The sequence below is a fragment of the Cibotium barometz genome, chromosome 45 (genome assembly GCF_041138505.1).
Source record: "Cibotium barometz isolate CiBa-2024 chromosome 45, ASM4113850v1, whole genome shotgun sequence".
Classification (NCBI taxonomy): Eukaryota; Viridiplantae; Streptophyta; class Polypodiopsida; order Cyatheales; family Cibotiaceae; genus Cibotium; species Cibotium barometz.
The window spans coordinates 24,758,759-24,830,847 of NC_141090.1; the positions used below are offsets into that span (position 1 = coordinate 24,758,759).

The following is a 72,089-nucleotide window of genomic DNA, read 5'->3' on the forward strand; positions in this document are numbered from 1 at the left end:
ACAGATCTTTTGATAGTTGCTTGATTTTTTATTTGTATCAACCTGACTTTGTGCAACACCAAGCCATACTGGATATATTGGATCTGAAGGTCGAACAAGTACAAAGTCGTCTTTCTTGACATCTATCATTGGTTGAAATGCATCTTTTAGTCGCTTGCTGAGAGGACCACAGTAGTGGTCATTCAACTCCTCCAAGCCAAGAAAGTCATCCACATCATCTATGTCTTGAAATAATGTATCACCTTGTGTCCTTGGCCAAAAGTCCATGAATACTCTTGCTTCTTGGACATTTGGAGCTTGAAGTGCATCAAGCATGGTTTTCCAATAATCAATCACTGGTGTTATGAACTTTGTGTACTCCGCTTCAGGACCTTGTACACTTGACCATCTTTCCCAATACTTGAGATAGTCTTTGATTCCACTTACCACCTCTTGATGATCTTTAATATACTCAGACATGGGTAGCAAGGTTGGAAGACCCTTTGGAAGGGTAGGCTTTCCTGTTGTTGAGTCTCTTTTCCATACTTCAATACCGCCTTCTCTTGGCAACCATTCTACTGACTTAGGATGGATCTTGTATTGCATTAGAGGTGTATCCCCTTGCATGTAGAAACGAAAGTGAAGTGGTTTTGAGTGCATCCTTGGAGTCACATAAGTATCCTTCAATGTAACTCTTGAAGTCTGGTACATGTGTCAACAAAAAAGGAGAAGGCCTTGTTGACTGGCACAATTGAAAATGCCGCATAAGGTGAGGAAAAGTGAATGTCATGCTTGTTCTAAGCTTCTCTGAGAACTTGCTGAACATTGCATCAATGTCTTCATGTGTGTGACCCACCATGAGAAACCCAACTTGGATCATCTTGAAGGTCCCTCGTGCCACAAGCAATGATAAATATGCAAAGAGATAACGGTTTTTGTTTTCTGATCCACAATTATCTAGCTGTAGCAACAAGTTCTCTGGTAGTCGTCTAAAACCTTGTTGTCCATCCTGTAGTATTATGTCCTCCATTTGTGTAGTAGTATGAGAACCTTGTTGATGGTAGTCTAATGCTTTCCTTGAGTTTAAAGCATTTAGCAACAAAGAGCTTGATCTTGGCATTCCATGTAGTTGTAGATCACCAGCTTCATGCCTGTCAAGTCGCTCCAAGTTCTTGAAACACAGAGACAATGAGGCAACTGTGAAGTTAGGATCATGGGACCAAAGATCAATCGCAAAGTGCCCATATCTTCCTTCCCCATGCCCATGTGTGATCATGCCTGTCAAGGAAACTGGTAGTTGAGTGGATCTATCTGTCTCTTTTGATCGAACTCTCAACCTCGGGATAGCTATCTTTTGTTGGTCCATCTTGTCATGTATGATGCACAAGTTCTTTTTAGGATTTAGCACTGATGCTAGATGCCATCCATAGTATATGTTTCAACAACTTTGTTGTTGCAGCATGTGACTTCAACGCTTCCTCAATAGTATGTTGCGTTCTTCAAGGCATTTGGTTGCTGCAAGTTGTTCTTTGATCTTTGAGCAGACACTACATTTGGAGAACTCGCTTGTCTTTGCTAAGGTGACATGCTTGAACTCTGTATTCCAAATTCGATTGAATGTGGACAAAGACATTTGCTTACATCCAATAGCATCTAATGTGGCATTCACTTCTCCCCATATGTCTATTTGCTTATAAACATCTGGGATGACCAATTGTGTCTCTCTGGAACCATCCTGCATGGTTCTACTTTTATGTGGCATTTGCTCTGCATTCTTCTCAATAAAGTCTCTCAAGATTGCCCTGCCCATTTGTGTGTGATCCCAAGCTGCTCTAATTGCTCCTTTATTGCCATGCATTGCCCTCCTTACACCATTCTCAAAATGCAACCTATACCTATAGAAAGATGTTTTGGGGATGCCATGCATCCCATACCATGCCCTACCGCATACAACTTTCCCATTGAATATAAAACTATATTTTCGTGTACCCATATTGTCAATGCGGCATAATGACTCCAAAACATCATAAACATAGTTGGTACGTTCTTCCAAACGTAACCCCCAGAAGTGCCTCCGCAATTGGTGTACTGCATCTCTATCAGCATAATGACAACACTTTGCAGGACAACAATCAATTGTAGCAACAAGTAAAACTAATTCCATTGAGGTTTTCAAGTTCGAAGCTTTGAGAGCAAGAATTCTAGGCCTTCTATTGATCATACAATATGATCTCTTCTGTAAAAAAATGGATTTTGAACCTGAAATAAAGTCCTCAGTTTCCTCACACACATCTTTTATGCTCTCATTTGGAGATGTGAAAGCTTGTGTTTCCTGTTCATGTAGCAGTGGTGTACCATCATCAAAGGTGACCTGTTTGATAGGCCACCTAACCAAATTGACGCACTGAAACATGTCACATGTGTCTGTCCCTGTAGTTGGATCAAGGATCTGATCTACCACCACACCCACATCTTCTTCTCCTAATAGATCAAAGTTAATCACATCATATGGAAATGTTAAGAGAATAATCCCTGTTCCAACGTACTTCTCATTGCCTTCTGTCCAGAGCATCACTTTACGCTCTTTCCAATTTTCACGGATACTTGGAGTGTCATCTTCAACAGCATTAAAATCATTAGAAGGTGGCACCGCATGATCATCATCAACAATCATGACGGCACCTGTAACAACCACCACATCTTTCTTTTCCCACTTTACAAAACTACCCACTGCCTGAATGACCTTTGTTGCATTGTTGTTTGGAAATGGCAAGCAAGCTACATCATTTGTCAATAGAAACTGACAAAAATCCATCTCCAAGGACTTGCCCATGGCATGTGTCAGTTTTGTATTTGCTTTTTTGTAAATGGTGCAATTCTTTGAAACATAGTAGTCATGACATTACACATGATATGCAATGCTTTAGTAGATATCTAACGCCAAAGATGGTGCACTCTTAATAGCCTTACGTCTATGTTTTACCCTACCATTCATTACAAAGCTTAAGATTCGATATGGGCTTGGTGCAACTCCCTCAAGAGCTCAGGGAGATTGGGCTCATTGATCTGGCTATATCGCTCTTGCAAGCCATCCCCTTTGTGCTACCAATGCAAGAATTTAGCAGATAATGGTTAACTTGAATGTAGGAGGAAAAGTTTCTTGAAATTTAAAACCTTTAACTTTTGCAAAACATTTGGCGATGTTCAACGACTTACATCCAATTACCTTTCCCCTTAGAGGATGATCTACAAGGTCCCAAGTGTGGTTTTTTAGGATGTAGTCATATTTTGTTTTCATGCCAATTCACTTTAAATCCTCTTGTGTGCTTTAATAGAGGTGGTAGGTGTTAGGCGAAATTTGAAAAGTGTTTTGGGCTTGTGTACATATGGGATGCATGGCATGTGAAAAAGCTTTGCTGTGAATGCCCTGGCAGATGTACAGAGTGGATGGTTTTGTAGTAGGCTAGTACAGGCTTGTCCAGAGCGTTGTCCGCTGGAGATGATAGCTTGTCATTCGGTCGCTCTGTTTGTGTCCGTGTCCCAAAAAAATAAATGGGCACTTGTAGGTTGAATGTGAAGGGGTGCAAGAACATGTGGGCAATTAATTATTGGGATGCCAATTTAATGTGTGCATGAGCTAGATCTTTAAGGCATAAAAGGAAGGTGAGAATGGACGTGTGCATGGCAGGGAAAGGTGGCGCAAGAGCATTCAATAGAGGGAAAATACCAAATTGGGCCAGATGGGTTCTTCCAGAAGAAAATGTCCGCAGCAAAACGTCAGAGAGGGGGAGGAGTCAAAAAAGAGAGAGGCCCAGCAGTGGTTGTGGGGGGTGCCGCCTTGTACGCTGCCTGGCTGCAGTAGAGAAGACGAGGAGAGAGGAGGTGCAGTGAAGCCAGGGTCGCCAAGAGAAGGCATTGATAGTAGAGTGGAGAGGTGGCACCCACTGCAAGAAGAGAGGAGTGTGGTGCCGACGTGTGAGAGAGCCGACTGGGGTAACGGGTGATTGTTGCTCTGAGGCTGGCGACGGCTGGTGACTCCAATTGCAGCGAAGGAGAGAGAGGAAGACTCTGCCAAGTGGAGACGAGGGGACAGAGAGCGTCGCCGGTTGAAAAGGAGAAGAGAGGGCCGACTGGTTGGAGAGCCGCCTGGGGGGTCTGCAGAGAAAGAGGGAGATGGGTTGTTGGTGATGGCCGCCTCTGAAGAGAGAGAGAGATGATGATAGAGGGGTGGCTGGGTTTTTGCTTTGAGAACTGGCAGTGTGCTGGTGGCAAGGAAGAGGGAGTATGGCTGCTGAAGAGCAGGTTGTTGTGTTTTCACATCGACTGGTGTGAAGCGCAGAGTGGTGCTGGGGCTGGGAGAGGCTGGTAGCACGCAGGTAGAAAGGAAGCAAAGGGCGGTGCCGACTTCTTGGGGAGTCGCCTGGGGGAGCAAGGAAGAAGGAGTTCACTGTAGAGGGGGCTGCCTCTGCTAACGACGGCTGTCAACTGAAGGTCGACGAGGGCAGTAGAGGAGTGGAGGTCGGCAACTCCAGACGAGGGGATAGAGTACGTTGACTGCACCAAGCAGAGAGAACAAGGGGTGGCATCAACTACAGGCATGGAGACAGGGAAGGACCTGCTGCTGGTCACAGAGGGAGAGAGGGCTCATGTGTGGGTTGTTTCGTTGGGCTACTGCCTCCTGGTGTCTCAGGGCAAGGGTGTGTGTTTTACTGATTAGCTGCGGTTGGTGTCTCAGGGTAGCTCGAGGGCAGAGGTGATGAAGTTCTAGTAAGGAAAGGTGAGAGAGGGACTAGTCAAGATGAATGGGGGACAGCCTTGTCTCAGGGCAGCGGTGTGTGTTTTACTGATTAGCTGTGGTTGGTGTCTCAGGGCAGCTCGAGGGCAGAGGTGATGAAGTTCTAATAAGAAAACGTGAGAGAGGGACTAGTCAAGATGAATGGGGGATAGCCTTGTGAGTATACCCCTTGTGTGTTGATGTGAAGGTCGTGTATGTGAGATAGTTGTGTGAGCAAAAGCTTCTGTGTCGGAAGAAGCTTGTATGAGGTGTTGATTGGGGAATTCAAGGATGAATGATACTGGTGATGTATCTGGCTATGGTTGTGTGTTGGTATATTGTGTGTGTTGATTTGCAGGAGAAGGCATGATTGACGTGTTTGGTGGTGTAGTCCACGGGTTAACACTCTCACAGCACACTTTGTGCCAGCCTTCGATTACCTTGTCATGCACACGCGAGTGCACACGGTAGAAGTGTATGTGTTGCTGGGTGATTACTTGTCTATGGTGCCCCTGTTTTGTGCTGTCTTTCTGGTGTGGGTGGTGTGGTGAATTGTGTGAGAAGTGTTCCAGCCAGTGTGCTGGTGGTGCCCCAGGTTGCTAGTGATTCCAAGGATTGGGGGAGTGGGAAGCTATAGATGTCTGTTTCCTGTTCTTTTTTTCGCTCCACAGTAGGCTTTGAAGCCTCTCTCATGAGACAAGGCTCTATAACCTCATCTCCTCATCCCAAAGCAATGAGTTGAACTCTCAAGAGTGAGAGGAGTAGGCCTAACACCAACATTCAAAGAAGTAAAAAAACTATCATACTTTAGTGTCAATACCCTTAGACAAAAATGGCGAGGGAGATTTGCAGAAATCATACTCATGCTGATTACAACCACATGGTAAAATAGAATTTTATCGAGAAATGCCTCTACTATTTCACCTTCATCAAGTTTCTTTTGTTAAAGCTCACCTTTTCATGAGATAAAAGGATAGGGTTGACCTTGAACTTCCAAAGCGGATACCTAAGGACATTTAGCTTTTGATCAATATAGCAAAGGGCAGTGGGAAAGGTTAAGTAGAAAAGTGAGGGTAGGATGCTAGGAATTTGAAAGCATTTTAGATCTTTTAACATCGATATATGACAACATGATTTTTTGTGCAGCCTCAGCTAGAAAGGCTTTTGCAAAATATTTGATGATTGATATAGCTTTTACAAAATCTCTGACTAATGATATAGCATTCGAGGTTAATGTAGGCTTTGCATTCTTGACCAAATAGTTAAGTGTTTTAATAATATTGTAAATTTTTTTATTTATAAGGTCTGCTTCATCCAATGTTGGGGACAATCAGAGGAGTTTGACAAAGACTTGATTTTAATTCTTAATGGTCTTCTTGGGCTAACGCCATGGACACATTAATTTTTTTTCTCATGAATATATAAGATTTATTAAATAGACATTATTCACGTATAAACTAATACTTGAATAATGAAGAATGCAATTTAGATCATCAAAGATCCTACTTCACTACTCTGTGGACCCTTTGTAGTGTGTGAATCCACCTAAATTGTGAAGCTACTTGCCAAAGCACACTGTGGGAATTTGCCATCAATTGGTATCATTTAGTAATATTCACCATCTCTTTTGCATTCAATTCTTTGTCTTAAAATAAGATTCTCTCATCTATGTAAGCATTGAAGTTTTAATTTTCTTTCGTAAACATCATATATAAAGATTACTAAGTCACAAGTGCAAAATTAGTTGTATTTGCAAAAATTTAAATTGTTTTGAATCTAATATTTTTGCCTAGTATAATGTACTCAATAATGCTAAGTTTATAGGTGACCAAATGGCTTGAAAATAAAGACTGTACAAAGCAATCAAAGATACTATTCAAAGAACCTATAAGGAGGGATCTATTTACTTTTTATCACAATCAAGCTAGAGGTTAGGTAGTATGGTCCAAGAAGTTAATTAATTCCATTCAAATTATGAATGGTGATGGAATACAATTGTTCACAATTCTAAGACGCTATGTTGGATCAACCTAGAAAACATCATTAAAGAGGTTGGTTGGTTTTTGCAACAAGGAAGGAAATTTTAGTGGTTCACTTCATGAGTTTTTTTAACAAAATATTAGGATGCTCAACTAAGGATTGAAGCTCGATCACAAGGGGTGTAGATGTCAAGAAGTACAAGCCATAGGATTGCAGGAAGTAGCAACGAATAGACCTGCAACAAAAGGAGGGATAGCAACACAACACAAAAGAAGGAGGAGATTAAGCTCATAAATTAGGGATAGCTGTTAACCCAATTCTAGGGTTAACAAGATCTACTACCAATATCTTATATCAAGGAGTCATGTTAGATACACCAAAGGGTCATACATTCAAGATATGAAGCAATAGTGTCCAAAGCTACAACTCAGACGGGCGCCCATAATGGTATGACAGAGTATTTATAGCGATTGCCGTTTCAAGTGCGTGTGGTAGCAAGTAAGGTTGACGTCCCAAATGATGTACTTTATCGATATATTATGAGAGTAGTCATTGTAATAGTGTTAGGCCTCTTATGAGCCTAAAGTGCTCGACTGGCCACAGTTTAAGTGAGTGTGAACACTTATAGCCATGTATATAAGTGAATATCTCTCATAATACAATATACTCTGCCATTATGTAATTGAGTCTTGCTCTTGCTAATCTTCTTGCTAATATATTTCCCTAATGCATGCTAGTTGAGTGAGTATGTGTGAGTGTGAAGTGAGGTGAGAGAAGGGACGAGTAACCGTAGCATAACGTGACGGCGTGACAACACTCGTGGGAGTTTCTTCACATACTCAAGATGGTCTTCCTTCTCTGTCTCTTCCTTAATCTCATCGGCAAAGATTAAGAATGACTCACACCCTTGCCTAACGCCTCTCAAAAGTTTCATGGTTGAAATTTGAAAGGCCCCATTATTCCTCTCTTCCTCTTGAATAACGGGTTTCTTCCTTCTCACTAGCAAAACTCACAATCCCATCTGCACAATTAATGAGAGTTTTTTTGTAGACTAACCAATCCATCCCAATTATTGCATCACACTTACCTATCTCAATGGCATGAAAGCCTCCCTTACACTTCCTTCCCAATAAGGTGAAAGATAAGTTTTCTAAGAACCCTTAGGTGTAGTAAGTTTTCCCATTGGTGTACGGGGTTGTTTACTTGATTTCGTAATCTTAAGTGTTGTGATTTCACAAGTTTTGGAGAAATAAAGCAATGAGTGCTACCCGAGTCAACTAAAAATTGAACATCTTGATTTCTAATCTTTCCTTTTGTTCTTATCACAGAAGCATGTGCATGAATGTAGAAGAAACCATACATTTTACTATAGGTTTAGGCTACTCACCTTGTTGCCTCACTTCCTTGATTGTAGGATCCATCTTAGTGAACTTCGCTTGCATATTTGGTCTAGTCCCAAAGTTGAAATTAGCTTGGCCGCCCGGCTACTATTATTCTGTGGTCAATCCTATAATAAGCTGAGCCAGCTTGGCCAACCTTTACTGAACTGCATTATTATCAGTCATCTTTCAAGCACGATCAAGGATGCGACCTCTGATACCACATGTGAGGCTTTGGCTCAGTAATCACAATATAATTCAAGAAAATATAATTTTGCACAAATTTCAAATAAAGCATTGCCATGATCAATAGGTGACCCATCATCTCCTTTAGATTAATGTTCCTTAATCTCTTGGTCGTCCTCCTCTAAATTTCTTTCTTCATTTTAATCATCGTATTCTTCCAATGAGTTGATTTGAGGTAGTACTTGAATTTAAAGAATGCATTGGTGGAATGAATTTGAAGAAACCCATTTAGATGTTTCTTCATGGTTTCTTGAGACCCTATATATATCACCTTGAACAATTTGACATCAAAGATAAATAGACTAAATGCTCTAAAGCTAAACTCAAGAATATCTTGATAAATTCCACAATACTCAAGATTGTCCTCTATGACATTTGTATCATGCTACAACAAATGAAGAGCATGACTACCTAAAAAGCCATGCAAATTACAAAGGATCTATAAATGGACAAAAACATTCACGTGGATATAAGTGTGGGCTATGTTTGTGGCTACAACAACACATATATCTGTGCATACAATCGCATATACAATAATAAATATAGGCATGTCTAGAGTCGCACATATAACGGCTTCTACATAAGTGCATATAGCGTCCTCTACAACCTCATATACAATTGTGTGCACAAAAATGCGTATAGCCGTGCACGTCTATAGCTGCGATTTTCTCTAAAAAAAAGTCTGACAGAATGGGTGGGATATGTGGGGGAGATATGTCCCCCACATATCTCACCCATTTTGTGCCCATTTTTTAAAAATCATAATTTTTTTAACAAACACTTAAAATACATAAAAATTTACAAAACAACAATGTCATGGTTTTTATTGCTTTCGAATTATATTCAAAGGAGCTTGACTTAAGCATTTGTGTGCACAAAGTGGAAGGAAATAGAATCTCTCTCGCTCTAAATCTCTCCACCAGTTCATGCATATAGATAGAATTGGAGCATATTAAGCCTTGCAAGATAGAGCTGTTTACCTTTCAATATGTGGATAGTCCTTTTGTATTTACATTTTTTTTAAATGGTGCAATTCTTGGAAACATAGTAGTCATGACATTACAGATGATATGCAATGCTTTAGTAGATATCTAACGCCAAAGATGGTGCACTCTTAATAGCCTTACATCTATGTTTCACCCTACCCTTCATTACAAAGCTTAAGATTCGATATGGGCTTGGCGCAACTCCCTCAAGAGCTCGGGGCTCATTGATCTAGCTATATCTCTCGAGCAAGCCATCCCCTTTGTGATACCAATGCAAGAATGTAGCGGATTATGGTTAACTTGAATGTAGGAGCAAAAGTTTCTTGCAATTTAAAACCTTTAACTTGTGTAAAACATTGGGCGATGTTCAGCAACTTAGATCCAATTACCTTACACCTTAGAGGATGATCTACAAGGTCCCAAGTGTGGTTTTTGAGGATGTAGTCATATTTTGTTATCATGGCAATTCACTTCAAATCCTCTTGTGTGCTTTAATAAAGGTGGTAGGCTCTTAAGCCTCTCTCATGAGACAAGGCTCTATATCCTCATCTCCTCATCCCAAAGCAATGAGTTAAACTCCCAAGTTTGAGAGGAGTAGGCCTGACACCAACATTCAAAGAAGTAAAAAAACTATCATACTTTAGTGTCAATACCCTTAGACAAAAAATGGCAAGCGAGATTTGCAAAGAGCATACTGATGCTGATTACAACCAAATGGTAACATAGAATTTTGGTGAGAGATGCCTCTTCTATTTCACCTTCATCAAGTTTCTTTTGTTAAAGCTCACCTTTTCATGAGATAAAAGGATAGGCTTGACCTTGAACTTCCAAAGCGGATACCTAAGGACATTTAGCTTTTGATCAATAGCAAATGGTGGTGGGAAAGGTCACGTAGAAAAGTGAGGGGAGGATGCTGGGAATTTGGAAGTATTTTAGATCTTTTAACATCGATATAAGACAACAAGATTTTTTGTGGAGGCTCAGCTGGAAAGGCTTTTGCAAAATATTTGATGATTGATATAGCTTTTACAAAATCTGTATAGCATTACAGGTTAATGTAGGCTTTGTATTCTTGACCAAATAGTTAAGTGGTTTAATAATATTCTAAATTTTTTGATTTATGAGGTCTGCTTCATCCATTGTTGGGGACAATCAGAGGAGTTTGGCAAAGACTTGATTTTATTTCCTCTTGGGCTAACTCCATGGACTCATTAATTTTTTTTCTCATGAATATATAAGATTTATTAAACATACATTATTCACGTATAAACAAATACTTGAATAATGAATAATGCAATTTAGATCATCATCGATCTTACTTTACTACTCTGTGAACCTTTTGTAGTATGTGACATCTCTCTATCTAGAGTCTACCTAAACTCTGAAGCTACTTGCCAAAGCACAGTGTGGGAAGATGCCATCAATTTGTATGATTTAGTAATATTCATCATCTCTTTTGCATTCAATTCTTTGTCTTAAAATAAGATTCTCTCATCTATGTAAGCAATGAAGTTTTAATTTTCTTTTGTAAACATCATATATAACGAGTATTGAGTCACAAGTGCAAAATTGGTTTTAGTTGAAAAAAATGAAATTGTTTTGAATCTAATATTTTTGCCTAGTATAATGTATTTAAGAATGCTAAGTTTATAGGTGACCAAATGGCTTCAAAATAAAGACTGTACAAAGCAATCAAAGATACCATTCAAAGAACCTATAAGGAGGGATCTATTTACTTTTTATCACAATCAAGCTAGAGGTTAGGTAGTATGGTCCAAGGAGTTAATTAATTCCATTTAAATTATGAATGGTGATGGAATACAATTGTTCACAATTCTAAGATGTTACATTGGATCAACCAAGAAAACATCATTAAAGAGGTTGGTTAGTTTTTGCTCACACACAAGGAGGGAAATTTTAGTGGTTCAATTCATGGAGTTTTTTTTTACAAAATGTTAGGGTGCTCAACTAAGGATCGAAGCTCGATCACAAGGGGTGTATATCTCAAGAAGTACAAGCCATAGGATTGTAGGGAGTAGCAACGAATAGACCTGCAACAAAAGGAGGGGTAGCTACATAACACAAAAGAAGGAGGAGCTTAAGCTCATAAATTAGGGATAGCTGTTAACCCAATTCTAGGGCTAACAAGATCTACCACCATTATCTTATATCAAGGAGTCATTTTAGATACACCAAAGGGTCATACATTCAAGATATGAAGCAATAGTGTCCAAAGCTACAACTTGGACAGGCGCCCGTTGGTATGACGGAGTATTTATGGCGATTCCCGCTTCAAGTGCATGTGGTAGCAACAAGCAAGGATGAAGTCCTAAATGATGTACTTCATGGATATATTATGAGAGTAGTCATTGTAATAGCGTTAGGCCTCTTATGAGCCTAAAGTTCCTCGCCAGCCATAGTTTAAGTGAGTGTGAACACGTATCACTACATACATATGTTTAATGTTATGCATACATAATGCAAGCATGCATGCATTATATATGTATGTATGTAAGACATTATGTATGTATGTATGTATATCACATGTATATATGTATCTACATTGTATGAATCCATGCATGTGTGTATGTATATACATGCATGTATGTATGTATGTACATTGTATGTATGCATGCATGCATGCATGCATGTATGTATGTATGTAAGCATTCCCCTGACGAACGGGAGCGGGGAAGGGGATAGGGCCATCCCGAGGATGGGACAAAGATCGATAGTTCAAAAAACTTTATTTAACTTCAACTATTTTCAAGCTTTACTTTATCTATATGATACATGTACATATACATATACATATATAATACATATACATATACATATACATATACATATACATATACATACACATAAACAATGTGCATGTACATACATAGTACATACACATATAATAGTACATACGTATGTTCTACATAAATAATGCATGCATGCATGCATTATATATGTATATATATATGCACGGATGTATGTCATATGTAGTACATATGTCATATTATATATATATCTATATAATACATATACATATACATATAAATATACATATACATACACATATACAATGTGCATGTACATACATAGTACATACACACATAGTAGTACATACATATATACATGCATACATGCATTGTATATGTATACATAATGTATGTACATACATAGTACATACACACATAGTAGTACATACATATGTTATGCATACATAATGCATGCATGCATGCATTGTATATGTATACATATATGTATGTATGTAAGACATTATGTATGTATGTATCTCATCCGGCATCTGCTCTCATCCGGTATCCCGTACTCTGTTATTTCCATACGGAATCTAACTGGTTTTCCATACGGCTTGCGGAAGGTTCCTGTCCCGCATTCTTCCGCATTGTATGCGGAAGGTTCCCGTCCCGCACTCTTCCGAAGCTCCTCTGTTCCCGTCTCTCTGCCTTCCGGAACTCCATTCCGTGGAACTCCATTCCGGTCTGCATTCCGGTTCATATAGATATTCCGGCTCCTTCCAGATCCACATTCCGGACCGTATTTTCCTTCAAAATGAAGACTAGAAGCAAACGGTGGCGTACTACTATTACGCCCGAGACATGTTAGTAACTGACTCAAAATATATTATTTTACTAAGAGGCAAAATATACACAAACAAAAATATACACGTTATTTAACTTCAACTATTTTCAAGCTTTACTTTATCTATATAATACATGTACATATACATATACATATACATATACATGTTGAGATATCGAGCTCTAGTGAGGCGGTGGACACTGATGACCCGCCTGGGGGATAGGCCCCACACTTACACCACTGGCATGGTTGGTGAGATCTTGGGTGATATGCGGCCAGTGGGATGACAGGCTGTGTGACAGCCACTCTAGAGACTGGCATAGTTATAGCGCCAGCTCATTTAGTCGGGTTCACACTATAGAGAACCCGTGTATGTATTTGGTTGAGTACCTTTCATATTGTGTGTACTCTTATTCTTGTATATGGTGTGTTGAGTGTTGTGTAGAGAAGAAGAAGATTTTCAGCCTCTCACCTTGTGTGTTCTCTATTAGGGTTTTGTGAGTGTGTGTGTGTGCTTGCAAGAGCTCAAGCTCTCTTCCCCCCTGCATCTTTTCATGGTATCAGAGCCTGGTTCGTGCTAAGGGCTGAGCTGCAAGCAAGAGAACCACAGGAAGCGGTACGAGGGTAAGAGCTGCAACTACTCTTCCCTATTGTGTTGGTGACTACACCCTTGTCGGGAGCTCTACGGGAGGCACCGGCAAACGATCTCCGATTGAGGAGCTTTCTTCGCGGGAGTGAAGCTATAGGGCAACTATACAGTCCTTTGGACTGATCTTTTCGGGCCGAAAACGCGTTTCGGGCGCGTCTGGACCTCCGTTTTTCAGAAAGCAGGCGATTTCGAGCACTGCGGGTAAGTCATCGATTCTCTGCAGAACTCTGTTTTACGAACTGCAGGAAGACAGATTGACTGTGCAGACACTGTGGGTGCTGCAAAGAGGTCTACAGTTGCCATTGGGTGTATGTATGCACATTGAAGTCACTGGTTGTGACAATTAAGAGTACTACAGTACCGCTGTGCAGAAATACTGCAGGTTGTGCAGAAAAACCAGAGTGCAGTTTCTGGTGGAATTGTGTGTTTGGCAAGATGTCTAATGATGGCATAACACAGATTGTGGCTGAGAAGCTGGATAAGAATAACTTCCATGCTTGGAGGTTCAGGTTAACGAATTTCCTGATGGGAAAAGGCTACTGGGACTACATAGAAGGTGAACATGAAGAGGCACCAGAGATACCGGATATAAATCCGACTGCTGCAGATGTGAAAGAGTTTAAGGACTGGAACCAAGGAGCCAGGAAGGTTATGTATTGGCTTTCCATTAGTATACAGGACACCATGATTGGGCATATTCAGGATGCCAAGTCCCCCAAGGAGGCGTGGGACACCTTGGTAAAGCTGTATGAAACAAATACCAAGGCGCGTAAGATACAGTTGAAGAATGAACTTCATACTGTGGAGAAAAAGAGCATGTCTGTGAATGACTATGCGTTGAAGATAAAGGGCATTGTGGAATCCCTTGCATCTATTGGTGTGTCAGTAGATGATGATGACAAGGTGGAAGTCTGTCTACGTGGTCTCGGGCCACAATACAAGGCGTTCAAGACGTCTATCCAGACTCGGGAAAACATTCCCAACTTTACAGATTTGGTGTCTATGCTGATTATCGAAGAGAAGAGCTTGGGTGAAGACCAACAGTCTTCACAAAGCAAAAACAGTTCAGAGCAACAGGCCTTCTACACGAGTTCAGGAAGAGGACGAGGTAGAGGAGGCCGTGGACGCGGTCAAGGAGGTGGCCGAACAGGTAATCAGAATTATGGTCAGCAGCAGCAGCAGCAGCAACAACAGTCCCAAAATCAACAACAACAACACGCAGGTGGAAGAGGCAAATTCAGAGGCAGGGGGAGCCAAAGAGGCCGTGGAAATTGGCAAAGGCAATATAATGATGCACGTGAATGCTACTATTGTGGTAAGCCTGGACATGTGCAGTCTGAATGTTATAAGAAGCAGGCTGACATGCAAAATGGGAAAGTGCAGCAAAACAACTATGCATCCTCAAGCAGAAATAATGAGGATAATGAAAGGTTGTTTGTCATGCAACATGTCGTGAATGCCATGTCTGAAAATGTTGATGCAGCACAAAAGGATAATGTATGGTATGTGGATTCAGGCGCTTCGAACCACATGACGAGTCATGGGGAGTGGTTCAAGGAAATGAAAAACCCGGAAAGACCAGGTTTTGTGGAAACAGGGGATGACACTGCTCATCCAATTGCCCACGTTGGAGATGTGCCATTGTCTATGCAGGATGGCAAAGTGAAGTACCTTGCAGATGTACTTCATGTACCGAACATAACAAAGAATCTGGTTTCAGTTGGCCAGATGATTGAGCAGGGTTTGCAGGTTCGGTTTAACCCTGATGGGTGTTATGTTGAAGATTTCAAAGACAAGTGCAGGTTGGTTGCAAAAGGCAACAGAGTGGGCAGAATGTTTACGTTGGATGTAGACATGCCTGAAATGAGTGCTGCAATGTTTGCAAATGGTTCAGGAGTTGTTGCGGACACAGACATATGGCATAAAAGAATTGGACATGTGAATGTTCAGAGATTGAAGTCTATGCAGACAAAAGGAATTGTGACAGGGCTACCAAAATTTAAAGTGGAAGGTATGCAGAAAATATGTGAAGCATGCCAATTTGGGAAGCAAACAAAGCATGTGTTTCCACGTAACAGATATGTGAGCAGAAATGCACTAGATGTTGTGCATTCAGATGTATGGGGTCCTACGAAGACTGTGTCTATGGGAGGCTGCAGGTACTATGTCACTTTCATTGATGACCACACAAGAAAAGTGTGGGTATATTTCATGAAAGAGAAGAGTGAGGTGTTCACTCACTTTCAGAATTTCAGAGTTTTGGTTGAAAAGCAAACAGGAAAATATGTCAAGTGCCTAAGGTCAGATGGAGGGGGAGAATACTTCTCCAATGAGTTCTCTGAATTTTTGAAGAAGAATGGTATTCGGAGACAGTTCACATGCAGATACACTCCGCAGCAAAATGGAGTTGCTGAGCGGAAAAACAGGCACATTGCTGAGATTGCGCGAGCATTGATGGAAGAGAAGAATATGCCGCATTGCTATTGGGCTGAGGCTGTTTCTACAGCAGTATACATCATGAACAGGACTCCAACTGCAGCCATACATGATGTAACTCCAGAGGAGAGGTTTACTGGCAGAAAACCAGATTTGTCTCATCTGAAAGTCTTTGGATGCATTGCATATGTGCATGTGCCAGATGAGCTGAGAACTAAGCTGGATCCAAAAGCTGAAAAATGTGTGTTTATTGGATACTCCCTTGAGCAAAAGGGATACAGGTGTTATAACCCTGCTACACGTGAGTTGAGGGTAAGCAGGGATGTTGTCTTTGATGAGATGAGCAGCTGGTATGCTGCTGGAAAAGAAGCTATTGGGGCTGATGTGAGTGGAAGTGTGGTTGCACAGAATGCAGGTCAGCAATCACAGTCTTTGAGTGGACCAGGAGAGTCCTCATCTAGTGGGTCTGTTGATAGACCATGGAGTGGCAGGCTGCGTCATAATACCAGCCCTGCAAATGTGATTAGTACATCACGTAAAGGAAAAGAGAAAGTGGTTGAGCCCCTTGGTATGCCTGACATTTCTGCAGGGCATTCTCATGTTGATGGAGAGTCTAGTGGCTCAGATATGAGCCTTGATGAGGAGCTTGGGATCCCAGCTATGAGAACACCTGGTGTAAAGAAGGCTATGGAAGCCATGAATGAAAAACTGCGAAGATCAGGGAGAGTGAAGAACCCTGTGCAGAGATTTACATATGATGGTTATGTGGCACATCACTATGCATATATGGCAAAGGTTGTGCAGGTTGTTGAACCCACATGCATTGATGAGGCTGTTGGAAATGTGAATTGGGAGAAAGCCATGGACGAGGAGATGGATGCACTATATGGAAATGAAACTTGGGATTTAGTGCAATTGCCAGAAGGCAAGAAAGCCATTGGATGCAAGTGGGTGTACAAAGTTAAACATAACAGTGATGGGAGCATAAACAGGTACAAGGCTAGATTGGTAGCCAAAGGATATGCACAGACATATGGGATTGATTATGAGGAAACTTTCAGCCCAGTTGCCAAGATGGCAACGGTGAGAGTTGTGATAGCAGTGGCTGCATCAAAGAAATGGTCTTTACATCAGATGGATGTAAAGAATGCATTCTTGCATGGAGATTTGCAAGAAGAGGTGTATATGTTGCAGCCACCTGGTTATGAGGATGTGGGTCACCCCGAGCATGTTTGCAGGTTGAAGAAAGCCTTGTATGGCTTAAAGCAAGCACCAAGAGCATGGTCTGACAAGATTTCTGAATATCTTGTCACTATTGGCTTTCATGTAGCCAATGCAGATTTCTCATTGTACGTGAGACATGGTGATAGAGGGGTTGTGCTTGTTGTCATCTATGTAGATGACTTGATCATTACGGGGGACCATGATGCAGAGATCTTTGATGTAAAGATCTTGCTTAGACAGAAGTTCGAGATGAAGGATCTGGGGGAGCTCAGATATTTCTTGGGCATTGAGGTGATTAGGTCACCACATGGTATTGGATTACTGCAGAGACAGTATGGCTTGGACATGTTGTCCAAGTATGGTATGACAGGCTGTAAGCCTATTTCTGTGCCATTGGATCAGAATGGCAAGTTGAGTGCAGACTCAGGAGAGATCTTGGAGGATCCTACTATGTATAGGAGCATAGTAGGAAGTTTGATCTACATGACGATCACTAGACCAGATTTGAGCTATGCTGTTGGGTTGGTGAGTCAGTTTATGCAGGTTCCACGGAAACCGCATTTGGATGCAGTAAGACGCATACTGAGGTATGTGAGGTCTACTTTGCATTGTGGACTATTCTATGAGACTGGGACAGAGATATGTGTACATGGGTACACAGATGCTGATTGGGCTGGTAGTATCTCAGATAGAAGATCTACCAGCGGATTCATGTTTTCTTTGGGGAGTGCTGCTGTGACTTGGAGCAGCAAGAAGCAGCCTACGGTTGCTCTATCGAGTACAGAGGCCGAGTACAGAGGAGCTGCTATGGCAGCATGTGAGGTAGCTTGGTTGAGGAAGCTACTTGCAGATTTGGGTCTATCTGTGGATAGACAAGTTGTCATTTTCTGTGACAACATTAGCAGTATACAGTTGGCCAGGAACCCAGTCTTTCATGCTCGTACGAAGCACATAGAGGTCCACTACCACTTCGTCAGAGAGAAGGTCTTGGCAGGAGACCTTGACCTTGTTTATGTCAGCACAGAGGATCAGGTAGCTGACATCTTCACCAAAGCATTGGGTACAGAGAAGCTCCGCAGATTCAGGGCTTCGCTTGGTGTACATGAGATGGATTTGAGCTCGAGGGGGAGTGTTGAGATATCGAGCTCTAGTGAGGCGGTGGACACTGATGACCCGCCTGGGGGATAGGCCCCACACTTACACCACTGGCATGGTTGGTGAGATCTTGGGTGATATGCGGCCAGTGGGATGACAGGCTGTGTGACAGCCACTCTAGAGACTGGCATAGTTATAGCGCCAGCTCATTTAGTCGGGTTCACACTATAGAGAACCCGTGTATGTATTTGGTTGAGTACCTTTCATATTGTGTGTACTCTTATTCTTGTATATGGTGTGTTGAGTGTTGTGTAGAGAAGAAGAAGATTTTCAGCCTCTCACCTTGTGTGTTCTCTATTAGGGTTTTGTGAGTGTGTGTGTGTGCTTGCAAGAGCTCAAGCTCTCTTCCCCCCTGCATCTTTTCAATACATACACATATACAATGTGCATGTACATACATAGTACATACACATATAATAGTACATACGTATGTTCTGCATACATAATGCATGCATGCATGCATTATATATGTATATATATATGCACAGATGTATGTCATATGTAGTACATACATGCATACATGCATTGTATATGTATACATAATGTATGTACATACATAGTACATACACACATAGTAGTACATACATATGTTATGCATACATAATGCATGCATGCATGCATTGTATATGTATACATATATGTATGTATGTAAAACATTGTGTATGTATGTATGTCATATGTATGTATGTATCTACATTGTATGCATGCATGTATGTATGTCATAAGTATGTATGTATATACATGCATGTATGTATGCATGCATGCGTGTATGTATGTATTGTTGAAATTTGAGCATAATGATGAGCTATGGTGGATCAAACACTAGAATCAATATCATTAACAAAGTGATTAGCAAATGATTAAGATGTAATTAGTGGATGATTAGCAAATAGATTAATGTAGGCATGGATACTCAAAAACCAGCAAATTCTCATTAGGGCTATGCCTCAATTTATAGAGTTTACATCAAGCATCAAATCCCATTGATTTCTCCATGATTCACTCCCAGAATATCTCCACCTCTTGCCTGATTCTCTCCACCTCTTCTCTTTTCCCTGAATATCTCCCAGAATAACTCCACACTTCCTAAATTCTCTCATGCTACCCTTTATTCTCTCCCAGTAGATTCTTCTCACCTTTTCATAGGTTCTTTCACAATTACATCTTCTCTTTTACAGCCTCTAACCAAGAGCTTGTTCCCGCACACACCCTATTCACTTGTATATTTCAACACCTCCCCTCAAGTGAATAATCCTAGCACACCTGGACCCTATACCAAGTTTCCCTCTTACTTGATAGTCCGCGACCAGTGCCTCAAGTCCCTAAACTCCATAGTCCTTGACACTCTCTCTCTCTATGTGTCCAAGGCTACTATAAGTGCCCATGACCTTGACTAAAGTGCTCACACATACATCTACCATGTGGCCTACATCATCGGTGGCTGAGAGGTGGTTTTACTTTGTTGGGGCAGGTTACATTGGGTTGTGGGGTCTCTCTCTCTCTCTCTCTCTCAGAAAAGATGATCCGACTCCACTTCTTTTGGAGCCTCCATGACGTTTGCCGATGTCGTTCCTTCTTCACTGGGTTTGCTGTAGCAGTCTCTCGCCATTGTCCTGGCTTTTCACATTTGTTGTAAGTGAAGGTCCTCCCTCCTACTCTGCCTCTTCCTCGTCCTCGTCCTCGAGAGAATCCTCCTCACGTGAAGAATGCTTTTTCCTCTCCTGCTGTTGAGTCGAGTCCTTTCTTCTCTTTGCCTCTGCTCTCTTGCTCTAGTAGAGCTGCTTCTATCTCGTGTATCTTTAATTCAGGTACATTCTTTAGTGTTGCTACAATGTTTTCATAATCTCCTTTGTCCACACTCTTCAGAAGTATAGCTAATGCTTCATCATCTTCTACCTTTTTGCCAATAGCTGCCAGCTGTTGCTTAATGCTTTTATATTTGTTCAAGTGTGTGATTAAAGGTTCACTTTCCTTCATGTCCAATTTGTAGAATTGCTTTAACAGATTTATCTTTGAATTTTTTGCTTGTGTAGCAAATAATTTATTTTCATCCCATGCATCTTTTGCCCATTGTATCCCTGTGATGTAATGAATGATTTCATCATTTAAACTGAGTGCAATAAGTCCCAATGCTTTTTCATTCCTTCTCTTCCACTCATTTTCCCCTCTCTCTAGGCATTCATGTCTCCCTTCAACTAATCCCCACAGATTTTTCCTCATCAGCAAATACATGGTTTTTGTCTGCATGTATAAAACTGTTCCCCATTAAATTTGGCTATTTCCTGTGCTCGACTCATGGTGATGTGAAGGGGGTCTTACCTCTTGATCCAATTTCAAGATTCAAGGGCAGTGTCTACCCTTTTATAACTCAATCTGGTGTTTAATAGATGATTACAATAATTTTATCAGCATAAAATCACTAGAAATTACATTAAATTAAGGGTAACCAATTTGTACTGGATGGTTAGAGTATCAAACCAACTCCGATTTGCAATCTCAAGCTATAGGAATCTGTATCAGATACCTAATGGTTAGTTTGAACTCTCAATTGCATCAAAATATAGTGATTAGCATAGATTAATCATCGATTAGCAAATTAATGCTCTGTTTTGTGTACAGAAAATTAAAGAGTATGCGGGGAGTCCAAATCTGGTGCCTTCCACTTCAAATGAGCTCAAATGCTTTCAAAGGCATCAATAGCAATGAGTCTAGTAGAGGATTAAGCCAAGAAACACAAGATTTGACCAAATATTGAAAGCTTAATCTCTGTTTTACCAAAGTCACTTGTAAATTTGATGAAGAGCTTGGATCTCACTATAGACTTGATGAAATTTAATTCTATCTTCACCAGCTTGTAGAGCATGCTTGAGTACACCTTGGGCTGGGAGGAATTAGAAAGATTTGATCTGATGAAGTAGAGATATGCAAATTACTCAGAAAAAATAGCGCTGGCCAAATCGTCGATTTCTCCTCAACGCCTTCTCGGTTTGCTGCGCCGTTTTGATGAGCTTGTAGCCAAAGGAGTTGGCTACCATATGCTAGAAGCTTGTGCCCTAAATGTGAGTGTGCAAGCTAAATAGAGTCCTCCAGTGAAGGGGAGAAGTGAAAACTAACTAAAATTTTGATTATTTGCTAATTATCTAATAATCCTAATTAATTAACTAATGGGCTCATAAACCTGATGGATTCTAGGCATGGCTCTGATACCATGTTGAAATTTGAGCATAATGATGAGCTATGGTGGATCAAACACTAGAATCAACATCATTAAGAAAGTGATTAACAAATGATTAAGATATAATTAGTGGATAATTAGCAAATAGATTAATGTAGACATGGATACTCAAAAACCAGAAAATTCTCATTAGGGCTATGCCTCAATTTATAGAGTTTACATCAAGCATCAAATCCCATTGATTTCTCCATGATTCACTCCCAGAATATCTCCACCTCTTGCCTGATTCTCTCCACCTCTTCTTTTTTTTCTTGAATATCTCCCAGAATAACTCCACACTTCCTAAATTCTCTCATGCTACCCTTTATTCTCTCCCAGTAGATTCTTCTCACCTTTTCACAGGTTCTTTCACAATTACATCTTCTCTTTTACTGCCTCTAACCAAGAGCTTGTTCCCGCACACACCCTATTCACTTGTATATTTCAACATGTATGTATGTATGTATTATATATATATCTATATAATACATATACTTATGGCATATATATGTATGTATGTGCTATGTATGTATGTATAATACATATACTTACGGCATGTATATACATGCATGTATGTATGCATGCACATTGTATGCATGCATGCGTGTATGTATGTATATGTATATGTATTTTTTTTCCTTACGGCATTCAGATTGCACTCCCACGTACACAGCATCCGGAATTCTGTTTTTCGGATTCCCGTAAAGCTTCCGTACGGTTGTCCATACGGTGTCCTGTTCCCGATCCGGTATTCCAATCTCATCCGGCATCTGCTCTCATCCAGTATCCCGTACTCTGTTATTTCCGTACAGAATCTAACTGGTTTTCCGTACGTCTTGCGGAAGGTTCCTGTCCCGCATTCTTCCGTACTGTATGCAGAAGGTTCCCATCCCGCACTCTTTCGGATCTCCTCTGTTCCCATCTCTTTGCCTTTTAGAACTCCATTCCAGTTCATATAAATATTCCGGCTCCTTCCGGATCCGCATTCCGGACCGTATTTTCCTTCAAAATGAAGACTAGAAGCAAACGGTGGCGTACTATTACGCCACAGACATGTTAGTGACTGACTCAAAATATATTATTTTACTAAGAGGCAAAATAACATGTCTGTGGCATACTATTACGCCACAGACATGTTAGTAACTGACTCAAAATATATTATTCTACTAAGAGGCAAAATACACACAACCAAAAATTAAGTCTTTATGCCAAAATTTTGTATATACATGTCTATATCAAAAAGGGTCCTTACAGTATGTATGTCATATGTATGTATGCATGCACATTGTATGCATGCATGCATGTATGTATGTATGGATGTATGTATGTATGTAAGCAATCCCAGCGAACGAAAATGGGGATAGACAAAAAACGGCAATTAAAAAACTTTTGTACATGGTACTTGGTGCACGGTACTTGGTACATGGTAATTGGTACATGGTACTTGGTACATGGTAATTGGTACATAGTCCATAGTAATTGGTACATGGTTCTTGATAATTGGTACATAGTCCATAGTAATTGGTACATGGTACTTGATAATTGGTACATCATCCATAGTAATTGGTACATGGTACTTGATACTTGGTACATGGTACTTGGTACTAGATTCTGTTTTTGGTACTTGATTTAGTATCAGGCTCCATAATGAAACTTCGAACTCGCAATTGATACATGATATATGGTATCAATTGGTCAGTCTAACTTTGGGATACCTTAAGCAATAAACATGAGAACAAAGAAATCTTTTTAGTGTTAGAATTGGTACTTGGTACTTGGTACTTGAGTTGGGTATCATGTTGAAACCTCGTACTTGCAAATGGTTACATGGTACAGGGATGCCCAGTACTCCACCCCACTGAAGTGGTAATGAAGTCTTTTTAGCATGTGATGATGTGTTTGATGCAGATATGTTGGTTGGAGATGGTGCAAGCATCTGGTATGATGTTTGGAACACATTGTGGAACACCACCACAGTTATGATCAAGGGTTGCGATCTCGTGAGAATATGTGGAAGAGTAGGAATAGATCAAATCTTTGTAAAGGGCACGTATATAATCGGAGATGTTCATCACCAATATTAAGCCAAGGGTGTGCATGGGTTGGAACCCAAGGCTTCAAGAGTGGCAAAAATGGAAAAATAAAACCAAAGAAAATGCAGCAGAAGCATGGTGGGCACATGATTTCCAAATGCAGAGCATCGATCTGGGACTTGCCCGATTCCACCAAGGAGTTTGTTTTCTTGCATTAGGAAAAATTTGGACTCAAAAAGGGGCCTTGTAAGAGATCCCTTGGGATGGTGATGTGGACAAAGCAAGCCAATAAATCCACATATAATATTGGAGGGCACGTGCGTCATTTTTGAGTTCTTTATTCCATTAACTGACATGTAGGGTGTTTTTTAATTCAAAACAATGCATCTTGAGTATAGTTTTTATTCCCACTATGGTGCCTTATTTTATTGAAAAAAGACACCACTCTCTTTCTTCATTACACTTTTGAATGTAACGAAGCCAACTCTGCTAACCAAACTTGAACCGAACTTCGTCCCTGCAACCCATCATCTTGCATTGTCTCCCTCATTGTCTTCCCGATTGCACAACCACAACCACTCCAAATCCAAATTTTTTTGAGCGGGAGGTTTTTTATTTTCTCTTCTTCTCAAGGCGGCAAGTTTTGAAAAAGGATGGAAAAGTATTTGTTCTTCATGCGCCATACCTGCTTGTGCATGAATAACAATCCCATTTCTTACCTTTTTCAAGTGAGGGTTGTGCTTACAAGTACTCTGTACATTTTGCTTCATCCAGGATACCAACAAGTTTGTTTGATGGACAAGGAGGTATTATTTAGTGATGTTGTCTTTTGGTTTTAATGAAGCAATCTTCTTCACGGGAGATAAGTGTAATATCTTTGGTTTTTTTTGGTTAAAGTGTGAGTTCATGATGCTTTTTGGTGTTTTTAAAGCACAGAACAATGCAATGGAACCTGTGCAGCAAAAGAGGAAAAAGGTGGACATCCACTTCCAAGTAGAACCTGAGTATGCTCCCTACTGTAAGAGAAATTGGTCTAAGCCAGCATGCGAAGCCCGCATTACTGAGCTTCGAAATGAAGGAAAGAAAAATATGGACCTTTGGTTGGATGGTAGTATTTACCCACCAGATCCAACCTCCTCTCAATCTCCATCATTCTTTGGGTTGACAAGTTTCTTCAAGTTTGTGTGTGAGGGTGAAAATGGATTGCTTGGGTATTGCAAAAGACTGTTTGGCCAATGTCAAAGTATCTTTGAAAGACATTTGAGTGATAGAGATGCCAGGATAAAAATGCTTGAAGGTGCGAATTTTTACTTGGCATCGATCACAACAGCTTTGCAAGCTTCAAACGAGGACAAAGCAAAAGTTTGTGCTGGGTTACAAAAAGAGTTTGATCATTTGCAGCAGACTATTTGTAAGATGCAGGACACTATTAGGGAGAAGAATGAAATTTTGGCAGTTCGAGAAATCAACAATTTCACATTGGAGAGTGAGAATGCACACCTTCGAAAACAACTTGAAAAGTTCAACAGAAAATTGCAATATTTGAAAGACACGCCATTGGGTGCTCGATTACGCAAGAGACAGATCAAACCATTGGAAGAACTCAATGTTGGAGGTGGCCAATGGAAGCGTCGTGTAAAAGCTTGCAGGTATTGGGATCTATAATTTCTTTGAGCTTAAATTTCTTTGAGCACTCACTTTCATTTTCATCTTTAGTTCCTTTTTTGGAGATGGGGGATTGGGTGTGGGGGTGGTATAGTTAGATGAATGGTGGACTGAAATAGCTATCGTTGTTGCTTCAGGATGGTCACAGATGTTGTGGGTCCAAAAGAGCAAGGTTCTGATATATTTGGCAAAGTTCTGACAAAAGACATCGTGGAGTCAGCAATACAGCATCCTAAGTTTGCAAGACTTCGATCAGACATAGCAAAGCAATCCTTGCAGGAGGTGAGTGAAGCATTCACGCCTGCAGATGCACAAGGTATATGTGACATGGCTGGTATAAGCACAAAGTCTTACAGGATGTTGTTTAATAAAGTTAAAGAGGGTTTCAATTGCAAGCTTGGAAAAAAAACAGTAATTCCCATTCCAAAACCATTTCACGTAAACAAAGCTCGAAATATTCTCAACTTGGGAATGGTCGAACTTGTTGGAGAGCCTTGTCACGTGTCTAGCACATTGACAGTGACTAAAAAGAGCGGGGAACAGAAAATTATAGAGCTTACAGAGTTCAACAATTTCATCATGGATGTTCGGAAATTACAAATGGCTATGGTGAAATTTTATGACATCAGTGTACATGAATGCAATGGAAGGCTGAAATTTGTTTTGAAACTTGATGAGAGTGAGGTGATCAAAGGACAGAAGCTGGAAAGGGTTAGCATTACTTTAATGAATAGAGCTTTGGATGCAAGTATCAGTAATGCTGATGAGAAGCACTTTAGTGTACAATCCGAAAATGAGATTTGGTGGCTGGCTGCATTTGAGGTGACGTGCTATCCATTTTTAAATAAAGAATATTATGTTGCTATCCTCTTGTTATGATGTTGTAGACAATCTAACAGTTGTTGTTAACAGGTTCCAACAGAGACCCATGAAATTCTGAAGTGGTACTTCAACCAGACTGAGCTTCCTTCCACTATCCAGCAGCAGTCGAATGGCGAAAAGCTTCATGTAGAAGGATATGGTGAATATGAGGTTGAATGGCACCTGGCTGCAGATCTTAAAACCTTGAAATGCATGTTTGGTATTTCCCAAGGAGCAATGGCCAAGTATCCTTGCCTGTATTGTATGACCGAACGAGGTGTCTCCAAAGGAGGAAAAGAGAGAGAATGGAAATGCCTAAATGCAATCAGTAATAGGCGTGAAGCCCCAAATCGTGATGCTCCAGGAGTGGATCCTAATTGGGATCCAATTCTTCCTATCCCTTTGATCAGAGTTCATATTTGTGTTTTGCATGCGCTGGTTAGAATAATTGAGAAACTAGTCTACATGTACATCGAATTTTCATGGAATATGAAACCAGCAGTAGAGAGTGAAAGAACTATTAAAAAAATAGAGCAAGTGCTTTCAGATGCAGGTTTACATTGTGGTCAAGTGAAGATTGAGAAGGACTTGAGAAGATCAGGGAAGACCGGAAATGTTCCTAGCAAACCATGTTTTGGAGGTGCAAAAGCCAGAAAGTTCTTATCTAATCATACCCAGAGAGGTCATCTGGGTACAGATTTTGAGGTGTGGAGGAAGCTTCATGCAGCTGTACCTGATCGAGGCTCTTCAGGACAAGCAAGGGTGGCAAAGGCCAAAGCGTGGTTGGCACTTGATCGCCTAGCACCTTTGTTGCAAAAAGCAAGGTTTGAAGATGGGGATGTTGAGAAATTTGAGGCAGTTGTGACAGAGTTCTACACTAGCTATGAAAAGGCATGGGGTGCGACAAACTTGACACAATACATGGTTATTACTTGAAAACCTACAGCTTTGAGTATTTTTTGTTGTTCAAAAAATATTGTACGATACTAAATGTCTTGTTGTTGTTGAGCATTTGTAGCACATTTTGCATGCACATGGAACCTTTTTTGCGGAAGAGTTTGGAAGCCTTGGGATTTGGTCTACCCAAGGCATGGAAAGATCTCATTGGCAAGCACGTTGTGCCTATCAAAGGGCCACTCAACATGGAGGAGGAATAAAGAAAAGTAATCCCATGAAGCAACTATGTCAGTGGTGGTATAGGCGGATTCAAGTGAGGGCTCGTGTGAAGATCAAACATGCTGAATCAGCTGTGTCATGTGCAATAAGAAAGGTTCAGGCTGAACGGAGACGTTCAATATATGTCTCCTCACAGGGAAAGCAGAATCATGCTGAATGGCTAAGACAACGACAAAGACAGGGCAGAGTGTGGAAGAAAATTGATCATTGAAATATATATTGTAAAACAATGATGTAACTGTGAAAGATTTTAAAAGAACAAGAGCTTTCATCTATGTCCCATACAAATGTTTCCAATATACATACATTTCATAGTTTGTAATGGTAAACAAGAAGAGTATTGAGAAATATGACAAAACTTCTTAGCAACTGGAACAATCTAAATTTGTTAATCTGGAGCAGAGACTTCCCCCAGCCGAGCCTTTTTTGTTGACGTTTCTGCATCATCTTCTTCATCCTCTATCAATGGCACAACAGGGACCTTTGGCCTTGCTGTTCTAAGAAGATGCTTCTTCCCGCAATCACTCAACAGATTAGGATCTGTGATTCCACATGCCAACCCGTAAGCAGCATATGTTAAATAATATTTACATCTTAACGAATATACTCCAGGTCCCTCTCCAAAAATTCGAACAGCTGCTTGCGGCTCCAGAAGTATTGCCTTGTTTGCATTCATCCTTAAGTGATAGCCACCTAAATACCTGGATAAAGTCTTTATCGCCATCAGAGGAAAACTGGCATTGTCCTTGGAGAAGCTAGCGTGAAATATCACAATTTGAGGGAATTTTAGGCGGTGTATATATGTTCCTAGTGTCGAATCGTGGCCCAATCCCGCCATACGCTTTCCTGAAGCACGTTTGAGGAATGTGTCTTCATATATTTCCAACTGAAAAAATAAAGGAGCATTAGCCAGAAACAACATCACCAAACATTTCAGGACAAAGTTGATAAAGCCAAATCCACAACAAAAAAAAACTAACCTCTTGGTTCTCATCTGCTTCAAGCAAGGTGTCTTGCCATAAATTAGTGCTCGAACTAGGAACGGTTTTCGCTGACTTTTTTGGCACATCCCTACACCCTCCCATGTTGGTGATATTCAGTCTGTCCCTTGCTTCTTGTAGCTCTTCCTCTGTGGCATCTTTTCCTTCATATCTAAGGGCATCAGCATAGATCATCTTTAGTGTTGCTGCAGCAGATAGGAACTCGGTGTCTTTCACATGGCTATCCACTAGTAAGTACTTGTCTATCCCATCATCATCTACAAAATTGTCATCGACCTCCAGATTTTGGGCAATGAAAGCTATGCAATGGTCCTCCCTTAAGTTAAATACGTGTTGTATGTCTGTCAGCAATATATACTCTGAATCTCCTACTTGGTAGGAGGGGAGTAATGGCGTTGGAATGGGGGAGGAGTCATCTGACTCAATCACAAGCTGACCTACATCACTGTTTTGTTCTCTAACTGCCTCAATATCAACCACCGAACTGAGCTTCCTCTCTTCTTCAACATTGAACTCCTCAATCACATGAGGAGTGTCCTCCTCTTCAGCAACATCCTCAACGGTGGGACTAGCCTGACGAGAAATCGTGTCTTCACTTTCATTTGTTGCATGCGGCTCTGTACATTCTTCATCTGTTAATTGCACGTTCATGTGCAAGAAGCATAAGAAGGCGTATGAGTATTCCATCAAGCGGCATTTTCTTTTGTGAAAAGGGCATAGCAAAGCTCTCTTCTTATCACATGGCACCTTGTGCCAATCCCTGTTTAACCTCTGCTTCTTCTCCAGCGACACCTTGAGATTAAAATGAATGTGACTTTTCCCATCAATCATCATTGGTTCTTCATTTGTGAGCTCGTCAAACTCTTGCTTTGCCTCTTCGAAGTAACCATGATGGCTAGACAATGTATCCTCCAGAGAAAAATCACAATTGAACATCAACGAAATTGCAGGGTGCAAATCATGATGTCGACATTTGTAGAGGAAGTCATATAATAGAGTTGCAGGTGTTTCTTTAATCTCTTCGTCCACATCAAATTCGACTTGAACTTGCGCCATGGCTGAATTCAAGTCTGTAGATAAGACATGGAAAATATTAGTTCAGGCAATGAATCAAGAGACAGTCGATCTTAAACAACAAATCTCTGTGTGGTGTAAATGGATTCAACATAACGCGAGAGGAGATGCCAGAGGAATCCAGGTATTCCTCCTCGCGTTGTAGTGAATCTATTTTCCCTAATGCAAATAAAATTGCAGCTAAGTCAAGGACCTCTTCTCGCGTTATGGTGAATCGATTCACCATAATGCGAGGAGGAATATTGTGCTTCCTATGGGACCTTCGCTCGCGTTATGGTGAATTGATTCACCGCAACATGACGACTTTATCATCCTTTGGCAACGCCTCTAACGTTATGGTGAATTAAAAAAAAAAGATAGTTCTCCAGTACCCATACTGAGAGAGGAGGTGTCAAACGAATTAAAATACTCTTCTTCGCAGTCAATTCACCATAAGGCGAGGAGTCATAGGTTTTCAATTCACCTTAACGCGATGAAAAGACAAAGCAAGATGTTCTCCACGACTGAAACCAAAACAACGAAATAACAAAAGAAGAAGGAAGCACAAAAGAGATAAAAATACCAGGAAAACGAATTGTATACAATCGTCGCAGGAGATGGAGATGAAGGAGGTTGGAGGTTTGTCTTTCACGTTGGATACAGGAGGATGATTGATGAAGGAGGGTTGGAGGAGATAGTCAGTCGTTGATGGAGATGAAGGCCGTTGGTGGGGAGATAAATGAGAATATGAACTCCAAGAGAGGCAATAAATGAGATGAGTATCCTAGAAAATCCGTTTTTAATGCTACGCGACACGTCAGCGCCGCGTTTTCACCGGCCATTCCATGAATGCCACGTGGCAGCCCGTCATGTACCTAGCACGTGTACAAGCTATAAAGTTTAATCAAAGCCCTTTTTAATGCTATGCGACACGTCAGCGCCGCCTAGTCGCCCTGGCAGCCCGCCAGCACGTGTGTTCGCTCTAAAGACTGATCAAAGGCGTTAATCACGCCACCTTTTCGTCCTCTTATCGATTTTGCCTTGTCCGTCCTCCTGCTTGCCTCCAGGTGACTTCCGACTACCGCCACAGTACTGAACTGACTTTCCACCTCCTGCACGACAGTCTCCATCCATTCGCACGCAAGAAATGTAAGTTTTTGTATACTACTTGATTGTTTTGTAAGTTTCTTGTATATTGCTTGTTTGTTTTGTTTTTTCTTCGACTGTTTGCCCTGTGCCATTGTTTCTTCTTCGACTGTTTGCCTTCTGCCGTGGTGATTCGATTCACCTTAAAGCACACGACGGGCCATTAGAATCTCAATAAGCTCCATGTCTTATGGTGGATCGAATCACCATGGCAGAAGGCAAACGTAAGAGATTCGCGAAAATCGATTCACTATAACGCGAGGAGGATTGTTTTGCTTTGACTGGCCCTTAGACTCGCGTTATGGTGAATCGATTCACCATAACGCATGACCAAGGGACAAAGGATTCACGATAATCCACCTCTTATTGGTGTCAATTAAATCACCTCCTACACGACAGTCTCCATCCATTCCCAGTCATAGAATGTGATGAAAGTGTATTACTTGATTGTTTTGTGAGTTTCTTGTATAATACTTGATTGTTTTGTTTTTCCTTCGACTGTTTGCCCTCTGCCATTGTTTTCTCTTCGACTGTTTGCCCTCTGTCATGGTGATTCGATTGACCGTAAAGCAGACGACGAGTCATTAGAATCTCAATACTGCTCTATGTGTTATGGTGAATCGAATCACCAAACTGCAAGACGGAATGGTAAGAGATTCGGGAGAACCTTCCTCCCGTTGTAGTAGATCGATTCACTATAACGCGAGGAGGATTGTTTTGCTTTGACTGGCTCTTAGTCTCGCGTTATAGTGAATCAAATCACTATAACGCAAGATCGAAGCTCAAAGAATGCACGATAATCCGCCTCTTATTGGTGTCAATGAATTCACCATAATGCGAGAAGGATTATTGTGTTTCTGTGGGCCTTCATCTCTCGTTATGATGAATGGATTCACCATAACGCGAGGAAGTGCATATTGCTTTCTTGGCCCCCCTCTCTCGCGTTATTGTGAATTGTTAATCGTGTACTACTGAATAGCAAAATTTTTTGCTTTTTCTTGCGTTTTCAGATGGCTCGTGTAAGGCATACAGCTAGACCCATTGACAATGCAGCTCCCTCATCTACTGGGAAGAAGATGGGCGTTCTGAAAGCCTCAAGATCAAGAAAATCAAGCAGTCCTTCCCGATTGTCCAAAACGCAGCCTAGACTAAGGCGTTTCGCAGAGCATTCGACAGCCCTGCGAGAAATCAAAAAGTTTATGAAGCACCCGACAGCTGCTATTCCCAGATTGCCTTTCCAGAGGCTTGCCAGGAGAATTTGTGAGCAGAATGGAATTTTGTTTAGGTGGAAGGCATCGGCCTTGTTTTGCTTGCAAGAGGCCACAGAAGATTGGATGATCGAATTTTTTTTGGATAGTTACGTTCTTGCTGCCCACGCACACAGGGTGACAGTAATGAACAAAGATTTTTTCAGCCTAGTAGCCCTTCGTTTCAGATACGATAAATTACTTAGACCAGTTACGTTTACTGATGAACGAATGTTACAAATTTTGGATGTCCGTCCTGTACAAAAAGTGAGAATTGAAGAGGTGACCGAGGGAGGTCCAGATCATGAGCATCAGACTCGGGCAAATTTAATGACAAGCGCTCAAAGGGAACATCAAGCTGTAATGCTTGCATTGCAAACCAAAAGGGAAAATGTTCGCGCACTCCACGCCATGAATCGGGAGGCGCTGCAATTTTTGTTGCCGGAGTTCTATGTACCCTTTAATATTAGAGGGCATAGATGTTATTTCCCGATTCATGCTGAAGAAATCAACATTTTGTTTGATCCCAAAACTGAAGTCAACGACAAAGTGCTCAGATGTGTTTTAAGGTATACTCTTTTCTCTGTCCTCCCACAATTTTTCATTCTTGGCTCTTAAAGTTGGTGCCTCACTCTTGATATGTTTCCTTGTGAAGTTTTGTTATTTCGCTATTGCCCGAGGATGTACAGCAACGAGTGTTCCAGATTGATTCACTGGTCTCAACACTGTTGCTAGTAGAGTTAGTTCCGTACCTCGATGTGCTGAACTGGTTTCGGGAGGTCCAGCTGGACGATGCCCGAGTATTTTTTTTGGCATATCATGAAAAGTGAGTTTGTCTCTCTCTCTCTCTCTCTCTCTCTCTCTCTCTCTCTCTCTCTCTTGCATGATGTTTATAGGAATCACCGTACACGAGTTATATAGTGCTTCCTTTGGATTGAAACTTATAGAATTCTATTGTGCAGTTCCCATTGGAGTCTTCTACTAGTCGACGTGCAAGAAAATGTCATTTACCTTGCAAATTCGACATCTGGTGTCCATGGAAATGTTTTGCTGTAAGTAAAAATCATTAAGATACATATTATTGTTTGAGTTAGAAGTCCGGATTGATCAGGATAATGATTGGTCTCTGTTTACAGTGGAGTCAGGAAACTAATGGCAGCTTACGAGAGCCTCAGCATGGACATCGACACCCTGGATCGATCGACCATCCGAAGGGTTAGTGTCCCCAAACAAGAAGATGGCTACAGCTGTGGGTGGAGGGTTGCACTTAATGCAATGTTGCTGCTACGAAGCATTTTTCAGCTCCCTTCAGAGGATGTAAGCATTTTCAGCTCCCATACGCATTTGTGCTCTTGTTTATCTTCTTATATATTGTCATGTTGATCTTATTTATGCCTTGATGAATTGTGATGGCAGTTTCCATCAATGTCTCGCTACGTGGACCTAGACGTCCAAACGTTTAGGGAGGAAACGATTGCGAAATTGATCGAGGTCGCTGAAGTTATGCCTGCAGACGGGCCAGTGGACTTCATCCCGCCCAATCCACGAGGGGGGATAGGCCCCCCTGAGCCCCTTACATGGGCTCCATACTTGGGAGAAGAGCCCTGGCTCCATCCGAAAGCCGATACCTATGGGTTTCAGTAATAAATAGTTTTTTCCTTCTTCCAACAAATGTACGTTTGTAAATATGCAGCTATACATGTATTGGAGAGAGAACATCAATTGTAAATACACTTATCATTTGAAAATCAGAGGATCAAATTTGCTACTGTGTTCCTTCACTGCTTGCTTTCTTACTTTAAGCCTTTTTTGTGTACATAAAAATTCAATTGGGGAATTCTTGCCTTCATTACATTGTTTTAAACAATAAAGCATTACAAAAGCAATGTTCTGAATAGATAAGTTTATTGCATATGGAAAATACATTGTCACCGTATACATGGTCACATCATATATCTTCTAGTGCCTCCAATTCATGTGGGGCTGCAACATCTTTACAAATGATCTGATGCTCTCTTCTTTTACTTAGCTTCCGACCATCGAGCTTGAAGCAAAATTGATCTGGAGGATTCTGAATAGCTACTTCTAATTCCTTCCTAACATATTCGAGAGTCCAATTCTCTTCCACTTCCAATGTCAAAGATGGGTGACCCTGTCGAATCATAACTATATCTATCAAGCAAGAGTGGCTGCCATCTCTTGTATCTTGGTCCATGCTTTCCCAGTTGTTGTTGATCCATCGCCACCTTCTATAAGTAAATGAAATGCACAGATGTTGCCTGGCAATATAGTATCTGATTCCAAAATATCATTAGGATAATTTTCCGAGTATAATCAAATAAGCGTTGTAACTGTTTCACGAAAATACATTATAATGTTTTAACACTCACCGAAATGCAATGTCGGAGGTGTTCAATCGACATTCGATCAAATCATCTCCCTTTGATGATTTCACTCTCCAACCTTTGTCAAACAAATGATCAAGCCAGGCTTCATCTACATCTTTGCACACAAAAGTTGTTCTAGTTTTTCTCAATTGTTTACAATCAGAAAATAAATGAACAAAGCATGCAATTGGAACAAACAAACTTAAGTGCACATTTCTTGCACCAATGCTAGGCTTCATAGCACATTTAATATCATTAAACATTTTGGTCCTGTATGACTCTATCACTTCTGTGTCAAGCAATGGCCACTCAGGACTATCAAGTGCGGGCAACGGAATACGTTCCAACTTTCCATGTCGACTCGATTGAGTGGGCAAGGTATAAAATGAGTCATAGAAATATGTTCTACTTCTTGCGAGATCACTTGGTGCACGACCTTCATATTGAAGTTCCCCCACCTCACCATGTACGACATTCAAGAACCCCGTCAAGCATTGTGCAGGCTCCCACTCCTGAAGATTGGATGGGTACAAATCTGTGCAAGGCAGAAAAATGTATATCAATCACCTTATTTGCAACATTGAAATACAAAACACAAGCACTTACAATGTGGTCTGTGTCTTGGAAGTCCTTCCAATGGACCCACGTTGATCTCTTTTTGCATGAATACATGCTGGATCAACACTTCTTTGATAGTTTTCCCTCCTGGTGCCATCTTAAAGTCAAGGATCCTTCCTTTCCAATGTTTGGCCAAGTCTTCAGATGCCTTTCCCTTCACTCGGTAGTGGCCTTGTTTTCCTGGCTGCATAGTGACCCAAGAGTACTTCCTGTATACTTGGGGAATCCATTCTTCGTTCTCGTCTTTTATGTTATACAACACAACAGATGAGATACTGCTCCTTGCTCGTTTCAGTCCACTTTCGGGTGCCATGATAGATTAACAGACGTATGAGAAAGAAGAAGTAGCAGAAAGTGGATGACTGGGCTAACCGCTTTTGTGGATCAAGGAGGGAGGATGAAATGAGAGACGGTGTGTTCTTTTCGGCGCCAAAGATGTTTCGAGATTCAAAAGTGGGACCAAGTTGAGGGAATAACCGGGAGAATCTGTATCTATCTATTCCAAGCATTCAAGCTTCATTAGTTCTAGGGGTGGTGGAAAGAATTTTTTAGTGCTCCACGTCTAACACAGGAATGTGGAAAACATTCTTTTATTGTGTTAGTTTCTGACAAAAAAACGGTTTTAAATATTTTAAGACAAGGTGATGGTTTTTTTTAATATTTCATGAAGATAAGAGTTTCTCCACGTTTTGGGTGGGTTTGTACAGAGGTCCCACCATCGGTGAATCTCGTTCGTAGATTACATGTCACTCAATCTATGTGTCTATTATTATATTATTGTTGAAACAGCCCTCTTTTGAGTCCAGAATTTTCCTAATGTGTGGTGGTTGCCGCCTATGGAGAGAGAGAGTTTTGGGAGGGTTTCTTTGGTTTGCTTGGACGCCTGCGCGGTGGCTGGTGGCGAAGGAGGGAGACAGTACAGCTACCGGAGGAGGTTTCTTTTGTTAGCTGCACAGAGTAGCAGAGAGAGAGAGTGTCTTGTTGCCTCTACTGCCACAGAGATAAGAGAAAGGTTTTCTTTGGGTTGGAGAGCTGCCTCTGAGTGAAGGTGGTGTGTTCGTTTGTATAGCTGCCGTAGAGCTATAAGTTCAGGAAAAAGGTGCGGGCGCCGCACATAATAGTGAAGCGGCGAGTGATAGTGGAAGCCCTCTTGGTATCATACTTCCAGGTTCTCGCTATTCCGAGAGCAGCTTCGCCAAGCACAACGGAGACCTCAGCTGGTTGTGTTCGTGGGAGTTTTGGAGGTGTTTCTGAGAGATGGTGTGTAGTGTTTGGGTTTGGCACAAAGAGAGTGTGTGCGTGTGGTTTTGTTGGGTTACTGCCTGCTGCTGGTGTGTGAGACCAGCTGGAGGGCTGAGGTGATGAAGTTCTGAGAAGAGGTGAGAGAGGGATTAGCCAAGATGAATAGGGGACAACCTTGTGAGTATACACCTTGTGTGCTGATTTGAAAGTGTGAGGTTGTGTGAGGACAAGCTTCTCTGTCGAAAGAAGCTTGTATGAAGTGTTGACTGGGAATTCAAGGACGAAAGATACTGGTGATGTATCTGCCTATGGTTGTGTGTTGGTATCTTGTGTTTGTTGATTTGCAGGAGAAGGCGTGATTGATGTGTTTGGTGGTGAAGTCCACGGGTTTACACTCTCACAGTGCACTTTGTGCCAGCCTTCGATTACCTCGTCATGCACACGGTGGAAGCGTGTATGTGTTTGCTGGGTGTTTGCTTTAACTATGGTGCCCCTATTTTGGCTGTTTTTCAGGTGTGGGTGGTGTGGTGAGCCGTGTGAGAAGTGTTCCAGCCAGTGTGCTGATGGTGCCCTAGGTTGCTCGTGATTCCAAGGTTGAGGGAGTGGGAAGCTATAGAGGCCTGTTCCCGTGTTCTTTTTTCCATTCCACAGCTTTTTGGTGCCCCCACTGAGGAGAGCTCAGGGATTGTTATAGATTTTCATGATGTGGTCTTATCCAGAATTTCATGGAAGGAAGGGTGAAGATGTGTTTGACTTTTTGGAGCAAATGGAGTTGGCATGCATTAGCAATCATGTTACAGATGAAGAGCACGTTTTGAGGCTAGTAAAGATTTTCTTTAAGGAAGATGCCCAAAGCTGGCTTAAAGATTTTGAAGCACACGATGCGGCATATGAGCTACATGGTTTTTTGACCTTAGACAGGTTGAAAGAAGGCTTTTTGGAGAGTTTTCAGCAAGCGGAGGAGCCTAGTGTGCTTTGGCAGGAGTTGAGCATCTTAAAGTAGATCCATGGGCAATCACTGTGGATGATTTTGTGAAGGTATTTACATGTCTATGGGGTAAGTGGTGTACGACATTGAAGCAGCAAGTTCCTCCTATGTTTTTGAAGAAAATCTTGTTTATTGATGGTTTGTTACCCCATTTGAAGGTCAGGGTTGAGTTGAAGAATCCCAAGTCATTTGATGCTGTAGTTAGGGTTGCTAGGGAAAAGGAAGGCAAGATTTTGAAGCTGATGGAGATGGGTATTTATCCGCATGAAGGTGTTGTGTCTACAAGAAGGGATATGCATGTAAATTTGGTTGAGGTGGATAAGAGTCCTATGCAAAGTTTGATTAGACAGGAGCCTCAAAGGCCTATACAAGTGCAAAGGGGGATGTTCTATGTGCCTTCTGATTTTTTTCCAAAGTCTTTAAAGCATGTGAAGGTGGATGAAAAGCACGTGAAGGAGCAAAGTGAAGATGTGTGTTTGATGAATGATGTGGATGTAGCTAAGATTTTTCCTATTGATGTTGCGATTGAAGCTAAGGATGTGCATGTTGAGAAGCATGATGAGGAATCTAGGTCAAGGTTTGAGACTTTTGCAGATGAGGAGTTGCCAGAGGATTCTTTTTGGATTGGGACGTCATGGGCTGTACATGACAGTGATTTGGAATGCTCTATTGAAGATCATTTGCATTCGGATCTAGATGACATGCATGCACATGGAAGCAAAGAGGATGATGCCTTGGGATTGGCTGATGATAAGAAGGAAGAGGAGTTGGATATAGAATGCTTTGAGGATGATATAAGGGAGGAGGATGGGGTAGAGACTTGTGATGAAGTGAAGATGGTTTGAATTGTGGATGTGGAGAGCATGGAGGAAGATCCTATTGTTATTGATTTTCTTGGACAGCTTGATGGTGGTATGGTACCTGCGATGAATGATGTGGATGTTTTTCCAATTAATGCATTATGTGCTAGAGAGTCTTTGGAAGATGATACTAGGTAGGTTGGCAACACTCAAGAAGATATGCATGTAGATTGGGCTGATGAAGAGCATTGTGATGTGAGTATTGTGCTTGAGGATGATGTGTGGGAAGTTGTTAGCCTTGATGAACATGATCCAGAAATAGACGGATGCAAATATGGTTGAGAATGTAACTAAGGCTTCTTTGCGTGTTGCTGAAATGCTAAAGACAAAGTCCATGGATGACAAGGATTCTGAACCAGTTGAGTTGTATGGTTGTGTGAAGAGATGCCTATTTTACAAGAGTTGGAAGTGTTTGTGGACACTGCTATTGGAAAGGATGTGGATTTTTGTGTGCATAAAGGTCAAAATGTTGAAATTTGACCTTAACTAGTATTGATGAATTGGATGCTAGATGTTGCAATGCCACAGGTTTTGAAGACAAGGAGGTTTGTTGTGAGTGAAGTGTTCTTTTATGGTTTATTTGAAGAGCAAAGGCTTGAGGGTGATGCTACGTTGTCAGAGTCTGTGAATGTTTATCAAATGATGGATGGAAATGATTTTGTGGCACATATGGTTGATGTTTGGTATGTAGTGATGTAGCCATTGTTTTTCACAGATGTTGGGAAATGGGATGGTGAGTTACAGCAATTTCCTTTTGATCCTGGTGGATAGCTATTAGACTATCTTTTTGTTGCTGAGCATAAATGCTCTAGCAGGGGGGTTGGCAAAGTAGAGTGGAAAAAAGAGCATGGGAACAGGCCTCTATAGCTTCCCACTCCCCCAACCTCGGAATCACTAGCAACTTGGAGCACCACCAGCACACTGGCTGGAACACTTCTCACACAGCTCACCACCCACCCACACCAGAAAAAGAGCCAAAACAGGGGCACCCATAGTTAAAGCAAACACCCAGCAAACACATACACTTCCACCGTGTGCATGACGAGGTAATCGAAGGCTGGCACAAAGTGCACTGTGAGAGTGTAAACCCGACTACACCACCAAACACGTCAATCACGCCTTCTCCTATAAATCAACACACACAAGATACCAACACACAACCATAGCCAGATACATCACCAGTATCTTTCATCCTTGAATTCCCAGTCAACACTTCATACAAGCTTCCTTGGCTAATCCCTCTCTCACCTCTTCTCAGAACTTCATCACCTCAGCCCTCGAGCTAGCCTCACACACCAGCAGGCAGTAACCCAACAAAACCACATGCACACACTCTCTCTATGCCAAACCCAAACACAACTACACACCATCTCTCAAAAACACCTCCAAAACTCCCACGAACACAACCAACTGAGGTCTCCATTGTGCTTGGTGAAGCTGCTGACGGAATAGCAAGGACCTGAAAGTATGATACCAGGAGATCTTCCACTATCACTCGCTGCTTCACTATTATGTGCGGCGTCCGCACCTTTTTCTTGAACTCTGTAGCTCTACAGCAGCTATACAAATGAACACACCACCTTCACTCACAGGCGGCTCTCCAACCCAAAGAAAACCTTGCTATTATCTCTGCGACGGCAGTAGAGGCAACAAGACACCCTCTCTCTCTGCTACGAGCTCTGCGCAGCTAACAAAAGAAACCTCCTCATGGCAGCTATACTGTCTCCCTCCTTCGCCACCAGCCACCACAGGCGTCCAAGCAAACCGAAGTAACCCTCCCAAAACTCTCTCTCTCTAGAGGTGGCAACCACCACACAAGAAAACAAACTCCTTGGTGGAATCGGGCAAGTCCCAGATTGGCGCTCTGCATTTCATTAGGGGAAGGTTGAGGTCTATAGGGGCCCTTTAAGCTGCCATATTATGATTTTAATGACTTTTTGTTAAAACATTAAGTTTCTTTGACTTTAGATACCTTCTTGTTCTTCAAACGGCTAGAAGTTTGAATTTCAAAGTTTCCCGCCAAAATTGAATTTGAAATCGAGCGAGCAAAACTATATCATGTGACATATCTATGGAAAGAGCTCGACGAGGAGATTCTGGATCTATAATCTCCGACAAATTTTGAGCTCATATGTAGAAGTTATGGACGTCCAAAATTTCAAAAACTTTTCCCCCACTTTTTGGAAATGAAAAGTACAAAAAGGTATCTTCTAGAGAATTTTTTGACCACCTTTAATCACCCAACATTTTTGTATACATGGCATCACACGATTGGCTATTTTCCTTAATAACCTTTTAATCACATGGCATCTTAAAGGGCCCCTATAGACCTCAACCTTCCCCTAATGTGGAAATCACGTGCCCACCATGCTTCTGCTACATTTTCTTTGGTTTTATTTTTCCATTTTCGCCACCCTTGAAGCCTTGGGTTCAAACCCATGCACACCCTTTGCTTAATATTGGTGATGAACATCTCCGATTATATACGTGCCCTTTACAAAGATTTGATCTATTCCTACTCTTCCACATATGCTCACGAGATCGCAACCCTTGATCATAACTCTGGTGGTGTTCCACAATGTGTTCCAAACATCATACCATTGATGCTTGCACCATCTCCAACCAACATATCTGCATCAAACACATCATCACATGCTAAAAAGGCTTCATTGCCACTTCAGTGGTGGGTGGAGTATTGGGCATCCCAGTGCCACATAAACATGCATCTATATGTACATATGCCAGAAAACCATACTAAAAAAAACTCCTAACAACGCCTACGCGCAATACAAACATACAATATATTGAGATGTGAATTCGTAAAAAAATACTTCATATTTAATCCGTAATCGCCACAAAAGATATACCTGCGGGAGGAACGGGCACTACCCTGTGAATCAGGTGTCACATGAGTACTAGGAGGTACATCAGGAATAAGCTGGTGACTCTCGTGATGTGATGTAACTAGGCTAGGAGTCCTAAGCAAACAAAGGCCTTAGTTTGTCAAATGGTGGAACAGTGATTACAGGTTTGTTTCAACGAGCATGGTTGCTTCGTTGAGGATTTCAAAAATGGATGTAGAGTTATTGCTAAAGGCAAGAAAGAAGGCAGGTTGTTTAAGCTGGATGCTGGAATTCCTGAGTTAAAATCAGCCATGTTCTCTAAAAGCAAAAATGTGGTACAGGACATTGATATGTGGCATAAGAGGATTAGACATGTCAATATACAAAGGTTAAAGAACATGCAGGCAAGAGGCATTGTTAGTGGGCTGCCTAGATTCAAGTATGATGGGCATATGCATGTTTGTGAAGCCTGTCAGTTTGGAAAGCAGGCAAGGTTGCGGTTTCCTAGAGAAGGAAATATGAGTAGCAGGCCACTTGAGATAGTACATAGTGATGTATGGGGTCTTGCACAAAACCCATCCATGAAAGGCAGTTTATACTATGTGACATTCATTGATGATTTTAGCAGAATGACATGGATATACTTTCTCAGAGAGAAGAGTGCAGTGTTGGAAAAGTTCATGGATTTCAAAGCTTTTACAGAAAAGCAATATGGCTGTTGGATTAAATGTTTGAGGACAGATGGAGGTGGTGAATACACCTCAAATGCTTTTGAGGATTTCTTGAGAAAGCATTGTATAGGAAGACAATTGACTTGCACAGCAGGTATACACCTCAGCAAAATGGTGTGGCTGAGAGAAAGAATAGAGTCATATGTGAAGTGGCCAGGGCAATGCTTAATGAAAAGAGCATGCTAGATTATTATTGGGCAAAGGCTTGTGCTACCACAGTGTATATACTGAATAAAACACCTACAGTAGCCATTCATGGAAGTACGCCAGAGATGCGGCTTACAGGTTATAGGCCAGACATTGGACATCTCAAAGTATTTGGATGCATAGCTTATGTACATGTGCCTGATGAAAGAAGAAGGAAGTTGGATCCTAAGGCAGAAAAATGTGTGTTTGTTGGATATGCACAGGATCGAAAGGCATACAAATGTTACAATCCACAAACTAGACAAGTGGTCATCTCACGAGATGTGGTGTTTGATGAGCTTGCTAGTGGTCTATTGTATCTATATATTTAAAACAACTATATGTCAGACTAGAGATACAGTTTTAGAGAGGAGCTCAATACATTGTTGCAAAGGAGCTCAATCGGGCCAAGGCTCATATTGGCAGCTGACCATAAGAGAGCGAAGGGCTAAAAGATTACCCACATCTTTTTCCAGCAAGATGTTCTCTATTATTGATGTTAGATATGGTGATTTAAAAGCTGTTGACCCACATCTTTTTCCAGCAAGATGTTCTCTATTATTGATGTTAGATATGGTGATTTAAAAGCTGTTGACCCAGGTGATGGCCTATTGAATACCTCTCCTGAATGCCAGGTATACGGGAAGGGCATGGAGACAAGGAGCCGCATGTTGAATAAACCACATGTGGGACAAACACCGATGGAAAAGACCACTCGCAAGAGTTGCAACCAGCAAGAGGACTTCATCGTTTTGATGGGGAGTGTGGTGCAGGAGAAACCGCATGCGGGAGAAAATATGGAGGAGAAATTGACTGCCAGGAACCACACTCATGAGAGTGAAGTGCTACTCTGGAAGAGGACAAGACCGAACAAGAGGTCAAGGGAATACCTGGGCCTCAATACGGGGCACGCAGGGGGCACAACCTGGGGACATAGAGGGAACTTCCCTGCAGAAAACAAACACCCACAGATAAAGGAGAATGGGGAGGGCCAGACAATGGAGTTCTCATGGATGGATCGTGGGTGTAGAATAGATCCTAGCTGGAAAGGAACTCGAAACCCGAGCCAGGAGATACATGATAACCTGCCAAGAGACAACTCTCATGAAAAGATGAGATACAAAACCTCCGAAAACAAGAGGATGCAACCACCACAGGAATGGAGGATGGAGAAGAATGCATGGAAGAGTTTGTTCATGCATACAGCTTTGGGAAAGAGTTGAAGATGAATTTGACCATTTCCAATGGATGATGCACCAAGAAGGAGACAAGGAAGGCGATGAAGAGGAAACTTTATAGGAAGCCATGGAGGAGGCCAAACAGGCACTTGAGAAATTGCATGTGCAGATGGATAACTTATGGGAAGCATTCATGGAGGATGATCAAGAGTGGAAACGATTGGAGGAACAAAACCATTCACGTCATCAAGCATGGGAGAATGAAAACCTATGGTTAAGTGAAGCACATGACCGAAAATGCATCATGGCAATAGCAAATTTGGAAAAAAACTTCACAGTCGGTACGTTGGAAGAGAGATGGCAGGGACTCATGGACAAGTATGAGAACATCACACAGGGGCCAAACAATGATGAAAATGACAAGGAGACGGAAGATGAGGGGAAAACCAATGAAAAGAAGCATGAACATGTCTATGAAGCGGATGAAGAGGACAATGTGAAGGGTGCAAGGTGGTATGTTGAACCAGATGTGGACTGGGATGGAGACCTCTCCATTCTCATCATGGAGGAAGTAACATTTAAGCCCAAGGAAGGTATGGGATAGGAGAAAATATGGAGGAGAAATTGGCTGCCAGGAATCACACTCATGAGAGTGAACCGGCTCCGGAAGAGGACAAGACCGAACAGGAGGTCAAGGGAATACCTGGGCCTCAATACAGGGCACGCAGGGGGGCACAACCTGGGGATACAGAGGGAACTTCCCTGCAGAAAACAAACGCAAATTCCCAGTGTTTCGATTATTGGACTCATTATGATTTCCATAAATTTAAAAATTTAGATTTTTCAAGAATGCAAATCCTCAGTTTTTCCCACTATCATAATTTCCATCTTTTTACTGCATATTATGCCCTCCTTGAAACTTGGAACCATTAGAAAGATCTATGTGGAATACTTGAGTTCTGAAAACCTTGAGGACCAGTTGGAATTAACCTTGATTTTTCAGCCTTTTGTTAATTGTATGCTTTGGAATATACAACATCTAAGAATTCCCACGATCCTATTCCCTTCATCATGTAGAGGAGTTCCTCCTTCAAGCCCTCTACAAATTTGTGAGTAAGAGCCTCACCCGAGACTTCAAGTACATACTTGTGCAAATGAAGGAACTTGTCCTTGTACTCATCAACAGAAAGATCATGTTTTCCCTCTTTAGACTTGCTTGAGATTGTAAAATTCCATCTTCTTTTCCTATATAGCAAAATGAGGAGAACAATATCTCTTTTCAGGAGTACTCAGAATTCAGCCAAAGTAATTGGTTCATTTGGTTTCTCTTGAATCTATACATGGGACTTCCACCATAATTTTGCGACACCGCGCAATTGTAGTGAGGAAATTTTAGCCTTTCCCTCCTCATTGAATTCTCGAAGGCCAAAGAAATCCTCCAATTCTTCAAGCCAAGCCTCAAGATGTTCTCCTGTCTTCTTTTCACCATCAAATTCTGAGAGTTTTGCTTTCTTAAAAACCTACTTTAGGGCATATTCGGCCACATCTTCCTGTGCTTTAGCTCTTTTTCGAGTTTGTGGTTCACGATTAACATCGGGTGGAATATCTACATAAATCCTTGCACACTTGAATCGTTCTCGTTTTGATTTAAAGGGTCGGCTACTATTTTTTCCTTTAGCTTTGTTTAATTCTATGGTCAATCGTTCAATAAGCTGAGCCTACTTGGCTAACCTTTGTTGAACTGCGTTATTATCAGTCATCTTTCAAGCACGATCAAGGATGTGATCGCTCTAATACCACTTGTGAGGCTTCGGCTCAATAATCACAATATAATTCAAGAAAGTAGAATTTTGCACAAAATTTTAAGACAGAAAGAGAACAATTCTGTATATAATCAAGAAATCTTACAACAATCTGATATGAAGCATTCTTGGAGAAAAGAGCTCGAACCACCTGCTCACCCTCGAGCTATCTCACTCGCTCTCACTTTCATGAAAAACTCGCACTCAAACGCACACACACACTCTCACTTGCACTCTCAATCTCTTCTTTGATTTTTTTGTGTATTCCTCTTCTTCAACGTTCAAAGACAAAAGTAGCCCTTTTCTAGATCCATGTGCCATATTTTGGGTGGCGAGGTTGCCCTTTTTGGAAAAAAACGTGTTCAGGAAGCTTCTTCACACACGGTCATCATTCCCATGGGATTACATTTTTTTTAACACTAAGAAAATAAACCTTTTCCATGGTGCGCCATTCGCGCGTCCGTGATCTGATGCGGATGCTCAATAGCTCATCTCAAGTATTCCATCCTCTTCTTTGACTTTGTATCTCTTCATCCGAGGCTAATTCTTTATTCTTGACCTTCGTTTAGGACCTACAATGTCTCGATACGAAAATCTAGGCACACTTTTAGCACAAAACTTCTCCTAATTGCCCCTCTAACCTAATCAAAACTCACCCCCACAAAAATGGCAACTGCCTGAAAATGACCCAAGCCAAACATTTCTTGCAACACAAAAGTTTGTCAAAAAATGTTAGATGTCCTAACAAAACTTTCTACACACTTTCTACAACAAGAGTTTTTGAAAAATATTTATATGAAATTATGAAGCGCCACAGCAAACCACCTATAAGGAGGGATCTATTTACTTTTTATCATAATCAAGTTAGAGGTTAAGGATTAAGGTCCAAGGAGTTAATTAATTCCATTTAAACTGTGGATGGTGGGGGAATACAAGTGTTCACAAGTGTAATATGTTACATTGGATCAATTGAAGGACCCAACATGCTATGTGTTATTTGAAGAAGAGAAAACATTTTTATTTTTGCTCACAAGGAAGTAAATTTTAGTTTTTCAATTAATGGAGTTTTGTTGTAAAAAGTTAGGGTTCTCAATCAAGGACCAAAGCTCGATCACAAGGGGTGTAGATCTCAATAACATCATCATCTTAAGGAGTACAAGCCAAGGGATTCCAAGGAGTAGCCATGCATAGACCTGCAACAAAAGGAGGGATAGCAACACAACACCAAAGGAGGAGGTGCTTAAGCTCATACATTAGGGATATCCCCTCTTAATGTCCTTACCCCAACTTAGATTAAGGGATGGTGGGGAGGGGAGAGAAGCGAAGGAAAGCATAGGAAGGATATGGTGGGTGGTGCAATTGTAAGGCCTTGTCAATATTAGTTAAACCTTGCTAGTCCTAAGAGAGCTACATACTCATAATATCTTAGCTATGCAACTAAAACCTTGAACATTTTCCCCTATGCATAATAAATAGCTAAAGAAAACCATACTCCATGATGCAATGTTCCCAATTTTGATAACAAGTTCAAAACTCACATATGTTTTCAAAGATTAGCGTTATTAACCTTTAAATTCAAAACTCACATTTGTTTTCAAAGGTTAAAATTATTTACCTTTAAATTCATGACATTCGAATTTATTTCAAAGGTCTTAAAGAGCCCTTCAATAATCATCTCTCTCTCTCACTCTCACTCCATCTCCCTCCCCTTCTCTCCATCTCCCTCTTTTTTCACTCACATACTCTTATGATATTTAAAAAAGTATTCCTTTTCTCGCTTAGTCACTCTCTCTCTCTCTCTCTCTCTCTCACACACACACACACACACACACACACACATTCATGAGTGGGGAAAAATGGTTGGGTCATCAACTTCAGATTAAGTCTTGTGTTTGAATATTACTCCCATTAGTTAGATTGATTTGGTCCCTTGGGATTGTTTGAATGATGATGTTAAAAATATTCTTCTTCTTTAGTAAAGGATCTTGACTTGAGAATTTGTGTGCAAAAAGTGGAAGGAAAGAAAATCTATGTCTCTCTCTAAATATCTCCACCACTTCATGCATGTAGATAGAAGTGGAGCACATGCCTTGCAAGATAGAGGTGTGTACCTTTCAATATTTGGATATAGTTCTTTTGTATATGCTTTTTTTATATGGTTCTCTTCTTTGAAACATAGTAGTAATGACACATCACATAATATGCAATGTTTTGGTAGATATGTAATGCCAAAGCTGGTGCACTTGCAATAGCTTTGCGTCCATGTTTCACCCTACCCTTCATTACAATGCTCAAGATTCAAGACAGGCTTGGTGTAGCTCCCTCAAGAGCTCGAGTGATTGGGCTCATTGACCTAGCTATATCTTTTTGGCAAGCCATCCCCCTTGTGCTACCGATGTAAGAAAGGAGCAGATTATGGTTAACCTAAGTGTAGGAGCAAAAGTTTCTTGAAAGTCAAAACCTTTAACTTGTGTAAAAGGTTTGGCGATGTTAAGTCACTTAGTTCCAATTACATTATGCCTAAGAGGATGATCTACAAGGTCCCAAGTGTGGTTTTTTAGGATGGAGTCATACTCTATGCTTTTAGCAATTCTCTTCAAATCCTCTTGTGTGCTTCAATAAATGTGGTAGGCTCTCGAATCTTGAGTGCCTCTCTCATGAGCAAAATTGAAAACTCACGCTCTATATCCTCATCTCCTCATCCCAAAGCAATGAGTTGAACTCTCAAATGTGAGAGTAGTAGGCTTGACACGAACATTCAAAGACGTAACAAAACTATCATACTTTAGTGGCAATACCCTTAGATAACAAATGCGAGTGATATTTACAGAGCATAGTCATGTTGATTGCGACCATATGGTAAAAAAAAACTTTGGTGAGAAACGCCTCTACTATTTCACTGTCATCAAGCTTCTTTTTTTGAAGCTACTTTTTGAGATTGTGAATCCATAAGGGATTTTGTGGTTCTGTATTGCCTTTGAAAACAGGTCCATGCTAAAAAGATTGGGGAAGGAGAGAGATCTTGATCTCTTGTAAGAGCACCCACACTCACACAACAATGGATCACACACACAAAGATGGAAGGTTGAAATCTTCTTTTTCTTCTTACTTTTATAAGAAGGCTACAAAAGATAAGTGAAAACCCAACATAATACTAGAGTAATATGTACAAGGGGTTGATACTGTAAGGGTTTTTTCAAATACCCCTTGAACGCACGTGATATATAAAATTTCTTAGAGGTGAACTCCTCGAGGTTGGGCTTGACATCTCAACACTCCTCCTTAAGCTCAACTCTATCTCCAAGACTCCAAGCATAGTGCAAAATCTGTGAAGCTTCTCTACTCCTAAGTCCTTGGGGAGAATGTCAACCACCCGCTCCTCTATGTTAACAGATATGAGATGAATATCTCTTGCCAATACCTTTCTCTGATAAAGTGATAATGGACCTAGACTATATGTTTGGTCTGTGCATGAAACACTAGACTCTTGTCCAACTCTATGCTACTAAGATTATCACGATAGATGATGACCTACTTGTCCACTTGGAGCCCCAAATCTCCAAGTAGCTTAAATAAAAAAGCTACCTCACATACTACCATCACAACACCCTTGCACTCTGTGTCTATGCTCGTCGATAAGGCAACCGTTAAATGCTTCTTGTTGCTCCATGTAAGAACACCACTCCCAAAGGAGAACATAAACCCCCTATAGTAGATCTTTTGTCTTGTTTTTATTACACTATCTTAAAACACCTTGTATATGCTAGTAGATCTTCTGCTGCTTCTTTTTATTACACTATTCTGAAACACCTTGTATACGCTTCATTTATTCACAATATAAAGGTATTTTTTTTCTTATGTATAAGTGATTGTGGACTCTCAATATATGTTTGTGTTCTTGAATAACACTTATTTATAAATGTATTTTATTATTTTTTAATATGTGGTTCTTGTATTGTTCATGTGTTAATTGTTTTAAGAAAAAGATGAGGGTAGAATGGGAGAGAAGAATATCTGTTTCTTTCCCATTATGGCCCCTATCCCATTTTTTAATGCAGACTACATCACGGCTATCCAACCGCATGCTCCTAGCCACGTGTAAAGTCGTATATATAGCCGTGCCTAAGAATTTTTTTTATTTTAACTTTCCTTTATTACAACACCATTATGGACGTGGCTATGCCTTTGTCCTCTTGTAGAGTGGAGCTTATTCCTTGACCTTAGTCAAACATCCTCCATATTGCACATATTTTTCCCTTCATATATATTCTCATTCTCAAATTGACGAGGCAATCATAAAGAATTGAAAATTGGTTTCTCTATGTAGCGCTTCATAGAAGAGGACAATAGCTAAGAATATAGATCACCATGCTTCCATATTGTTCCCAAGTGTATGTTGTGCAATAGTAGAGGTCTAGAAGATGGCATGAATGATGTAGGTCATGTGGTTGCCACTCACATTAAGAGGACAATAGCTAAAAATACAAATGAGCATGCTTGCGTATGTTGCCAAGTGTATGTTGCGCAATAGTAGAGGTCTAGAAGATTGCAAGAATGATGTATCAAAAAGGTGTCACGTGGTTGCCACTAAGTGTGAGTGAACTTTGAAGTTGCATTAATGATATTGCCATCCAAGTGTGAGTGAACTTTCAAGTTGATAATTATCCTTAACATTTAAATTCCAAGGTGGCTTTTTAGCACGAGTAATAATCGAAAGAAAGAACCTAGGCATGTTGTTCAATCACAATGTAGATGCTTGCACCATGGTTTGCCCATATAATTAGGTGCCAAGGTTGAAATCTCGTAAACATGAGTTTCTTGAAAATGTTGAATCAAGGTAGATGTTTGGACATAGGTTTATATTTAGGTGTCAAGGTTGTAATCTAGTGAGTGAACATGACTTTTCGTCTGAAAATGAATGCATTGAGTGTGGTGGAATCTTTTGCTTGACATTGTACATGTAGAATGCTATAAACTAAGTGCTATATGAGTGCACACGCTGCCGACCGGCCTAACGTGTTTTCTTGTGCCGCTCACCTTCCAAGTGGCGATATTGGAACACCTGCCGCCTACTGGAGTCTCTGGAACGTCCGCTTTCTACAGTGCGCTCTCTCTGTCTCTGTGTGAGCGCTGCCAAAGCCTACATATGGCCACGCGATAACATAGGTCTCAAAGCCATCGTGTGTGCGATAATATTCAATCCTCCCGTAGCAGCATAGTTGTGTGTGTCCAATAACATTCAATCCTCCGCAGCAGCGTCAACATGGCCATGTTCTCCTATGCCTTGCTCATGTGCGCAGCAGCGTTAGCGTTGGTGGTGCCCCAGATGGCGGGCGCTAGCGACCCGGAGCTAACCACGGACTTCTCAGTGCCCACGGGGATGAACGCTAGCATGTTGGATGGCAACTTCTTCACCTTCACGGGCTTCCGTGGGGGGCCCAACGCGGCAGCCGGCGCCTTCAAGCCCATCAAGGCCTTCGCGGACGCCTTCCCGGCACTGACCGGCCTGGGCATCTCCGCCGCCCTCTTGGAGTTCCAGCCGGGGTCCCAAAACACCCCCCACACCCACCCGCGCGCCACTGAACTCTTCTACGTAGTCGATGGCAGCATCATGGTGGGCCTGGTCGACAGCGCCGGTCACTTCTTCAATCAGACGCTTCAAAAGGGCGACCTTTTCGTATTTCCCAAGGGGCTCGTGCACTTCCAGGTGAACCCCAGCTCTTACAGCAAGGCCTTCGCCTTGGCCTCATTCAGCAGCTCCAACCCTGGCACCGTCTCCCTCCCCGCCACTCTCTTCGGCTCCGGCATCCCTTCCGCCGTCCTCTCCCAGGCCTTCAAGGTCTCTACCGACACCGTCGCCCAGCTTCAGGCTCCCTTCGCCACCAAGAGCTGAACTGTTCGAAAGAACTAGCCGGAGCTATATTGACTTAACTAGTCCAGACAATATCTTTGTGACACACACGATAAAACAAATGTCAGTCATCCTCACAAATGGATGCCCACTAATTATCATTTGCATAATTATTAAATGAATGCCAAATGCCTTCAAAATTGCCATGTATTTTTCTACTCCCTTGGTGTGAGCTCTCAACTTTGGGGGCTTTAATAACTAGCGTTAGCCCACACAAAAATGGCGTCCAATCAAAAATGGTGTGCCATGCATTTTTCTACTCCCTTGGTGAGCTCTCAACTTTGGGGGCTTTAATAATTAGGGTTAGCACACACAAAAATGGTGTCCAATCAAAAGATTTGTAGATTTCCATGCAATCTTCAGAAGCTTTTCACCACCTCTCTCTGCTCAACATGTCAAGCGCTTTCAAATTTCATGATAAGTTCATTAGCAATAAAGTCAAAGCATCACATCTATGCCCACACTATATACGCAAGAACTTTAGGCACATTGAGAAATACTAGAACATGGTATGGCATTTTGAATGTGTTGTGCCCCCAATTTATGAGGATAAGAAACGAGTAGGATTTGCAATTGATATATTTTTTTTCATTTAGATGAGTGGGTCAAAATGAATCAAATGTTCACAGGTCCATTGCATGTTAACAAACCATTTTTTCCCAAATTAAAGGTTAAATCAAAGATAAAAAGTTTACACCTTTGAAGAGGAAATATTTTAGGCTCATCTCACTTCTTAAAGATTGAATGTTAATTGAAATATCATTGGTCCATTGTATCTCTAGCACTATAGTTTTTTGGGTTTGAGTTTAAGCATGACATAAGAGTTGACATGGGTAGATTTACGATCCATTAAAGGTTGTAGTCAAATCCCTAGTTCTTGTTTACAAGTGTCTCCTTGTCATGTGTAGTCATCTATCAATTGTTGCATAATGGTGCCTAGTAAGGGTGACATTTTTTTAAGAAAAAGAAATTCGAACTATAGAGTCTTATTACGTTTTTCAACCCATAGTAGTAGTCTCCCTTCATGGTAGCCTTTAAAACAGATCTCACCCAATAGTGCTCTATCTTCCTCACCCTAGTTTTTGTTCAATCTTTCTTATCACAAAATGTGTTGCTCTTCCTTAGCTAATGTAGTTAAGATTGGGAAAGTTTACTTGAACGTTTTATGCACTCAGCTTTAAAACATAGTGAGTGATAAGGAAGCGTAGGCCTAACATAGTGAGAAATATTTGAATTAAGATTACCTAACTAGTCCTGATAATATATTTGGTAGGAGATGTAATGATCTAACTAGTCCTTATAATGTATTTGGTAGGAGGTCCAACTAGTCCATAACAATATTTTTGTGACACACATAGACATGATAATAATCATCCTCACAAATGGAATCTAACTAGTTCATTCACTCATCTTTCTCATCATTTCCATTCTTAAATGGGTGCCAAATGCTTTTAAAAGCACTATTCTTGTTAAGCTCTCAACTTTTTAAGCTTTCACATTAAGCGTTAGAGAACACAAAAATGGAAGTCAAAATAATTCTTAAGTTCTATTGTGATGAATTGTTGCCAAAATCTATCTTGAATTCCATGCGATCTCCTAGATCTTTTTGGTAGCTCTCTCTAATAAATGTGTTGAGCACTTTCAAATTTGATGACAAACTTATTATCAAGGCGATAATCAAAGCATGACATCTATACCCACACTGTATATGCAAGAACTCTAGGCACATTCATAACTAGTATAACGTGAAAATTTATTGTGGCCCAAATTTATGGAGATAAGAAGAGCCTAGGATTTGCAAATTGAGAAAGTAAAGTCTATTAATCAAAATGAATCAAATATTGTGGGTTCATTGCATTTAATAAAACTATTCTTTTTTCAAATTAAAAGTTTGATCAGACATTAAAAAAATTTTCCTTGAAGAGGAAATATTACAGGTACGTTTCACTTCTTAAAGTTTGCACGTTGAAGTGATATATCATTGGTTCATTGTATCTCTAGCACTACAAGTTTTTGTCTTTGAGTGTAAGCATGACACACTTGTTAATTTACCATCCATGAAAGGTTATATTCTATCATCAAAGTGAACCCACAAGTCATGGCTGGTTATGCGTGAGATAGAAAAAACGTAAATAAAATTGGAAAGACTTTTGCATGAATTTCCTTAGATAAAAGAGAGATGCTACGTAATAATTTTACAAGGCACTTTGAAATGTTTTCCCTTGCCACCATGATATCATCTCCCACATGCTTTAGAGAGGAATACCAATCCTTTAGAACTGGTCATATGCATTGATGCCTCAATGTTGATGATCGAAGATACATTGGTTGTCTTGTTGCTCACTTCTTTAATGCCAACATGGTTAGTTGTTCGATCTTTAAAGTGTAGATCTTGGGGTTTTCTTGCATTTGTTAGGTGTGTATCCTTTCTTATAATAAAATCACTCAACATTTTTATTCTCTTTAGAAGAGTAAGAGTAGTTACCCTTGTTCTTTGTGCTAGCGGACTCTTCATCCACATATCATCATCCCAAAGCAATGACCTAAACTCTTCTTCATTCACATCTCCTAATCCCAAAGTAAGAGGAGTCAAGTGTGACATCAATATTCGAACATGTAACGAAACTATCATATTTAGGTGGTAATACCCATAGATAGCAATGAGCAAAACTCAAAGAAGTCCTATTAATACAAAAAATTGATTTTGGATATGAATGCCTCTAGTGCTTCACCTTCATTTTACTTTTTTGTGGTTAAGCTTATCATATAGATTTTTGAATCCTTAAGGAATTTTTTTTTGGTATTGACTCTATAATATCCTTTCTTGTAGTCCAAATTCCAATCACTATGCTATTATTTATGTTGCTCAACATGGAAAAATTGGGCTGCTGGGGAGCAAAACAGAATTTCACTACTAGGTAGCAACATTTAGCTACTACACTGTAATTTTGTTGCTACACTATTATGGAAATTTTCAAAGAGTTATTAAAGATTGATATTAGGTTGTTGTATGTCACATACATACAGAAAATGATGATAGTTTTTAAAAAAACATCCTTTGGAACCCTTAAATCCATGTTTAAAAAACAAAAAGAAAGATAGTTCAAAACTTTTAAAGGGAAATAATTATATAAAGAATGTCAAGATCATGAACCTATCCCATCTTGTAATAGATTCATTTGTGTTGCTTCATCAACCTCTATATCTAATGGAAGCTCAATGAAAAGTTTGGGTTCCATATCAATATCACTATCATTATCAAATAAAGCATTGCCATGATCAATAGGTGACACATCATATTCTTTAGATTAATGTTCCTGATTCTCTTGGTCGTCCTCCTCTAAATTTCTTTCTTCATTTTAATCATCGTATTCTTCCAATGACTTGATTTGAGGTAGTACTTGAATTTGAAGAATGCATTGGTGGAATGAATTTTAAGAAACCCATTTAGATGTTTCTTCATGGTTGCTTGAGACCCTATATATATCACCTTGAACCATTTGACATCAAAGATGAATAGACTAAATGCTCTAAAGCTAACCTCAAGAGTATCGTGAGTAGTTCCACAATACTCAAGATTGTCCTCTTTGACATTTGTATCATGCTACAACAAACGAAGAGCATGAATACCTAAAGAGCCATGCAAATTACAAAGGATCTATAAATGGACAAAAACATTCACGTGGATATAAGTGTGGCTATGTACGTGGCTACCTACAACAATGCATATATCCGTGCATACAATCCCATGTACAGTAATACATATAGGCACGTCTATAGTCGCACATATAGCGGCTTGTACATAAGTGCATATAGTCTTCTCTACACACAACATCACATACAATTGTGTTCACAAAAATGCATATAGCCGTGCACGTCTATAGCTACGATTTTCTCTAAAAAAACTCTGACAGAAAGGGTGAGATATGTGGGGGAGACATGTCCCCCACATATCTCACCCATTTTGTCCCCATTTTTTTAAAATCATAATTTTTTTTAACAAACACTTAAAACACAAAAAAAAATACAAAACAACAATGTCATGGTTTTAATTGCTTTCAAAGTATATACAAAGGAGCTTGACTTGAGCATTTGTGTGCACAAAGTGGAACGAAATAAAATCTCTCTCGATCTAAATCTCTCCACCAGTTCATGCATGTAGATAGAATCGGAGCATAAGCCTTGCACCTTTCAATATGTGGATAGTCCTTCTGTATTTGCTTTTTTTTAAATGGTGTAATTCTTTGAAACATAATAGTCATGACATTACACATGATATGCAATGCTTTAGTAGACATATCACGCCAAAGATGGTGCACTCTTAATAGCCTTACGTCCATGCTTCACCCTACCCTTCATTACAAAGCTTAAGATTCGATATGGGCTTGGTGCAACTCCCTCAAGAGCTCGGGAGATTGGGCTCATTGATCTGGCTAAGTCACTCTGGCAAGCCATCCTCTTTGTGCTACCAATGCAAGAATTTAGCAGATTATGGTTAACTTGAATGTAGGAGGAAATATTTCTTGAAATTTAAAACCTTTAACTTTTGCAAAGCATTTGGGGATGATCAATGACTTAGATCCAATTACCTTACCCCTTAGAGGATGATCTACAAGGTCCCAAGTGTGGTTTTTTAGGATGTAGTCATATTTTGTTTTCATGGCAATTCACTTTAAATCCTCTTTTGTGCTTTAATAAAGGTGGTAGGCTCTGAAGCCTCTCTCATGAGACAAGGCTTTATAACCTCATCTCCTCATCCCAAAGCAATGAGTTGAACTCCCAAGTGTGAGAGGAGTAGGCCTGACACCAACATTCAAAGAAGTAAAAAAACTATCATACTTTAGTGTCAATACCCTTAGATAAAAAATGGCAAGATGGATTTGCAGAGAGCATACTCATGCTGATTTTACAACCACATGGTAACATAGAATTTTGGTGAGAGACGCCTCTTCTTTTTCACCTTCATCAAGTTTCTTTTGTTAAAGCTCACCTTTTCATGAGATAAAAGGATAGGCTTGACCTTGAACTTCCAAAGTGGATACCTTAGGACATTTAGCTTTTGATCAATAGCAAATGGTGGTGGGAAAGGTCACATAGAAAAGTTAGGGAAGGATGCTGGGAATTTGGAAGCATTTTAGATCTTTTAACATCGATATAAGAGAACAAGATTTTTTGTGGAGGCTCAACTGGAAAGGCTTTTGCAAAATATTTGATGATTGATATAGCTTTTACAAAATCTGTGACCAATGATAGAGCATTGGAGGTTAATGTAGGCTTTGCATTCTTGACCAGATAGTTAAGTGGTTTAGTAATATTCTAAAAATTTTGATTTATGAGGTTTGCTTCATCCATTGTTGGGGACAATCAGAGGAGTTTGGCAAAGACTTGATTTTATTTCTTAATGGTCTTACCTTCTTGGGCTAACGCCATGGACTCATTAATTTTTTTCTCATGAATATATAAGATTTATTAAACAGACATTATTCATGTATAAACAAATACTTGAAAAATGAATAATGCAATTTAGATCATCACCAATCTTACTTCACTACTCTGCGAACCCTTTGTAGTATGTGACATCTCTCTATCTATAGTCTACCTAAATTGTGAAGCTCCTTGCCAAAGCCTAGTGTGGGAAGATGCCATCAATTTGTGTGATTTCACCATCTTTTTTGCATTCAATTCTTTGTCTTAAAATAAGATTCTCTCATCTATGTAAGCAATGAAGTTTTAATTTTCTTTCGTAAACATCATATATAAAGAGAATTGAGTCAGAAGTGCAAAATTGGTTTTAGTTGAAAAAAAAGAAATTGTTTTGAATCTAATATTTTTGCCTAGTATAATGTATTCAAGAATGCTAAGTTTATAGGTGACCAAATAGCTTGAAAATAAAGACTGTGCAAAGCAATCAAAGATACCATTCAAAGAACCTATAAGGAGGGATCTATTTACTTTTTATCACAAACAATCAAGCTAGAGGTTAGGTAGTATGGTCCAAGGAGTTAATTAATTCCATTTAAATTATGAATGGTGATGGAATACAATTGTTCACAATTCTAAGACCTTACGTTGGATCAACAAAGAAAACATCATTAAAGAGGTCCGTTAGTTTTTGCTCACAAGGAGGGAAATTTTAGTGGTTCAATTCATGGAGTTTTTTTTAACAAAATGTTAGGGTGCTCAACTAAGGATCGAAGCTCGATCACAAGGGGTGTAGATCTCAAGAAGTACAAGCCATAGGATTGCAGGAAGTAGCAAATGAATAGACCTGCAACCAAAGGAGGGGTAGCAGCACAACACAAAAGAAGGAGGAGCTTAAGCTCATAAATTAGGGATAGTTGTTAACCTATTCTAGGGTTAACAAGATCTACCACCATTATCTTATATCAACGAGTCATGTTAGATATACCAAAGGGTCATACATTCAAGATATAAAGCAATAGTGTCCAAAGCTACAACTTAGACAGGGGCCCGTTGGTATGACGGAGTACTTATGGTGATTCCCGCTTCAAGTGCATGTGGTAGCAACAACAAGCAAGAATGAGGTCCTAAATAGCATTAGGCCTCTTATGAGCCTAAAGTTCCTGGCGAGCCACAATTTAAGTGAGTGTGAACACATATGGCCATGTATATAAGTGAATATCTCTCATAATATAATATACTCTCCCATTGTGCAATTGAGTCTTGCTCTTGCTAATTCTCTTACTAATATATCTCCCTAATGCATGCTAGTGAGTGTGTGTGAGAGTGAAGTAAGCTGAGAGGAGGGATGAGTACCCGTAGGGCAGGGCAACGGTGTGACGACGCTCGTGGGAGTTTCTTCACATACTCGGGATGGTCTTCCTTCTTTGTCTGTTCCTGAAGCTCATCGGCAAAGAATAAGAATGTCTCACACCCTTGCCTAACCCCTCTTAAAAGTTTCATGGTTGAAATTAGAAAGGCCTCACTATTCCTCTCTTCCCCCTGAATAACTTGGGTTTCTTCCGTCTCACTCTAGCAAAACTCACAATCCCATCTGCACAATTAATGAGGGCTTTTTTGGAGACTAACCAATCCATCCCAATTATTGCATCACACTTACCTATCACGAAGGCATAGAAGTCTCCCTCACACTTCCTTCTCGATAAGGTGAAAGTTAAGTTTTCCAAGAACCCTTAGGTGTAGTAAGTTTTCCCATTAGAAAGCTGTACGGTCCTGTTTACTTGATTTGCTAATCTTAAGTGCTGTTTCATTTGAAAATAGCATTCCCCATGTGTGAAAACATTGAGAAAAACCCTTGTGACTCCCATGTGCACATTTTTTGCACTCACCAAGGGTTAAGACATTGAAAGATAAACAAATTTGATTAATTAGAAACCTTAAAAAAAATTATAACATTGCCTAGCCTAGTAAATATTTGAAGTAAAATGGTCAAGATCTCCATGGTAAAGGAATTAATTTAAAAATTTCACAAGTTTTGGAGAAGTAAAGTAATGAGTGCTACCCGAGTCAACTAAAAATTGAACATCTCGATTTCTAATCTTTCTTTTTATTCTTATCACAGAAGCATGTGCATGAGATGCAAAAGAAACCATACATTTCATTATAGGTTTAGGCCACTCACCTTGTTCCCTTGCTTCCTTGATTGTCGGATCCATCTTAGTGAACTTCGCTTGCATCTTTGGTCATCCCAAAGTTGAATTTAGCTTTGTTGGGACACTCAAATGTGCAATGTCTCTTCTCCCCACATCTAAAGCACAACTCTAGCCTCCTTTTGCGTTCAATGAACGGGGTTTCATTTTGCCATGTTGCTGGTTTTTGGTTCTTATAATTCCCAGTGTTTTGATTATTGGACTCATTCTGATTTCCATAATTTTGGAAATTTGGATTTTTCCTACCTCGCTGATTAAAGGGTGCAGATCCTCAGTTTTTCCCACTATCATAATTTTCATCTTTTTGCTACATATTATGCCCTCCTTGAAACTTGGAATCGTTAGAAAATTTTGCTCTACGTGGAATACTTGAGTTCTGAAAACCTTGAGGACGATGGCCAGTTGGAATTAACCTTGCTTTTGGAGCCTTTTGTTGATTGTACGCTTTGGATACAACATCTAAGAAATCTCGCGATCGTGTTCCCTTCATCATGTAGAGGAGTTCCTCCTTCAAGCCCTCTACAAATTTGTGAGTAAGAGCCTCACCCAAGACTTCAAGTGCATACTTGTGCAAATGAAGGAACTTCTCCTTGTACTCATCAACAGAAAGATCGTGTTTTCCCTCTTTGGACCTACTTGAAATTGTAAAATTCCATCTTCTTTTCCTATATAGCAATGAGGAGAACAATACGTCTTTTCAACAGTAGCTTAGAATTCAGCCAAAGTAATTGGTTCATTTGGTTTCTCTTAAATCTGTACATGGGACTTCCACCATAATTTTGCGACACCGCGCAATTGTAGTGAGGAAATTTTAGCCTTTCCCTCATTGAATTCTCGAAGGCCAAAGAAATCCTCCAATTGTTCAAGCCAAGCCTTAAGATGTTCTCCTGTCTTCTTTTCACCATTAAATTCTGAGAGTTTTGCTTTCTTAAAAACCTACTTTAGGGCATATTCGGCCACATCTTCCTGTGCTTTAGCTCTTTTTCGAGTTTGTGGTTCACGATTAACATCGGGTGGAATATCTACATAAATCCTTGCACACTTGAATCGTTCTCGTTTTGATTTAAAGGGTCGGCTACTATTTTTTCCTGTAGCTTTGTTTAATGCTATGGTCAATTGTTCAATAAGCTGAGCCTGCTTGGCCAACATTTGTTAAACTTATTATCAGTCATCTTTCAAGTACGATCAAGGATGCGACCGCTTTGATACCACTTGTGAGGCTAAAAGCTCAATAATCATAATCTAATTCAAGAAAATAGATTTTTGCACAAATTTTTAAGGTAGAAAGAGAACAATTCTGTATATAATCAAGAAATCTTACAACAATCTGATATGAAGCATTCTTGGAGAAAAGAGCTCGCACCACCCACTCACCCTCGAGCTATCTCACTCGCTCTCACTTTCATGAAAAACTTGCACACGCACTCTCACTTGCACTCTCAATCTCTTCTTTGATTTTTCTGTGTATTCCTCTTCTTCATGTTCAAAGAAAAAAGTAGCCCTTTCTAGAGCTTTCTCGATCCATGTGCCATATTTTTGGTGGTGGCGAGGTCGTCCTTTTTTGGAAAAAAGCGTGTTCAGGAAGCTTCTTCACACACAGTCATCATTCCCATGAGATTACATTTTTTTATCAGTAAGAAAACAAACCTTTTCCATGGTGCGCCATTCGCGGCCTCGGTGATCCGATGGGGATGCTCAATGCTCATCTCGAGTATTCCATCTTATTTGACTTTGTATCTCTTCATCCGAGGCTAAATCTTTATTCTTGACCTTTGTTTAGGACCTGCAATGTCTCCATATGAAAATCTAGGCACATTTTTTGCACAAAACTTCTCCTAATTGCCCCTCTAACAACCTAATCAAAACTCACACACAAAAATGGCAACTACCTGAAAATGACCCAAGCCAAACATTTCTTGCACAACACAAAAGTTTGTCAGAAAATGTTAGATGTCCCAATACAACTTTCTACACACTTTCTACAACAAGAATTTTTGAAAAATATTTATACGAAATTATGAAATTATGAAGCGTCACAGCAAACCACCTATAAGGAGGGATCTATTTACTTTTAATCACAATCAAGTTAGAGGTTAAGGATTAAGGTCAAAGGAGTTAATTAATTCCATTTAAATTGTGGATAGTGGGGGAATACAAGTGTTCACAAGTGTAATATGCTACATTGGATTAATTGAAGCACCCAACATGCTATGCATTATTTGAAGAAGAGAACATTATTAAGGAGGTTGGTTGATTTTTGCTCACAAGGAGGTAAATTTTAGTTTTTCAATTAATGGAGTTTTGTTGTAAAAAGTTAGGGTTCTCAATCAAGGACTAAAGCTCGATCACAAGGGGTGTAGATCTCAATAACATCATCTCAAGGAGTACAAGCCATGGGATTCCAAGGAGTAGCCATGCATAGACCTGCAACAAAAGGAGGGATAGCAACACAACACCAAAGGAGGAGGTGCTTAAGCTCATACATTAGGGATATCCCCTCTTAATGTCCTTACCCCAACTTAGATTTAAGGGACGGTGGGGAGGGGAGAAGTGAAGGGAAGCATAGGAAGGATATGGTGGGTGGTGCAATTGTAAGGCCTTGTCAATATTAGGTAAACCTTGCTAGCCCTAGGAGAGCTACACACTCATAGTATCTTAGCTATGCAATTGAAACCTTGAACATTTTCCCCTATGCATAATAAATAGCTAAAGAAAACCATACTTCATGATGCAATGTTCCCAATTTTGATAACAAGTTCAAAACTCACATATGTTTTCAAAGATTAGCGTTATTAACCTTTAAATTCAAAACTCACATTTGTTTTTGAAGGTTAACATTATTTACCTTTAAATTCATGACATTCGAATTTATTTTAAAGGTCTTAAAGAGCCCTTCAATAATCATCACCCTCTCTCACTCTCACTCCCTCTCCCTCTCCCTCTCCCTCTCCCTCTCCCTCCCCTTCTCTCCATCTCCCTCTTTTTTCACTCACATACTCTTACGACATTTAATAAAATATTCCTTTTCTCGCTTAGTCACTCTCTCTCTCTCTCTCTCTCTCTCTCTCTCTCTCTCTCTCTCTCACACACACACACACACACACACACACACACACATTCATGAGTGGGGAAAAATGGTTGGGTCATCAACTTGAGATTAGTCTTGTGTTTGAATATTACTCCTATTAGTTAGATTGATTTGCTTCCTTGGGATTGTTCCAATGACGTTAAAAACATTATTCTTCTTCAGTCAAGGATCTTGTCTTGAGCATTTGTGTGCAAAATGTGGAAGGAAAGAAAATCTATGTCTCTCTCTAAATATCTCCACCACTTCATGCATGTAGATAGAAGTGGAGCACATGCCTTGCAAGATAAACGTGTGTACCTTTCAATATTTGGATATAGTCCTTTTGTATATGCTTTTTTTATATGGTTCTAGTCTTCTTTGAAACATAGTAGTAATGACACATCACATAATATGCAATGCTTCAGTAGATATGTAATGCCAAAGCTGGTGCACTTTCAATAGCTTTGCGTCCATGTTTCACCCTACCCTTCATTACAATGCTCAAGATTCAAGACAGGCTTGGTGTAGCTCCCTCAAGAGCTCGAGTGATTGGGCTCATTGACCTAGCTATATCTTTTTGTGGCAAGCCATCCCCCTCGTGCTACCAATGCAAGAAAGGAGTAGATTATGGTTAACCTGAGTGTAGGAGCAAAACTTTCTTGAAAGTCAAAACCTTTAACTTGTGTAAAAGGTTTAACGATGTTCAGTCACTTAGTTCCAGTTACATTATGCCTAAGAGGATGATCTACAACGTCCCAAGTGTGGTTTTTTAGGATGGAGTCATATTCTATGTTTTTAGCAATTCTCTTCAAATCCTCTTGTGTGCTGCAATAAAGGTGGTAGACTCTCGAATCTTGACTGCCTCTCTCATGAGCAAAATTGAAAACTGAGGCTCTATATCCTCATCTCCTCATCCCAAAGCAATGAGTTTAACTCTCAAATGTGAGAGTAGTAGGCTTGACACAAACATTCAAAGACGTAACAAAACTATCATACTTTAGTAGCAATACCCTTATATAACAAATGCGAGTGATATCTGCAAAGCAGTCATATTGATTGCGACCATATGGTAAAAAAGAACTTTGGTGAGAAACGCCTCTACTATTTCACTGTCATCAAGCTTCTTTTTTTGAAGCTACTTTTTGAGATTGTGAATCCATAAGGGATTTTTTGGTTGTGTATTGGCTTTGAAACTAGGTCCATGCTAAAAAATTTGGGGAAGGAGAGAGATCTTGATCTCTTATAGAACACCCACACTCACACAACAATGCATCACACACACAAAGATGGAAGGTTGAAATCTTCTTTTTCTTCTTACTTTCATAAGAAGGCTACAAAAGATAAGTGAAAACCCAACATAAGTACTAGAGTAATATGTACGAGGGGTTCATACTGTAAGTGTTTTTTCAAATACCCCTTGAACGCACGTGATATATAAAATTTCTTAGAGGTGAACTCCCCGAGGTTGGGCGCTTGACATCTCAACACTCCTCCTTAAGCTCAACTCTATCTCCAAGACTCCAAGCATAGTGCAAAATCTGTGAAGCTTCTCTGCTCCTAAGTCCTTGACGAGAATGTTAGCCACCTGCTCCTCTATGTTAACAGATATGAGATGAACATCTCTTGCCAATACCTTCTCTCTAATAAAGTGATAATGGACCTTGACTATATGTTTGGTCTGTGCATGAAACACTAGACTCTTGTCCAACTCTATGCTACTAAGATTATCACGATAGATGATGACCTGCTTGTCCACTTGTCTCCAAGTAGCTTACATAACAAAGCTACCTCACATACTACCATCACAACACCCTTGCACTCTGTGTCTATGCTCGTCGATAAGGCAACCGTTAAATGCTTCTTGTTGCTCCATGTAAGAACACCACTCCGAAAGGAGAACATAAACCCCCTATAGTAGATCTTTTGTCTTGTTTTTATTACACTATCTTAAAACACCTTGTATATGCTAGTAGATCTTCTGCTGCTTCTTTTTATTACACTATTCTGAAACACCTTGTATACGCTTCATTTATTCACAATATAAAGGTATTTTTTTTCTTATGTATAAGTGATTGTGGACTCTCAATATATGTTTGTGTTCTTGAATAACACTTATTTATAAATGTATTTTATTATTTTTTAATATGTGGTTCTTGTATTGTTCATGTGTTAATTGTTTTAAGAAAAAGATGAGGGTAGAATGGGAGAGAAGAATATCTGTTTCTTTCCCATTATGGCCCCTATCCCATTTTTTAATGCAGACTACATCACGGCTATCCAACCGCATGCTCCTAGCCACGTGTAAAGTCGTATATATAGCCGTGCCTAAGAATTTTTTTTATTTTAACTTTCCTTTATTACAACACCATTATGGACGTGGCTATGCCTTTGTCCTCTTGTAGAGTGGAGCTTATTCCTTGACCTTAGTCAAACATCCTCCATATTGCACATATTTTTCCCTTCATATATATTCTCATTCTCAAATTGACGAGGCAATCATAAAGAATTGAAAATTGGTTTCTCTATGTAGCGCTTCATAGAAGAGGACAATAGCTAAGAATATAGATCACCATGCTTCCATATTGTTCCCAAGTGTATGTTGTGCAATAGTAGAGGTCTAGAAGATCGCATGAATGATGTAGGTCATGTGGTTGCCACTCACATTAAGAGGACAATAGCTAAAAATACAAATGAGCATGCTTGCGTATGTTCCCAAGTGTATGTTGCGCAATAGTAGAGGTCTAGAAGATTGCAAGAATGATGTATCAAAAAGGTGTCACGTGGTTGCCACTAAGTGTGAGTGAACTTTGAAGTTGCATTAATGATATTGCCATCCAAGTGTGAGTGAACTTTCAAGTTGATAATTATCCTTAACATTTAAATTCCAAGATGGCTTTTTAGCACGAGTAATAATCGAAAGAAAGAACCTAGGCATGTTGTTCAATCACAATGTAGATGCTTGCACCATGGTTTGCCCATATAATTAGGTGCCAAGGTTGAAATCTCGTAAACATGAGTTTCTTGAAAATGTTGAATCAAGGTAGATGTTTGGACATAGGTTTATATTTAGGTGTCAAGGTTGTAATCTAGTGAGTGAACATGACTTTTCGTCTGAAAATGAATGCATTGAGTGTGGTGGAATCTTTTGCTTGACATTGTACATGTAGAATGCTATAAACTAAGTGCTATATGAGTGCACACGCTGCCGACCGGCCTAACGTGTTTTCTTGTGCCGCTCACCTTCCAAGTGGCGATATTGGAACACCTGCCGCCTACTGGAGTCTCTGGAACGTCCGCTTTCTACAGTGCGCTCTCTCTGTCTCTGTGTGAGCGCTGCCAAAGCCTACATATGGCCACGCGATAACATAGGTCTCAAAGCCATCGTGTGTGCGATAATATTCAATCCTCCCGTAGCAGCATAGTTGTGTGTGTCCAATAACATTCAATCCTCCGCAGCAGCGTCAACATGGCCATGTTCTCCTATGCCTTGCTCATGTGCGCAGCAGCGTTAGCGTTGGTGGTGCCCCAGATGGCGGGCGCTAGCGACCCGGAGCTAACCACGGACTTCTCAGTGCCCCCGGGAATGAACGCTAGCATGTTGGATGGCAACTTCTTCACCTTCACGGGCTTCCGTGGGGGGCCCAACGCGGCAGCCGGCGCCTTCAAGCCCATCAAGGCCTTCGCGGACGCCTTCCCGGCACTGACCGGCCTGGGCATCTCCGCTGCTCTCTTGGAGTTCCAGCCGGGGTCCCAAAACACCCCCCACACCCACCCGCGCGCCACTGAACTCTTCTACGTAGTCGATGGCAGCATCATGGTGGGCCTGGTCGACAGCGCCGGTCACTTCTTCAATCAGACGCTTCAAAAGGGCGACCTTTTCGTATTTCCCAAGGGGCTCGTGCACTTCCAGGTGAACCCCAGCTCTTACAGCAAGGCCTTCGCCTTGGCCTCATTCAGCAGCTCCAACCCTGGCACCGTCTCCCTCCCCGCCACTCTCTTCGGCTCCGGCATCCCTTCCGCCGTCCTCTCCCAGGCCTTCAAGGTCTCTACCGACACCGTCACCCAGCTTCAGGCTCCCTTCGCCACCAAGAGCTGAACTGTTCGAAAGAACTAGCCGGAGCTATAATGACTCAGACAATATCTTTGTGACACACACGATAAAACAAATGTAAGTCATCCTCACGAATGGATGCCCACTAATTATCATTTGCATAATTATTAAATGAATGCCAAATGCCTTCAAAATTGCCATGTATTTTTCTACTCCCTTGGTGAGCTCTCAACTTTGGGGGCTTTAATAACTAGCGTTAGTCCACACAAAAATGGCGTCCAATAAAAAATGGTGTGCCATGCATTTTTCTACTCCCTTGGTGAGCTCTCAACTTTGGGGGCTTTAATAATTAGGGTTAGCACACACAAAAATGGTGTCCAATCAAAAGAATTCTTAAGTTTTATTTTGATGAATTGTAGATTTCCATGCAATCTTCAGAAGCTTTTTGGCACCTCTCTCTACTCAACATGTCAAGCGCTTTCAAATTTCATGATAATTTCATTAGCAAGGCTAAAGTCAAAGCATCACATCTATGCCCACACTATATACGGAAGAACTTTAGGCACATTGAGAAATACTAGAACATGGTGTGGCATTTTGAATTTGTTGTGCCCCCGATTTATGAGGATAAGAAACGAGTAGGATTTGCAATTGATATATTTTTTTTAATTTAGATGAGTGGGTCACGCAGGCCCATTGCATGTTAACAAACCATTTTTTTCCAAATTAAAGGTTAAATCAAAGATAAAAAGTTTACGCCTTTGAAGAGGAAATATTTTAGGCTCATCTCACTTCTTAAAGATTGAATGTTAATTGAAATATCATTGGTCCATTGTATCTCTAGCTCTCTAGGTTTTTGGGTTTGAGTTTAAGCATGACATAAGAGTTGACATGGGTAGATTTATGATCCATTAAAGGTTGTAGTCAAATCCCTAAATCTTGTTTACAAGTGTCTCCTTGTCATGTGTAGTCATCTATCAATTGTTGCATAACGGTGCCTAGTAAGGGTGACATTTTTTTTAAGAAAAAGAATTTCCAACTATAGAGTCTTATTACATTTTTGAACCCATAGTAGTAGTCTCTCTTCATGGTAGCTTTTAAAACAGATCTCACCCAATAGTGCTCTATCTTCCTCACCCTAGTTTTTGTTCAACCTTTCTCATCACAAAATGTGTTGCTCTTCCTTAGCTAATGTAGTTGAGATTGGGAAAGTTTACTTGAACGTTTTATGCACTCAGCTTTAAAACATAGTGAGTGATAAGGAAGCGTAGGCCTAACATAGTGAGAAATATTTGAATTAAGATTACCTAACTAGTCCTGATAATACATTTGGTAGGAGATGTAATGATCTAACTAGTCCCTATAATGTATTTGGTAGGAGGTCCAACTAGTCCATAACGATATTTTTGTGACACACAAAGACATGATAATAATCATCCTCACAAATGGAATCTAACTAGTTCATTCGCTCAACTTTCTCGTCATTTTCATTCATAAATGGGTGCCAAATGCCTTTAAAAGCACTATTCTTGTTAAGCTCTCAACTTTTTAAGCTTTCACTTTAAGGGTTAGAGAACACAAAAATGGAAAGAAGATGTAGTCATATTTTGTTTTCATGGCAATTCACTTCAAATCCTCTTATGTGCTTTAATAAAGGTGGTAGGCTCTTAAGCCTCTACTCACAAGTGAAAAATTGGTTTTATTTGAAAAAATTTGAATTGTTTTGAATCTAATATTTTTTCCTAGTATTATGTACTTAAGAATGCTAAGTTTATAGGTGACCAAATGGCTTGAAAATAAAGATTGTACAAAGCAATCAAAGATACCATTCAAAGAACCTATAAGGAGGGATCTACTTACTTTTTATCACAATCAAGCTAGAGGTTAGGTAGTATGGTCCAAGGAGTTAATTAATTCCATTTAAATTATGAATGGTGATGGAAATTGTTCACAATTCTAAGACGTTACATTGAATCAACCAAGAAAACATCATTAAAGAGGTTGGTTGGTTTTTGCTCAGAAAGGAGGGAAATTTTTGTGGTTCAATTCATGGAGTTTTTTTTTACAAAACATCTTGGGTGCTCAACTAAGGATCGAAGCTCGATCACAAGGGGTGTAGATCTCAAGAAGTACAAGCCATAAGATTGCAGGAAATAGCAACGAATAGACCTGCAAAAAAAGAAGGGATAGCAACTGTTCCACGGGAACACTCACGGGAACACGGATTATGGAAGGAGGCCGGAAGCAATTAATGCGAGAGAGCGGGATTGTAGCCATGGGAACATAAAGACGCACATAATTTTTCCATATTTTTGTGCCGAAGTGCAATGTAAATCATTTTAGGCCAATGTGGGTTCTAAATGAGAGTTCTAAGTGTATTAAGCAAGGCTCACTTATGGGGTTGTCCGCCCATGTGTGAAAGAGGCCTAGGGTTAGTGACATCTCTATAAAAGAGATGTTAGCTAAAGAAAGAGGAGGTTTTGGCCATTCTCATGAGCTATTGAGTGAAGCTCTTGAGCTCTCAAGCTATGGCAACTCTCTAACTCTCTCTATTGTACTCTAATGAGCATCAAGCTCCAATGAGTATAGCTCCACTTCTTTCTCTTAATCTGTTTTAGCATCATTGAAGTAGATTAATCTATGATTAGTTGAATGCTTCTTTCTTTCTCTTAGGTATGCATGCTTGTAGTGTGTATGTGTGTAGTCTCCATTGATGCAAGCTCTTGCCCACTTCATTGGCAATGAGTTATTCATGGATGGACTCTCTCTATGAGCTTGTGGGTTTGTGAATGTTACATTCTATGCTTGCTTAAGCTTGTGGGTTAGTAAATGCACATCTATGGGTTTGCTTGTATTAAGGAAACCTAAGATTTAATCAATGTTTGAATGGGATTAAGAGATTGCCATGCATTGCTTGTTCTCTTGATTAGTGTAGTGGGTTTAAGGGATTGAGAGATTGATTGAGGTGTTGAAAGGTTGAATCATAAAGTGGTGGTTCGTGTATGTGAGCTCTCCCGCAAGGGATAAGCCTTCATGCACTAATCGGGTCGAGTCCTCGGATTGACATTGTGTTTCTCAACACACTTGTTGATCGGTAGTACTCTATGAGCACTATATTGCACGGTAGAGAGAACCGCTCTTCAATGGCGCCGCTGTCGGGGAAAGAGTGCCTACATTAGTTGAGCACCATACACACACTACCGCTCCTTGTTAAGCTCCAATCGGTTGCAAAACCGTTGGATAGGAGAGCAGGCTTTGGGACTGATTTTGGTACTTATTGAAGACTAATCTTTTGTTAAATTCTCTTTATTGTCTTGCAATTTGAGTGCGATTGGCTAGCTACGCCTCTCCCTTGAGGTCAAGACAAGGATTCAACACACGGGGAAAGGATTGGAGGTAGGCGCTAAACCTGCCAATTTCAATTTGTGTGCGAAAGAGAGAGGCCTGATTTGCATTTCTGTCATTCTGTTTGAGGATAATTTTTGCTGTCTAAGGTTAATTTTTACAGTTTCAATTTTCTGCATGTTCATTTTATTTTCTGTTCTTAGCCTAGTTTTCTGCATCTTTAATTTTGTGCATTTTAGTTCTCTGTTAAACCTGCACATGTAGAGAAACTGAAATCTGTACACACACATGAAGATTGAACATTTCGAATTCCCTGCAAATCTCACAGCTGCACACTCATTGAGTTCCCTGCCACACGCATTGAATTCGCTGCAAATCTCACAGCTACACACGCATTGAGTTCACTGCACACTCATTGAGCATGCACTTCAAGAATAATACTACTAATAATAATAATAAAAAGAAGACGACTGTGCATGAACAACGCACCACACGGAGAGACCCACACACCGCACCATAAAGACCGCCACCGCATCGGCGGATAAAGGGGTGCAAAAAAAAAAGTCTGGAAAATTTTTCATTTTCTTGCACAAAAAATTGGGAGGTTTTCTAACTTTTCGAGAGGAGTTAGAAAACACCCATCGTCAAAATTTTGGTCCCAGAACCATTTCCCATAGTGAGTTCAGTATGGAAAACTGGTAAATTTTAGGCGATTTTTGATCCTGAAAAATACACTATTTTTTTGGCCTAATGTGTTCGAGGGGGTTCAAAATGGGTTCTCGCAAAGTTTGAGCCAACTTGAAAATTTTTGGATCTTTTTGAAAAATAAATAAAAAATTAAAAAAAATTAAAAAAAAACCAATCTTAAAAATTGACCTTATGCACTTGCGGTCGGGATGTCATATAGACACTGCCATAGGGTCTAGGGCACCTTCTAGAGTACCTATGCAGGAAAGTGGGACCCAATCGGTAGGAAATTTGGCAAATATTACCGAATCCCAATCTGATACCCTTTCCAGGACAACTAGCTCATTGTCTATGGACAATCTAGGGCCGTCAAATAGTCATCCCTTAGCCCCAAATAGGACACCCACAAGATCTTTTAATCCATTTGAAGCCGACATCATGGGGTTACCACTCAATGTGAGACTTCAATATGTCTACACGAATGATCAAGGAGCTGACATCTTTAGGGATCCACAACAACGGTATCTCGTTAAGATTGCAGACTTTTTCTCAGAGCTTGATAGAGCACCTCTAGTGAATGACCAAGGTAACATGTACATGGGCGGAGATGGTGTTCGCTATGAAGTCACCTATCATCTAGAGAATGTAGACAAATTAGGAGGGCTCTCTAAAAGTGAGTTCCTAGATTTATCAAAGCCTTCCGAAGCAAGGGAGTCTAGAGATGATTAGCTCATTGAGCCGGACATGCCTGGACCATCCAATGCCCAGTCCTCAAAGCCATCCAATGATGATTTACTTTTTATAGATCTAAATTTGGACAGGGACAAGAAAGGCAAGAGAAAAATGGATCAAGGGGCTGAGAACCAATGGAAATTTGTACGACAAATTCTAGTGACAAAGGTATTTCAGGATGACCCACTTCAAGAGGCCTATAAGGACTCTTTAGAAGGATATTATGCCACAACTAGATTGCCAGAGCTAGATCTTCCTCTAGCACTTGTGGTGGTAGTCGAGAAGCTTGCAGGATATGAGAACCGAATCGTTGATAAATGGGCCAATGAATACCGAACCTTAGATTGGAAGGAGATTCGTAAGCTCACGTGGAGAGGACAACCATTATTCATGGAAGTGTTCTCAACTAATACAGCTAAACCACGAGAGATAGCCTTTTTTGGAGAAACTGTTGCTCCTTCCCTACGAGAGTTCACTAGAGAGGGACCCTCAACATCAAAGTGGACCACTGCAAGTAGCCCAACTCTAGCACCAAGATATTATCCTACACCAAAAGTGTGACCACAGATCACACCACAGCAACATTTCTCTCACTATGACAATCGAAGGGTAGGGGAGCCAACTCGGCCTCCCATAAATGCACCTCCTGAAATGCGGGTAACAAGATCTTTGGAGAGGGTTGGTGAGGCAGGTAATAGGGGACCCACACCAATTTGGAATGCATATGGACCATCTTACCAAAGAGAGGAACCACTGAGAGTGAGAGGCCGTAGGCCTGATGATGAGTATTCAAGACGAGTAAGGCCATCAACTCTTCAGAAACTGGTAAAGAAGTATGAAGGGTCGGGAGATCCATATGACCATGTAGCAGCATTTAGGCAAGCAGTTCGAGCTGAGCAAGTGAGACTGACAAGCATACGCAAATTGAAGGATTTGGCCTCACCTTGAGGGAAAGGCCCTTGCTTGGTTTCAGGCACTAGAGGCTTCAGACAAATCTTCTTTACGAGCTTTGGAAGAGAGATTCATTGCTGCTTTTTCCTTGATGGGGATTCAGCATGACACAGTAGTAAACATCTACTCTTTCAAGCAAGGCGAGACTGAGAGTGTTAGAGACTGTGTAAATAGGATGAAGCAATACATTAATTGTTGCCCAGAAGATGAGAAGCCCACCCAGAGTCGATTAATTTCTCTCTTCTTAGAAGGACTAAAAAATTCAACACTGCACACACATCTCTATGCAAAGAAGCATACAAATTTCAATGAGTGTTGCCATGATGCTATGGATTTCACAGATAACTTCAAATTCCAAGATGGTACTGGCCCTGAAGTGCAACCTAGAGATCAGTGGGGTGATGAGCAAAGTTCAGGGTCTAGCACACTAGTAAATCCAGACCAAATAGCTAACCTAGTACTAAGGAGATTGGGACAAACCTATCGCCCACCCATGCAAACAACAGCAGCGAATGAGGAGTGTACTACCTACAGGTCCTCATCTTTGTGAAGCATGTGGTGGTAACCATAAAACTAAAGAATGTAATACCTTTTCTCCTCGTCATAAACCAACCCACAAAGAAGTGGTGCTAGGCCTGTGCTTGGAATTATACCCACACCACACAAGAATGTACTCGCATTGTAAGAATGAGACAAGAGCGTGAGCAGCAAAGGGGTGCAGTGGCTCCACAAATGCATCAACAGTATACTAATTTTGAACGTAAGCCATCGATGGCACAAGAGCAAGCATGACTTGTACTTGGAGCTCAACCTCCTGCTCTTGAGACTGCTCCTGTGAGGTTTGTTGACTATGACAATTCAAATATGTGTAGAGATTTGGTAAACTCAAGCTATGTGGAGGAGGAATATGCATCATATTCATCCAAGGAAAATCTCTTTGAAAGTCCTGCATATCCAAGCCAAGCACTAGAGCCTCAACCGGGGGAACAAAATTCTTTGATGTTGCTAGGCGGCTACCAACCTAGGACTCCGGGCCCCTCGGCTCAATGGCAACAAAGGAAAGTAGAAGCCAAACTGCTGG

The 72,089-nt window shown here is 40.5% G+C and overlaps 2 protein-coding genes across 2 annotated transcripts; both read left to right on the forward strand.

Moving 5' to 3' along the window:
• Positions 1 to 49,788: 49,788 nt before the first annotated feature.
• LOC147612565 (putative germin-like protein 9-2) lies at positions 49,789 to 50,692 on the forward strand. Its single transcript, XM_086782814.1, has one exon. The coding sequence runs from the start codon at positions 49,897 to 49,899 to the stop codon at positions 50,524 to 50,526; it is 630 nt and encodes a 209-aa protein (XP_086638940.1). The 5' UTR covers positions 49,789 to 49,896; the 3' UTR covers positions 50,527 to 50,692.
• A 13,909-nt stretch (positions 50,693 to 64,601) lies between these two features.
• Positions 64,602 to 65,585, forward strand: LOC147612566 (putative germin-like protein 9-2). Its single transcript, XM_086782815.1, has one exon. The coding sequence runs from the start codon at positions 64,709 to 64,711 to the stop codon at positions 65,336 to 65,338; it is 630 nt and encodes a 209-aa protein (XP_086638941.1). The 5' UTR covers positions 64,602 to 64,708; the 3' UTR covers positions 65,339 to 65,585.
• Positions 65,586 to 72,089: the final 6,504 nt, after the last annotated feature.

What these genes read in the sequence shown, in the direction of transcription:
- LOC147612565 (XM_086782814.1), top strand. Translation starts at nt 49,897, where the DNA reads ATGGCCATGTTCTCCTATGCCTTGCTCATGTGCGCAGCAGCGTTAGCG.
- LOC147612566 (XM_086782815.1), top strand. Translation starts at nt 64,709, where the DNA reads ATGGCCATGTTCTCCTATGCCTTGCTCATGTGCGCAGCAGCGTTAGCG.